We start from the raw sequence: 72,089 nt of genomic DNA, 5'->3' as shown, positions 1-72,089 counted from the left end.
TGCAAGAGTATCATTGTCTACTACACTCTTCTTCCTTCATTCTGTTCTCCTTCTGTGAGATGCCTTCATTTCTCTCTCCCTGCTTCTAACCCCCCACTTATTTGTCAGTCTTGGCTACGGCTGCTTCTCATCCCTGGTTAGCAACTTAGATCGCAACCTTGGGGTGGGGGGGAGGAGGTGTCTTTGCCTTTCGGGGGGGAGTGGCGGCGGTAGCTCGGTGCCCACCTGAGAAGCTCCCATTGACGGTGAAGCCGAAGGGGGGTTGCTGGTGGGCGCCGTCCAGGTGCTGGCCGCTGTAGAGGGGCGACTGGCAGATGGGCACCTGGGAGGCGGCCACGGCGGTGGTGTAGGTGCCACGGAAGGCGCCACCGTCGTCGGGTGGCTGGATGACCATCTGGGAGCCCAGGTTGTTCTGCCACGTGCCCGACAGGTCGGCCTGCCGGGGCAAGGAAGGGCGCGCTCAGCCCGGGCAGGAGGGCGGCAGGTCGTCCCGGGATGGAGGCCGTGGGAGATGCTCACTGCACCGCTCAGAAAGGGCGCTCGACGGGGCCGGGGGGGAGTCCCGCCCCGGGGGAGCCCTTTGAGGCCGCCAGCTGGGGAGAAGTGCCCATAAGCCCCGTCCAGTCCCGCCCCATGGTGGGTGGCTGGCGGGCTGCTGCGGCGGCTGCCCCTCTAACCCCCTCCCACGCCCCCGGCCAGGGAAACCAGGCCAATGCCGAAGAAGTGGCAACCAGGGCAGCGCAGGCCCCAGCCGCCGCCGTGAAGATGCGGGCGGAAGACATCCGCCCTGCCCAACAGCTGACAGGCGGGCGGGCCTGGGGCTGGAATTACAGCACCGCACGCCCGCTGCCACGGGGCGAGGAGGAGATGGAGGCTTCTGCCTCCCAGCCATTTGGGAAATTTCCAGGAGGGAGATTGAGGGCGGGGGTGGGGGAGGGACCTGTCGGGCTGAGAGGATAAGAGGCCAGAGAGAAAAACCGCCATAGCCTCCCCCATCCGAGGTGGAGGGGCGGGCAGAGCTCAGCTGACGGACGGGGGGACGGGGGGACTGATGGGGGGACTTACGGGGGGACTTACGGGGGGACGGGGGGACAGGGAGCCGCACTCAAGGGGTCAAAGAGCCGCATGCGGCTCAGGAGCCACAGTTTTCAGACCCCTGATCTAGTCTAACCCCCTGCACAATGCAGGAAATTCATAACTACCTACCCCCCCCCCACACACACACATCCCACACTAAACTGAAATTTTCCACATTCTTTGGGTAGAGCTGTACTATTTAAACTATTTCTGTACTAACAGAAAACTATGACTGAGCAATAATTGCATGCAATTCTTAAATAGCCCCCTACTCCACATAGCCTCCTGTATAATCAAGTGTATGAGGTAGCTCTTAGAGGGAACTTGGCTGAAGTTTTGCCATACTTGGCTTCTGTTGGGATAATGTGGAAAAGTCGCATGGAGTTCATACACAAATACATTTCGAAAAATAAGCCCCTTCCCCAAATAAAAGTACTTGGGATGAACAAAATGGCCAGTTGATGCGAATCTCTTAAACAAATTTAGTGATTTGTGTCCAAAACAGGATACAAGAGTTGTTTGATAAAAGCAGGATGGATTATGGCTCCAAAGAGCTATCCAGAAAACGAGTTCAAATAAAGGGGCAGGAATGAAAAATGTATGTTAACCAAGTGTGTGACATTTTGTGGCAGGGCTGATTATATTTGTTCAGGCTTTGTTCAGGGTGGTCTGTGGGCTTTCCTTTCCAAAATGTTTGTATTGGTTGCTTGCTTATTCCCTCGAACAAATCCTTCATTTTTTTCTTTTAACAAAATCCCATATCTTGCCAAAACAAAGCTTCCTGGTTTTTTTTTTTTTAAACTCAGATTAAGAACCTAAGAATTGCCTTACTTGGTCAGACGTAGGATACAGGAATGCTAGAATTCTAGCTTTAATAGTGGCCAAGCAGATAGGCTGGGAAATTCCAAAGCATGGCAAAATACCAGTAGCCATCCCCTGTTTTTGTACTCACATTTTGTAATCTTTATGCCAACAAATATGGAAAACAAAACAATGGCCCACAGACTAGAAATGCGCAATCTATATTCCAGTTCTGAAAAAGGAGACTTCAAAGACTACAGCAACTGTCGAACCATCATGTTAATTTCTCACAAAAGCAAAGTGATACTCAAAATCTTACAACAAAGACTGCTTTAATGAAATGTTCTATATAGATGAGGCAAAGATGTTGTTGCTAGGTACCTCCTGAAAGCTCTGGAAACGGTAAAAAAAACCCTAGATCCATTCTTAGCTTTGACAATTCACTTCCATCCAGTTTCTCCATATGGAAATATTTTGCATATTAACAGCAAAAATCCCATCCTGGTGTAACCACAAGGCATCCACCTTCTCTAAGGACAGTATGCTTTGATCCTTGCCCAATGTAAACTTTCTGCCTTTCAAGATTTATTCCGTCTCAGTATATATTGCAAGTGTTGCTCTGTGGTGTACTGAGCACACCATTCATTCCCCCAGTATAGGCTGCCCTGCCCATCTGTGCCACCTACTGTAAAAGTGAAATAATGCTTTCTCCTATGCTTGAGATAATTCAGCCTGGCAGGCAAACTAGCTGAGTTTTTTCCCTGCCAGCTGCAACTTAGGTATCTGAACCATCTCTGTACAAGTATTACTTCTAATTTTCATATATGCAGACAAGAATAAATGAAGTGTATAAGTAAATAAATAAATACGACACTAACACTGCAATCCCAAACAGAGTTGCACCCTTCAAAGAATGTTGACTTTTTTTCCGGGATTGCACTGTAGATCAGTGAACCTTTAAGGTACCACTAAGGAAGACTGGGGTGCTATGCAGAGGGGTGCTATGCAATGATAAACCACCTTTGCTCATCTCTTGCCTTGAAAACCCCATAAAGACCACCACAAGTCACTTGCAACTCGATGGCACACTTTGCCTTAAAATAATGTGCAGTATTGACTACAGGGCAAAGTTTGCATCATGAGCCCATAAACAGTAACCTGCCAAATAGAATCTATGTATTCCATTCAGAGCTGGGATGTAATCTGATCAAATGCTGTTACCTTTTTTTAAGTGCCTTTAGTAAATTTTAGTATATTTTGGTTGGTCCTAATAAAAAGGTTGTGATGTGGAAGCAGGCAATGGCAAACCACCTCTGAATGTCTCTTGCCTTGAAAACAGAAGAAGAAGAAGAAGAAGAAGAAGAAGAAGAAGAAGAAGAAGAAGAAGAAGAAGAAGAAGAAGAAGAAGAAGAAGAAGAGGAAGACGACCGCAGGTCAGGAAAGGTAGTAATAAGTCCAAGAGGTCACCACCATGGCTAACGGGTAAGGTGAAGGAAGCAATTAGAGAGAAAAAAGTCTTCCTTCAGAGACTGGAAGGTTTGCCCAAACGAGGCGAACAGAAGCAACCACAAACTTGCACAAAGGAAATGCAAGCAGATAATTAGAGATGCAAAAAATGATTTTGAGGGGCATATTGCTAAACACATCAAAACAAACAATAAGAAATTCTTTAAGTATATTAGGAGTAGGAAACCAGCTAGGGAAGCGGTTGGACCATTGGATGACAATGGGAGTAAAGGAACTCTAAGGGAGGATAAAGCAATTGCTGAAAAACTAAATGAATTCTTTTCATCTATCTTCACTGTTGAAGATACAGGGCAGATTCCTTCTCCTGAACAGAGATTTTGGAGAGGGGAAAATGAGGAACTGAGGCAAATAGTGGTAACAAGGCAGGAAGTCCTAGAACGTCTAGACAAACTGCAAACTAACAAGTCACAGGGACCAGACGGCATTCATCCTAGAGTTCTTCAAGAACTCAAAATTGCTGAACTTCTAACAAAGATATGTAATATGTCCCTTTGATCAGCCTCTGTACCAGAGGACTGGAGAATGGCCAATGTAACACCCATTTATAAAAAAGGTTCCAGGGGGGACCCAGGAAATTACAGGCCAGTTAGCTTAACGTCTGTTCCGGGTAAATTAGTGGAAAGCATTATTAAAGATAGAATTGTCAAGCATATAGAAGGGCAAGGTCTGCTGGGCAAAACCCAACATGGCTTCTGTAAGGGTAGGTCCTGTCTCACTAACCTATTAGAGTTTTTTGAAAGCGTCAGTAAGCATGTGGACAGGAATGAGCCTGTGGATATTGTGTATTTGGATTTCCAAAAAGCTTTTGACAAAGTCCCCCACCAAAGACTGCTAAGCAAACTTCATAGTCACGGGATAAGAGGACAAGTCCTCTTATGGATTGAGAGCTGGCTGAAAAATAGGAAGCAGAGAGTAGGAATCAATGGTCAGTTCTCACAATGACGGGATGTGAGCAGTGGGGTGCCTCAGGGATCTGTGTTGGGACCGGTGCTTTTCAACCTGTTCATCAATGACCTGGAGTTGGGGTTAAACAGTGAAGTAGCCAAGTTTGCAGATGACACCAAATTATTTAGGGTGGTTAAAACAAAATCGGACTGTGAAGAGCTCCAGAAGGATCTCTGCATACTGGAAGAATGGGCATTAAAATGGCAAATGAGATTCAATGTGAGCAAGTGTAAAGTGATGCATATTGGGACAAAAAAATCCCAACTTCACATATACACTGATGGGATCTGTGCTGGCAGTAACAGACCAAGAAAGGGATCTTGGGGTGGTAGTGGATAGCTCAATGAAGATGTCAACCCAGTCTGCGGCTGCTGTAAAAAAGGCAAATTCCATGCTGGCCATAATTAGATGAGGAATAGAGAATAAAACTGCTTATATCATACTGCCCTTGTACAAATCTATGGTGAGACCACACTTGGAACACTGTGTACAGTTCTGGTCGCCACACCTAAAAAAGGATATTACAGAGCTTGAGAAGGTGCAGAAAAGAGCAACCAAAATGATTAGGGGACTAGAGCAACTGTCCTATGGGGAGCGGTTAAGACGCTTAGGGCTGTTTAGTTTGGAAAGAAAGCGGCTGAGGGGAGACATGATAGAGGTCTATAAAATTATGCATGGTTTGGAGAGAGTGGACAGGGAGAAGTTTTTCTCCCTCTCCCATAATACTAGAACACGGGGTCATCTGCTAAAGCTGAAGGGTGAGAGATTCAAAACAGATAAAAGGAAGTATTTTTTCACACAACGCATAGTTAAATTGTGGAACTCCCTGCCCCAGGATGTGGTGATGGCTGCCAGCTTGGAGGGCTTTAAGAGGGGAGTGGACATATTCATGGAGGTGAGGGGTATTCATGGCTGTTAGTTAGAATGGATACTAGTCATGCTGCATACCTATTCTCTCTAGTATCAGAGGAGCATGCCTATTATTTTGGGTGCGGTGGAACACAGGCAGGATGGTGCTGCTGCAGTCGTCTTGTTTGTGGGCTTCCTAGAGGCACCTGGTTGGCCACTGTGTGAACAGACTGCTGGACTTGATGGGGCTTGGTCTGATCCAGCAGGGCCTTTCTTATGTTCTTAAGAAGAAGAAGAGCTGGTTCTTATGTGCCAACTTAAGGGAGAATCAAACCGGTTCACAATCACCTTCCCTTCCCCTCCCTACAACAGACACCCTGTGAGGTAGGTGGGGCTGAGAGAGCTGTGACTAGCCCAAGGTCACCCAGCTGGCCTTATGCGGAGGATTGGGGAAGCCAATCCGGTTCACCAGATTAGCGTCTGCCACTCATGTGGAGGAGTGGAGAATCAAACCCGGTTCTCCAGATTAGAGTCCACCAGTCCAAACCACCGCTCTTAACCACCACGCTGGTCACCATAAACCAGCTGTGACTTGACAGCAATAAATAAGTACATGCATATATACATATGAGACATACATACATAAAAAGGATTTATACAGCTTTTGTTTGATTTTGCTCTGGACCAGAGTGGCTGTTTGCAATGTTTCTTGATACTCGTGTTGCACCTGACTCCACGCAATCTAATGAAATCTGCAACATGCCCCATAGGACTACGATCTGTAGACTAGGGGCTTCTGAATTATGCACTGAAACCTCTCCTTCTCCCCTTAACTGAATCCCCAGTCCGATAAATAGTTCTGGAGAACTTGAAATAAACTCACTGCTTGGTGAAATGTTGGTTGGTTGTAATAAAAGGTATCATACTACTCTTGTTTTAGGCTGAAGTATGACTCTCTGTTTTAAGATCCTTCCTCATGATTTTTAATGGTTCTGTAGAAACTATGGGTTTTTCAGCAGCCGCTGGCCTTTCGTGACATTTCCTTGAATTGTTAAAATTAGGCCGTGCACAAACTTTTCCATCACACATTGTTGTTGTTCAAAGCCAGAACTTTGGCGACAGGAACCTTGAGGCCACAATCTTAATAATACTGTATAACTCTGAATGGCTTTGTAGTATGTGGATTGTGCTCAGTATCTAGTTGAGCTACATATGTTTGGTCTTAATCCCACATCTGTTTTGCAAGCATTGACTCCAGAGGTGATGAAGTGTTACCCTCATTAATTCCATAGAAAGCTTTTGTTAAAACCATGCTGATTGGATATACGTTGTAGACAGATCAATAAAAAAATGACCTGCAGTACATTTGTTCCTGATTTATGATTGTTTTACTGGGGTGGGGGGAATAATAAAGCCCTTGTATTCACCACCCAATATGTTATACATTATTTATCCTAAAGCTAAAGTTCATACTGCGGAACCATGTTCAGCAAAACAAAAACACTTCCATGAATATTACAGGCTGTAAATCATAACAAATGAAAGTCAGCTTGTATAGTGGTTAAGAGTGGTGGGCGGTGGGCTCTAATCTGGAGAACCAGGTTTGATTCCCCAACTCCTCCAACATGAAGCCTACTGAGTGACCTTGGGCTAGTCACAATTCTCTCAGAACCTTCTCAGCCCACGCAGAGGCAGGCAATGGCAAACCGCCTCCAAACGTCTCTTGCCTTGAAAACCCAACGGGGTCACCATAAGTCAACTGTGACTTGATGGCACTTTCCACTCCAAATCATAACAAAATTCCAACTAACTACTGATTGTGGGTTGTAAGGGAAGCAGTTGCCTCCAGACCAGTGCTTGGTCCAATGAAATCCAAATAACATAATGAACATAGCTGCCTTAGACCACTGGCACATCCAGTGCAGAGTCTACTCTGAGACTCTGAGGAGTCATTGGGGAGGGGCTGTGGCTCAGTGGTAGAGCATCTGCTTGGCATGCAGAAGGTCACAGGTTCAATCCCTGACATCTCCAGTTAAAGGGACTGGGCAAGTAGGTGATACAAAAGACCTCTGCCAGAGACCCTGGAGAGCCGCTGCCAATCTGAGTAGACAATACTGACTTTGATGGACCGAGGGTCTGATTCAGTATCAGGCAGCTTCACGTGCACATGTTCAACTGGTCTTCAGGATCCAAGGCAGAGATTGGCTGCCTAAAAGACCAGAGACTGACTTGCTACATGGAAAGCATGTGCTCTACCACTGAGCCACAGTCTCATTTTGGGTGCAATCTGCTTGTTCTAAAGAAGAGGGAAATGGTGGCAGTCCCCCTTGGACTCTCACATGGAGGGGAGGCTGTTGACATGCAGTACTGCATTTAAACCGGGGTGGGGAACCTTTTTCCTACCAAGGGCCATTTGCACATTTATAACATCATTCGGGGGCCATACCAGGTGTAGATCTCCCGGTGTGGGGGGGAGAGGCTAGGGTTGCCAGGTCTCCGGCTACCACCTGGAGGTTGGCAACCCCAGGGGAGGCCATGCAGAGAAGGCCTGGAGAGCGCTCCCGCAGTAGATCCCTGGAGTAGATCCCTGGAGGTGCCAGGGGGGCGCAGCCCGCAGTAGATCAGCAAGGGAGGAAGGAAGGAAAACAGAGAAAGAGGAAAAGGGAGAGAGGGAGAAAGAAATGGAAAGAGGGGGAGAAAGAAATGGACAGAGAGAGACAGAAAAAGAGGGAGAGAGAAAAGCCTTCCCCCCCCCCTTACACACACACACCCCGGCCCCACGCGACCTGGCCCCAGGCTCCATACCCTCCCACCCCCAGAGTCCACAAAAGCCCCCCCCCCCAAAGCCTGATCAGCTCCTGTGAGCATGCTCTGCTGCCAGGAGCCGCGGGCCTCTTTCCCCCCTCCCTCTTGCTGCTCAACAGCCGACAGGCAGCAAGAGGGGCTTACAGCGTGCCCCGGCGTTCCTGCACGCTGTGGCTATAGGGGGCAGCCTTGGGGGAAGCGTCCCTCCCCCTCCTCTCGCCGACCAACAGCCGTCAGTCAGCAAGAGGAGGTCCAAAGGGTGCCACAGCGCCCCTGCAAGCCATGGCCCCAGGAATACCCTCAGGGAGGGCCGCCCTGTGCCGCGCCTCCACGGCGGGGCCCCGGAGCTCCTGAGGGCCACGAAAAATGTCCTTGGGGGCCGCATACGGCCCCCGGGCCTGAGGTTCCCCATCCCTGATTTAAACATTTGATTAGATACTTTTTCTTTCAAGGCAGTAATACTGGGTAATTAAAATGCAATCCCAGGACCAGGAGAAATTTTAGTATTTGAACTTTGCCCTATGCCCTATTGACTTCAGGGAAGGATTCCACCCTTAGTGTTCTGATGGACTTGCACATTTAATCTACATATAGCCAATCCCTACCTCCTCAGTCATAGTTTGACCAATAGTCTGACAGATGGGTGGGGTGACAGAGCCATTATCCATCTGCACCACCAATGTGTGTGTGTTAAACGTCATCAAGTCGCTTCCAACGTATGGTGACCTTATGAATTAATGACCTCCAAAACATCCTGTCATTAACATCCTTGCTCAGGTCTTGCAGGCTGAGGGCCATGGCTTCCTTGATTGAGTCAATCCATCTCATATTGGGTCTTTCACTTTTCCTGCTGCTTTCAACTGTTCTTAGCATAATAGTCTTTTCAAGTGACTCTTGTCTTCTCATAATGTGATTAAAAGGATCTGGAAACCAGGTTTGATTCCCCACTCCACATGAGCAGCAGACTCTAATCTGATGAATCGGGTTGGTTTCCCCACTTCTACATATAAAGTCAGCTGGGTGACCTTGGGCTAGTCACAGTTCTCTTCGAGCTGTCTCAGCCTCACATACCTCACAAGGTGTCTGTTGTGGGGAGAGGAAGGGAAGGTGATTGTAAGCCGGTTTGATTCTGATAAACCTGTCTTATCGTATCAATATTCAATCACAACAAAACAGTAGGAAGTTGAAGATTCAAAGCAGTTTGTTTAATTGGCCAATACACAAAAAGCCTGGTGAAAATTGCCTGAAGCGCAGGCAATTCACACCCACATCAAAGGGTTGCAAGCATGAATATAGACCGATAATGGGTGGTTACAGAGGTGTAATACACACGTAAGACACAATTGCCCAATACTTGAGACCCCTACATTAGCATAACCTATAACAGAATTGAAGGCGCAGAGAAAGTGGTGATCTCATGCTCTCTAATGAGCAGAGAAGATCTACCAGTGTCAGGTGCTTCTCTGTTTGATCCTAAGCTACTGAAGTTCTTATCTTGGATCCTGCCAGCTGCTAGAACTTAACTAAGGGAGTTTTCCTAGCTGGCCCCTATGTATGGGGAGCCAGCTTATGAAAGCATACTGGGGCCTTCTATGGATTCTTTAATTAACTTCTAACAAGCAAAGCTGGGCCTCTTATACTCAAGGCCTTTAACATGTATGTGCTTGGTGTGACTTAAATCATAGATGCCAGCTCTTATATACTGAGTATGGCATATTCATAAGTGCAGGTTATACTTTATTGATTACAAAGAATATATTTCAAATCAAAGAATACATTTCTAATACATTTCCCATAGCAAATAATGATTTCAGGCATTACAATTCTCCTTAAAAAGATAGAGAAAATTGGCATATAAAAACCAACTCCTCTTCATCTTTTTAACCACCCAGCACAATTGTCACTGCACCCAAGTTGGTTATGCAAGAAGCTTGGCGCTGCTTGGAGTACACTGGGCACACCCTGGCTCTAGAGTAAGCATAAATTCTGCACAATTTTTCCACTGTGAGTTTAGGCCAACCAAAATAACATCTGGATTATATTTCAGCAGAGGCAAGTGAAGGCTTTTCACCCCAAGGGTGTGGGGGAGAGAAAACAGATGTCTACAGAAAAGCAAATGTGGGTTGAGGACACACAGAACAAAAGTGTCCTCAGAAAAGTGAGTCACGATGGCTAGAATATAATGGCATTTTGCTTAAAAAATGAACGTTAGCACTAGATGATGTTCTAAGCTTTAGTGCATGTTTAAGGGAGGTGTTGGGGTTCAGTGCTACCTGGAAGCACATTTTCTTATCCAGAAGTGTCTGGCCCAGACTACATGTTATGGGGAGATGCATGGGAACTATCAGTATCCCCCTGCATCTCCCTGCCAATGTGCCCTTTGAAAAAAATGATGGTGTGACATTGTCGGCCGATGTGACATCATCCTGCTGACATATCTCTGCCTCTCAGTCTGCTTTAGTGCCTCCTATGTTTATATGATGTTTATATGTTTATATGATGATGTCATACTGTTACCCTGGGATGAGGGATGTACACATCTGTGGCAATTCACATACCCCCAAAGTCTGGACCTCTTGGGATTTTAGCCTTCTTATATGCACAGTTTGCAGATTGGTGCCATATTTTCCCATAAAATAAGGAGGCCATTGTTTTAAAAAAAGGTTAATTTTGTGTTAACTACAAATGGATAGACTGAAGGCAAGAGAGAAAGGAAATTTAAAAAGGCAGTTGGCAATCAAAACATTTGGCAAGTCAAAATAAAATATTTCAAATATCTACAGAAGAAGAGGAGGAGGAGGAGGAGTTGGTTTTTATATGTTGATGTTCTCTACCTTTTTTAAGAAGAATCAAACTGGGTTACAATCCCCTTCCTCTCCCCACCTTGTGAGATAGGTGGAACTGGAACTAACCCAACATCCTGTGACTAATCCAACATCCTAATTAGCCCTGATTCAACAATCACTAAAACCTTTCTAAGATGCCCAATTATGTCTCAGTCATGGCTAGTCTCTGAGAGGATGTGCGTGGATGTGTGTGTGTGTCTGAAGAAGAGGAGAGAAGGAAGGCTCAATGAGAGAGGGAAAGAGAATGAAAGATAATTTGAGGAGGCTTGGGGATCTAAGAGGGAGAATTACGCTGGAGGCATGGACAAATGGGGGGGGGGTGATGACAAGAGCCAAAGAACCAGGGGCTCTGGAGGGAGCTTTGGGAGAGATAAAGGGAGACTTCATGGCAGGAACTGAGAGGAATGGCAGAGCAATGCAGAGGAACTATGGGAAGTAATGAGAGAAAAAGGGTCAAATTAAATGACCCTATTTGCTAGTTTTGGGATATAGGAAACTTATTTCCTTGGCTAATATTTGTTTGCCCTGACCTGGATGGCCCAGGCTAGCCTGATCTCGTCAGATCTCAGAAGCTAAGCATGGTCAGCCCTAGTTAGTATTTGGATGGGAGACCACCAAAGGAAGTCCAGGGTTGCTGTGCAGAGGAAGGCATTGGCAAACCACCTCTGTTAGTCTCTTGCCATGAAAACCCCAAAAGGGGTCGCCATAAGTCGGCTGCAACTTGAAGGCACGTTACACACACACAATATTTGTTTGGGATACAGTTAACTGTGATCTGAGATTATATTGATGTCCTGATTAACTCAAAAACAATTATTCAATATTTGCTTACAGATGTGTTGGGGCTTGGGAGATGAGTTTTTTGTCCTTATAATTAACTCAGGAAGGAGACCAGTTTGCTGTCTTTGAAGTGTTTGACATTGTCAAGAATCCCCTTAAGTCTTCTGTAATATTTGTCCTATGTTGTTAACAAATTTTAGCAATTATTTCCTCTGAGTCTGGTCAAACTGCTTCTTCCCTTGGCCTTTTGGCCTCTTTTCTCGGGGTATGAAAGTATTTTCTGGGGGCAGCTCAAGGCCATAGTCAATTTATAGTCAAAGGGGACACACAACGGAAACCTCCCCCCCTCAAACCAGGGAGCGAGAGACTCGAGGGGGAACACACACCCCAGGCAGAACCGACGAAAGCCCCCTTTGGCTTCCCCCCCACCCACAGAAACTGCTCCCTCCCTACACACACACAGACTCTGCTTTCCCCACACACACACACACACATACACAGGAGAAAAATTATAGATTAAAGCCCCCAAAGGGGTCTTACTGTGGCTGTCTTCTGTTCCATCAGGAGGGGCTGGGGAGGACTTGTAATCCAAGATGATTCCAATTAGGCACGGGACGTTTTGCTCTGGAGATGCACACACAGGATCGGCTGATCCATTCATCCCAATAGGGGAAAGGGGAAAGGGGAAAGCCTATATCTCGGGACCCCCTGACCCAATGTTCACAAAACTTGGGTGGTCTCTTAAGAACACTTGTCTGAAACTCCGCTCAAAGTTTGGGGTCGGCACACCCAAAAATGCGCCCCCTGCAGCCACGGAAAGAGAAAAGGGGGAGCCGATATTTCTGCCCCCACTGAACCCATCTTTACAAAACTTGGGTGGTCTCTTAAGAAGGATCGTGAAGCTATGATAAAAGTTTGGGGGCCGCACCCCCAAAAAAGCACCCCCTACAGCCACGGAAATGGAAAAGGGGGGAGAGGAAAAAGGGATGGAGCCCATATCTCTGGGGGCCCTGACCCAATGTTTACAAAACTTGTGGGGTCTCTTAAGAAGCCTTGTCTGATGCTCCGCTGAAAGTTTGGGGTCGGCACACCCAAAAATGTGCCCCCTGCAGCCATGGAAAGAAAAAGGGGGGGAGCCCATATCTCGGGATCCCCTGACCCAACGTTTACAAAACTTGGGTGGTCTCTTAAGAAGGCTTGTCTGAAAATCCCATGAAAGTTTGGGGTCTGTACCCCAAAAAATGCGCCCCCTGCAGCCACGGAAAGGAGCGAATGTGCACAAGCACCCCCGCACACACACACAAGGATTTCCCTCTCTCTCTCTTTCCCCAGCGGGGCCGCACATCAGCTGATTCCTCCAGTACTCAATCCTGACTGATTGGCTAGAAGAAGACCCAGCTTGGCCACCGATTGGCCGGGGGAGGAGAATGCTGCTTACTGAAGGTAATGCTGCTTACTGACGGCCCCGAATTGGCCGGATTTATTCGCGAACTCCCGAATTCGCTGAATTCGCCCCCCCGGTTGCCCTCCATTTTTGAGTTCGGTTCGTCCCGAACTAAAATCCACCGAATCAAGGGAAATTCGGCTGATTTTCAGTTCAGGCCGAACCGAATCAACAGCCCTAACGCTGACCAAAATAAGATCTGTATTATATTTTAACAGACGCATGCCAGGCCTTTCAGTCCATATGAGGGGTAAGGGAAACAGATGTCAGTACAGAACACCAAATGTGGGTTCAGAAAATCTCAGCCTAAGAAAGTTAGTCATACTAGCTGGAAGCTCACAGGGCATTTGATTTGTTTCCCAGTCACTGGTCTGCTGTCAAGAGCTTATATTAAGCATTAAGAATATAAAGCAAAAGGAACTGCCTTATGAAAGAAATCTTTTTTTTTTCTCATGAAGGGAAAGCATTCTCCAAGTGTTGGAACTAATTGACTGAAATAATGAGACTCTGACTGGAATAGCAGACTGGCTCCAATAGATTGATAAGAACCAATGTCAAGATGAAAACTGCGACTGTTTCCGAAGACTTCCAGAAACGACAAACCTTCCCTCAAAGGCAAAAAATTAATGACTCCCCTGTTCCGAATATGATTGGTTGATAGTTATTACTAGAATTGCCTCCCCAATATGTAAAGATAATGTTGGCCAGTGGGACTTTGTATTCATCCGCCATCTTTCAAGACATGAATACCCATAGAATTCCCCATCCTTTGCTTGACCAGTGGAGAAGACTTCTAGAAACCTTACCAGCTACTCTTTTAATGTGCAACCTTCATAAATACAGCAGTACACAATCCATGTTCAGATTATGTTGCATCTAGGGGATCATGTTTTTAAAGGTATCTGAGTTCAAGGCTACCCAGAATCCACACTGGTTTACCCAGATGAGTCAGAATATCCTTTACTCTGAACTAAACAAAGATCGAATGATTGTTTTTCTTCCGTTCTTAGTGTAATGCCCATAATTACATTTATTATTGAATATGTATGTTTTCATGCTCATTCCGCATACTTGGCACTATGTATTCATATGCACACACATGGAAGCTTTGGGAAGGTTGGCATCGGGGGGCCATGAATCAGCCAGCTCACTCTGTCTGTCTGATACAGGCTTTCACCAGTAAGAAGCGTGTCTTCGGAATTACCTTTCTGTTGAGGAATGTGGTATCTAGTTACTTCCAAGATCACAAGACCTAGAGCTTACCTAGAAACAACGTCAGGCAAAATCTATAGGATAGTCTAATCAATGTAAAGTATACACCTAAAGTGTGATTGGGGCTTTTCTATGTCAATCTGCGTGTCAGCAGCCATGGGCCTGCCCCATGCGAATGCATAAATGATACTGACTTTCCTTTGACTCTCTGGTGAGTACCCTGCATCTTAATTGTGGGCTATTTCACCCCAGCTCTGTTGTTTAGCTAAATAAAGAACTGATTGTAACCTCCTCCTAATTGTCTTTATTGGACTCTATAAGACAATTATGCACTTCATTAGTAATTGTCACTGAGAAACTTTACTGAGAAGATGCTCTCTAATACTGAAATTCTGGATTTGGATCCTACTTTGTTGAAACTCTTCGGTTTGCAAATTATTATTTTTTACAAAGATCTGGAGCTTTCCCATTAACTTGACAGGTTTTACTTCATTTCAGTTATATGTTTGCATATAGATATTAAAGATAAAAGATTAAAGGAAACGGGTACATAAGGAAAGATCCATCTTTGGGGAGAATAATTTACATGGTGTGTTTATCTTGATATTGCTGTCAGTACTGCAAAGTACCTCTGAGAGCAGAAGTAACTAAGCCAGCATGGTGTAGTGGTTAAGAGTGGTGGTTTGGAGCGGCGAACTCTGATCTGGAGAACCAGGTTTGATTCCCTGCTCCTACACATGAAGCCAGCTGGGTGACCTTGGGCTAGTCACATTCTCTCAGCCCCACCTACCTCACAGGGTGTCTGTTGTGGGGAGGGGAAGGGAAGGTGATTGTAAGCCGGTTTGATTATTCCTTAAGTGGTAGAGGAAGTCAATTTATAAAACCAACTCTTCTTCTTCTGGTTCTTGTAGGTTATCCGGGCTGTGTAACCGTGGTCTTGGTATTTTCTTTCCTGATGTTTCGCCAGCAGCTGTGGCAAGCATCTTCAGAGGCTTGGCTTCCTGTCTTGAAAACCACCAGACTAACAAAGACTACAGTCAACAATAGCCATGCAGATTAGCTTTGGATTTCACACATTAACAGATCACTTCAGGATACAATGGTTCCACATTAACATACCACACCCTCATTAGCACATTATCTGGATACTTACAGGACAATGGTTAGCACATTATCTTTGTTACTTTTTGCAGGACAATGATTCAGCTAAAACCCAACCCCTTTCTGACTATGTATTACTCTTCCTACACACTTGACACTGAGAGACACTGTCCTTCAGTGTTACTCCTCTGAAGATGCCTGCCACAGCTGCTGGCGAAACGTCAGGAAAGAAAATACCAAGACCACGGTCACACAGCCCAGATAACCTACAAGAACCAATGAACTCTGACCGTGAAAGCCTTCGACAATATCTTCTTCTTCTACTTCTAAACTCAGGGAACCCCAGCACTGAACTTCAAACAATTTCTGCTGGTGAAATTAGAACATTACAATGTATGGGGCAATCCCAATTGTTATTATGTTGTGTAAAAAGGTAAAGGCAGTCCCCTGTGCAAGCACCAGGTCATGACCCATGTGGTGATGTCACATCACAACGTTTACAAGGCAGACTATGTTTAGAGGGTGGTTTGCCAGTGCCTTCCCCAGTCATCTACACTTTACCCCCAGCAAGCTGGGTACTCATTTTACAGACCTCGGAAGGATGGAAGGCTGAGTCAACCTTGAGCCGGCTACCTGAAACCGACTTCTGTCAGGATTGAACTCAGGTTGTGAGCAGAGCTTGGACTGCAGTACTGCAGCTTACCACTCTGCGCCATACTTGGAATACTTATATGGTTAAAGAACATGGATATCAGAATAAATGGGTAAAAACTGTCTAACAATAAATATTTGCCAGAGTTTGGGGGGGGGGGGGACACATTCCGAAAGAATACATAGTAGAAGGAAGAGTGTTTGGAGGACCAGTTTTATTTTGTTGAGCTCTGAATGAAAATACATTCTACCTTCTAGTGATGACAACTGAAATCTATTGCAGAACTACTTTCCATTTCCTGTTGAGACTCCGAGCCAAGAATATTCATGAATTATCTTTAGTGATTTGATTCTCCGATTTCTAGCCAGTGATTCACTGTTTGTAGAGGGAGTTTATTTTTCAGAAGTGCAGTTTAGTTTTTATAACTAAAAAGAAGCCTGCGGGCCTGTTCTGAGGCTAACAGCATCCTTGTATACACACACATTGTAAAATGCCATTAAAAGGGCTTCATCTACATCTTTATATCAGAAGGTTTGTAATATCAGATTCTTAACCTCTGGAGAAACAAATGAACCACAAGACCAAAACACAGACAAGTCCATGCAGTCAAGTATTTACTTCTACGATTCTTTCTCAGCCAGTCATCCAGTGATACATCAACCCCTCAAATTACTGTGCTGATTAAGAGACCAGATGTGGTTCAGGGACTAAGACATTTGATTTAGTATCAGGTTTATATCCTCATTCATCAGTGAGTTCACAGTATCCTTATGCAAATTATGCTCTCAGCACCAACATCCTCCTCCTTAATGTTTAGAATCATAGAATCATAGAGTTGGAAGGGACAACCAGGGTCATCAAGTCCAACCCCCGGCACAATACAGAGATTCACAACTACCTCCACCCCGCTAGTGACCAGAAGATGGCCAAGATGCCCTCCCTCTCATAATGTGTCTAAGGTCATGGAATCAGCATTGGTGACAAATGGCCATCTAACCTCTTCTTAAAAACCTTCAGGGAAGGAGCACTTACCACCTCCCAAGGAAGCCTGTTCCACTGAGGAACCGCTCTAACTGTTAGAAAATTCTTCCTAATGTCTAGACGTAAACTCTTTTGATTTAATTTCAACCCGATGGTTCTGGTTCGGCCTTCTTGGGCAACAGAAAACAACTCAGCACCCTCCTCTATATGACAGCCCCTCAAATACTTGAACATGGTTATCGTATCCCCTCTCAGTCTTCTCCTCTTCAGGCTAAACATACCCAGCTCCTTCAACCTTTCCTCAGAGGACTTGGTCTCTAGACCCCTCACCATTTTTGTTGCCCTCCTCTGGACATGTTGCAGCTTGTCCACATCCTTCTTAAATTGTGGTGCCCAAAACTGAACACGGTATTCTAGGTGAGGTCTAACCAGAGCAGAGTAAAGCGATACCATCACTTTGTGTGATCTGGACACTATACTTCTGTTGATGCAGCCCAAGACCGCATTTGCCTTTTTAGCTATCGCATCACACTGCTGACTTATGTTCAGTGTTTGGTCTACTTGTTATGTGCTGTTATGTGCTGTCAAGTCACTTCCAATTTATGGCAATCCAACGAATGAATGAATGATCTCTAAAACATCCTACAGTTAGCCTTGCTCAGGTCTTGCAAACTGAGGGTTGTGGCTCTTTTATTGACTCAATCCATCTCATGTTGGGTCTGCCTCTTTTCCTGCTTTCTTTGACTTTTCCCAACACTATTTTATTTTCCAGTGAGCTTGTCTTTTCGTAATGTATCCACAATATGGTCATAATGTGGCCTTACTGCTTAAGAATGTTCAAAATGTTCAATAGATTTAATCTTGATTTAATCCTTTACAACAACCCTGTGGTTGCAATGCATATCACTCCTTTTTTTCCTTGCAGAGTTTACAAGTTGGCTGAAAGATTACACATCTATTCAACTGTCCTTGAATTCTGTTGCTTAGATCTACCTTCATCTTGGACAGTTGTCTGGAGCAGTTAAAGAAAAGAGCTAGATTAATTGTTTTAAGATTTGTGATTGGATTTATCATCGTGCTATATCAGATGTATCTCATATGCACCTGCTGATTGACTATTTGCACTTATGTTGCTTATCTATTATTTAGTTGAAACAAATTAGATATTTAAAAATAACCACATAATTATAAAAAATTGTATGTAGAGAATTATGGGTGCTTATTTATAGATCAATATCGGTCTTGTGACAAGCAAATCAGATTTCTCTGGCTGGAAGTCTCAGAAGAAGAATAGAGGAGATCTTTGGGTGAGATTTTGGGTAACTTGCAGCCCATTCCTGAGCTGACGGTGTAGGGGAACGGCGGGGAAGAGGCGCAACGGTGCGTCTTCCTAAGCCGTTTCCCCTACGCAGTTAAACAAAAAAAGCATTTTTTTAGCCTTCACCATTTCCACAATAACTATGGGGTTAATGCTTTTATGCTTTTATTTTTTCTGCCTTGCTCAATAAAAATATTTTCGTTTTTCAAAAAAAGATAAAAGTTTATGCAGATGTCCTGTCTTGGTTTGCTGGTTAATAGTCCAAAAGAATGGACCCTTACTCCCTATTTTATGTTATCAGAGTTAGAGGCAGAAAATTTTCTCTAACGTTATAAACCCTGGAGATGTCTATGGCTAATTGGTTTGTACAGGCAACAGCCTTGAAAGGTGTGTAGTGCATAATCTCTAATAAGGTGCGGGAGGGACTATCTTGCTACAGTAGGTTACTATTATTATTATTATCATGTTACAGACAGAGGAGAGAAGCAGAAAGAGAGAGGGTACCTTGTATACCTACACAGTACCTTGTGTAATGAGTTCACAGCAGAGGCAAGATTTCCACTTGAAACATTCTGGCTTGTAGCTCAGTTTCTTAGTAACTATGCCACCACCATATCTCTCTCTTAGCTTCCTTTTAATTCTTGGTTCAATCAGCACATATATCTGTTTCTGAACTGTGTCACAGAGGATAAAGCCACAAAACAGAGCTTGGGACAAACCAGGGATTTCTCTGCAAACCCAAAGGAAGTCCAGAGTTGCAAATTCCCCCCCCCCCAATTCCCACCCTGAAATCTAAACAAAATACATCAGGGGATTAAAACTCCCTAAAATAACAGAAACCGTGCCTGTCACTTTAGGAAAGGAATGCCCATGGAGCTCTTAGTGGCTGTTGGGGGGTTGCTATGCAACCACAGCAATATTGCCAAGCCTTTGCTAGCCTTGGTTTCGGCAAAGCAAAGCCAGGGTGGGGACTGGGAGCAAGAGGCGAGAGGGAGGCTGAAGCCCTAGAAAATGTCCTGTCCTCCCACTGCCCTGTGTCCTCTGATGGAGGAGGAGAAACTGGAGACAGGCCCAGTGGTGACTAATGGAAACTCACTACCCATACAACTTGGTCTGGCCCAGTGGCAGCCATAGAGTTGCCAACCTCCAGGTAATACGAAAACAAAATCACACCTCTATACCAGCGGTTCCCAAACTTTTCAGGCCACTGCCCCCTTGGCTCCACAAACTCAACCCCAGCGCCCCCTACCTTATCCAACAACACTGTTGAAGGGGCCCACCTCTAGCACCCGCCTACTGCCCCCTTGCCTCTTAGTGCCCCCCTAGATAATCCCACTGCCCCCCAGGGGGTGGTACTGCCCACTTTGGGAACCACTGCTCTATACTCAATTGTTATAGTATAAACTCAGTATAGGAATAAATGACTCAAAAGGTAAGTCCAGTATTCTATGTTGCTAGTCACAAGTATATAGCACAAACCATATAATCACAATACTGTGTAACATAAATATCAAAAAAGACAATCCCTCATGTGCAATCCAATAATAGTCCAATGAACTGTGTCCAGTTGTAGTCACCAATTCTCCCGATCCTGGGAATGTTCTTAGTAGCGTAGCTTCGCAGCCACAAGGTAGAAATGTCCTTGTCAATTTCAGGCGGCAATGAAGGCCAGATGCTTGCCCAAGATGGTTCAGCGTTCAACGTGTATAAATATCCATAGCACAACTGACCAATGCACAAAAGGCAGCCCCGGATATCTAGCCTTGTCAGTCAAACCTTTCTTCAGTGTGCACTCATTTTTGCCAAGATGCACCAAATTCTGTGTCTACAGCTGCTGACGCAGTCAGTATTCCTCAGTGGGCATATTTTTTAGGGACTTGGCAACCCTAGGCAGCCACCACGCAACTCTGCCCAGTCCAACTTGGCCCAGCCACTGTGCAACTGGCCCCTGACACTACAAAGTCCTTCCCTGTCTGACCTGTTTAAAGTAACTGACAAAGGCCATTTACGCATGGCCGTTTCCTTGCGGTAACCCCACTGACTACTTCGGGGGCTTTGCCTTGATTATGCATGCATTTTCCAACCGTCAGAGGTCGCCTTGTTCTCCTGCGCATTTCCACACATTTTGCTGGCTAAATACAAATCCAGAAAACGCAGGCAAAATACGCAGAAATGAGAGAGCAAGGTGACCTCTGACGGTTGGAAATGCATGCTCGATCAAGGCAAAGCCCCAAAGTAGTCAGCAGGGTTACTGTGAGGAAACAGCCATGCACAAATGGCCAAAGGGTATGGCCATCTTATTTTACTTTCAATTCTGTCCCCCACCCCCCAAGAATGGCTGCAACCTAGGGTTGCCAAGTCCCTCTTAGCCACCAACAGGAGGCTTTTGGGGCGGAGCCTGAGGAGGGCAGGGTTTGGGGAGGGACTTCAGTGCCATGGAGTCCAATTGCCACAGTAACCATTTTCTCCAGGTGAACTGATCTCTATCGGCTGGAGATCAGCTGTAACAGCAGGACATCTCCAGCTAGCACCTGGAGGCTGGCAACCCCAGTGCCACCTCCAGAGCTCCTTAAGGCTTAATACAATGCTTAGGAATCTTTTAAGGTCTGTTTCTTCACTGACATTACTTTTTCATCTAGATGAACTTTAAATTGGGACCAACAAAACAAATGTGTTAGAAATATTTACAGGTCTTGGGAGCAGGATCTTAATGCACCTTAAGCTGTGGGACGGAGGCAGGGCTGTGTGGTTTGTTTTATGAGGGGCCCAGCTGAGTGGCTCTAACCAAAGTATGGACTGGAAGCCAAAATGCTAGTGGAGGGAAGAAAAGAAAGGAGGGAGATGCAGCCTATCCAGAAGAACTGGTATCATATAACTCTAGTTTGTTGCAGTGGTGCTTATAAAGGAAGTGGTTTTGGTGGTTTGAGCCTCATGTCTTCAGTAGAATCAGTGCCTTCCAGAAACAACAGATAAAAATGGGTGATATTTGCCAAGTGCTGAGCTCATACACTCAGTCCAAAGCACTGTATCTGATCTAATGTGCTCATGAAGTGTCAGCAAATAAATGGAGTTGCCAAGTGCCCGGTGGTGGCAGGTAAAATCCGGCTAATCCACGGGGCTGCCCGCCGACCACCTGAGGGCCGGCGGGCAACGTGTGCACGTGCGCCCGCACAACGCACCCATGTCACTTCTGGTTTTACCCAGAAGTGACGCGGATGCTCTAGCAACCTCCACCAAAACTCTATGGAAACCATAGAGCAGCAATTGACAGAGTGTCCGCGTTACTTCTGAGTAAATCCAGAAGTGACGTAGGCAAGTTGTGGGGCACGGGCGCGCCAGGCGCATGGGCGCATCGCGCGCTGAAGAAAAGCTCCCGCCGATGGAGCAGTGGGCCCTGGTAAGCCTACAAATAAACCTGCCTCATTTCTTTCAGTGGGAAGGGTACTGCTAGTCCCCACAAAGGATCGCGCGTTCACTTTAATTAGAAAATGTACCTGCCGCCTCTCCCTAGCCCACAAAGTAAATTATGACCAAACAGTTTAAAAAAACACAGCATAAACACTGATAATGTTAACAAGCTGTTAAAAAGCCAGCCTTTAATGATCAAGCTGTTAACAGCTCAGCCAGAGTGTAAAAAAAGTGTAAAGCATTTAGCAGCGTAAAATAATTTTATAAGGCAGGCAAGAAGCAGACTGCAAAAATACTTTAAAACATTCAACCCCCTCTGTTATGTATGCAGGGAAGCAAGGCTCATGCTGAGCTTGCTATCCTCTCCAGGCTCCTTCGGCTGCCATTCTGATTGGACAATGGGCTATAGCAGCCCAATCACGGACTTGGGTCACGCCTGTGTTCCCATTGGACTATGGACTACAACCGGCCAATTGTGGACTTGGGGGCGTGGCTCCGGGTGGTTGGGATTGGCATATAAGCCGGGTTGTTGTGCCCTTTTAGTTCAGTTCAGTTCCATGCAGATCCGTTCCAGTGTGTTAAATAAATAGTTGTTGTTGGAACGCCGTCTCCGGTCTCGTGCTTCACCCAAGCGTATATTACACCCTCCCCACTGAAAAAAGACCCCCCTTTTTTGGTCTGGCACCTAAAAGGGAGTAGGATCGGCACCAGGCACGCCTCAAGGGGAGGACATTCTGTAAGAGGTCTGCCAAGTTCTGCGCTGTTGCTATTAAAATACGCAGAGCTTTATTAGAGAATGATTGCTAGAATATTTTACAATTTTATCCATTTTAACATGATAATTGTAACCAGGGGTTGCTTTTATTGACCTTACACCTTTATATGTACGGGCAGTTTGTGATTCTGCAGTACAAAACGATTGTGTCTGGAAATGTTCATGTGTTGGCACGTGATTGGCCAGTCGACTGTATTAATAAACTTGACTTGACTGTAAGTGAGGGGCTACCGCTGAGAAAGCCCTGTCTCTGGCCGCTACCCACCTCACCTCTGCAGCCAGGGGCACAGAGAGCAAGGTTTGTGAGGAGGATCTTAACTGGAGGGCTGGGCAGTATGGGCGGACGAGGTCCTTCAAGTACGTACATGTACCTCAGTCAGATCTTCTGCGCCATGGTGTGGGGAGGGGCATAAACATTAGACAACTAGAATTATATGCATCATAAACATTAGATAACTAGAATTATATGCATCAAGATTTTTAATATTGAGTAATATTTTCTCAACTGTTTATTTAGGATTTACACTGTTTATTTAGGATTTAGGGTGTACTAGCACTGTATTCTCTGAAGAGGTGTATCTCACGGTAGGCAGCTTGTGGTTCTTTGGGACAGCCAAGAGTGAAAGTAAACTGGTATGGGCTCTTAAGAAGTACCAAGGAGAAAATGGTGGAAGGGGTAACCGCCTATCTTCTGCTTTGAGTCCTCCAAGAGAGACAGTACCAGTAAGAAATTCATTACTTTCATGCCCTGTATCAGTTCTTCTATTCCATCTTCCTTCTTTGCTGTCCCCATATCTTCATTACTTTCTATGATATTTTGCTCCTCTGTTTCTGACTCTCCCCCACCCCAGCACTCCATAATGTGAAAGGTGCAGGAATTCCCAATATGAGAGAATATAGGGCAGCGTGTCACATTTAAAAGGGACCATGTTTTCAATGGAGGGAGGTTGGAACAGCCCTGATGTGGGCTCTACCCACTGACTCACTTCCACATTTGTTGACACATGTAGTGAAAAGTCTCTTTAAGAGGACGTGCAAATGTAACTGGTCATCGATACCAGCTTTGAGGATGGTTTTCTATGACATTCTATTCCTCCATGCTCCCTCCCCACCCCAGCCCCACATTCTCAGGCTCCACCCCCAAATCTCTAGGAATATCCCAACCTGGAGTTGGCAGCCCTAGACTAGTAGGTGATTTTGTTTTTTTTTTTTTTTTAGTGACTCTTGTTCCCATAACATTCAAACGTTCAATAACATAGGGTTGGCAGAAAACCTGGGTAAGCACAAGCAAACGACTGCATAAGAAGGCATCTCTGGTGTGATTTCTCTACTGCAAAACCGAGGGACAGCATGGCCAATGGAGGCAGAAGTTTTAGACTGTAATCCTAAACAGAGTTATTCCAGGGAGTAGCTTTCCTTAGGATTGCACTGTGAATCCGGCAAGTGTTTGTTTCTAGATTGTGGGCAGTACCGTCATATGAAAATATAGTGTTTATGGAGAAAAGCTGTTTACTGAAGATGTGGTGCCAAGGTAGCATTCTCAGCTGGTTTGAAGAAAATGTCCTGTTCCTTTACCAGAGGATTACCATGTGGAAATGGGCAGTTGAAGCTTCTCGTGGCATGGAAGTAAATATCAACATCTGTTAATTAACAACATTTTTTTTTCTCCAGGGCAGCTGGCAACCTTAAGTCAGAGCCTGACTACTATAAAACCCATGAAATGTGTCTGAAGGTGCTTAAGCCAAGGGTAGGGATTAAGAACTGGCAGACACCAACACTAAAAATATGTTTGCAGATTGCATAAAACATTTTGTTTTAAGGGAAAACAACAGCTGGATAATGAATTCCTTTGCAATCTGGCCACTGAAGTGCAAAGGAAACTTGTATTGACTTACTTCTGAGCAAATCCCACTGGACTGGCACAAACTGCTTCACAGTAAACATGGCTAGGACCAGGGTGCAGATTTGACTAACTTGCACTTAATTTCTGCCAGCCACAATTATTGAAAGATGCCAGATTTCTTTCAGTGAGGTGTGGCAAATGGAGAAAGACATTGTGGTGTGGACTCAAACCTGCAAGACTCAAGTTTGAATCCCCACTCTGCCATGGAAGCTTTCCAGGTGACCTAGGGCCAGAAACTCGTGGTCTAACCTACCTCACAGGGTTGTTATAAGGATAAAATGGAGGCAATGAGAACAAAGTAAGCCACCTTAGGTCCCCATTGGGGAGAAAAGTGGGATAAGGAAAGAAGGAAGGAAGGTTTGCCAACTACCTGGAGAAACAAATGTCCTGTCCCTTTAATAAAGGATTAATAGTATAGTATTTACCAGGTGATCTTAGTGATGGACTACAGCCCTCAGTTTGCAAGACTGTAGACTGTATGAGTGGAGCAAGGTCACTCAACAAGTTTCTGTGGCAGAGTAGGAATTCCCACCTGGGTCATCCAGATCCAAGTTTGACACTCTAACCCCTACACTCCAGAGACCTAATTGAGGTGGCTTACAATATAAAAACAATACAGGAAGATCATAAAAATAGCTGAGGTGAAAATAATTAAAATATTTTACTGGTACTGTCTCTTGCAGAAAATTCAGAGAAGAAGCCAGGAGCTACCTTTCACTCCTGACAACAAGATAAGACTTATCAAAACAATCCGGTAGCATAAGAACAGTTTAGTGGTTAGGGCGATGGATTAGGATCTGGGAGTCCCAGGTTCAAGTCTCCATTTTGCCATGAAGCTGGGTGATTTTGGGACAGTCACTCTCTGTCAGCCTCACCTACTTTAGAGGGGTCTGATGTGGGCAAAATGGACAAGAGGGTATGAGCTTTCGTGAGCCACAGCTCACTTCTTCAGATACAGCTAGAATGTGAATCCATCTGCCTTTAAGTAGAGGAGAGTGAATTCAGACAAGCATTAGTATGTAAATGTTAATAGTATGTACATGTGAATAGCAGGCGTGATGGGATTAGGTGTGGTATGCAGAAGAGTCCGTGATGTCCAGGGGAGAGATGGGTGTGGAGAAATCAGCATTGGTCATGAGCCATGAATGCAAGGTCTTTATTCAGCCCAGGTAAATGCATGGACTTTAGTTTGAATATCAACTGTAATTCAGCAGTTTCTCTTTCCGATCTCCCTTTGAAATTCCTTCGAGAGGGAGGGCATCTCGGCCATCTTCTGGGCATGGTGCAGGGGTCACTGGGGGTGGTTGCGAATTTCCTGCATCGTGCAGGGGGCTGGACTAGATGACCCCGGGGGATCCCTCCCAACTCTAGGATTCTATGTGTTGATGAAATTTATTTCGGGGCCACGCCTTGGGGGTGGGTGAGGAGCATGGGAATCTTCGACCCGAGGGGGAATTCCTGGCTGGGGGCTGCGCCTTACCCCGGGCCAGGAGGGGGCCGGCTGGACACCTGCCTGCGAGAGCCGCCGCAGCGCAGAGAGCCACACCCAGCCCGGGCTGCCGGGGGACGGGAGCGGCGTCGGGGCGGCTCGCAAGGGCTGCGGACGGGGGTCTGCGCTCCGCAGAGCGGCCATGGACTGGCCGGCCGCCGCCGCCTTGCTGGGGCTTCTCCTGCTCCTGTCCCTGCTGCTGGGTTCTCGCTTCCAGAGGTGCCGGTGAGTCACTCCGTCGCTTTCACCTGTCCCCCCCCCCGGGGAAGGGGCTTCCAGGGGGGGGGAGGTGCCAGGATCCTTCCCCCACCACCGCCGAGGGACCTTCCCGGTGGGGGTCTGTGCCCCCCTCGGGGATCCCTGTTGAATATTTTTTTTAAAAAAGTTTTTATTATTTTTCAAACTGATTCACATTCAGTTGTATCACACAGCTGTGATACAATCACACCATCCTTCACACAGTGTATAATATAAACCATTTCTATCTTATCGCTAAAAAGATATATAGCATTAACTCCCCCTCTTCCCTCCTCTAGCCATTTAATATCCTTATGTCTCTCTTTGTTTTTAAAGTCGGATTCATTATGATCACCCACATTTATCATTATCTTAAAGTCTGGTTTTTAGCTTTGATTTCTTAATTGCTTCAAACAATTTGAACTAGATCAAAACATATCCCTTAATGTTTCCCAAGTTCAGTTCATTTACACAGTATGCTGTCCATGCCTCCCATTCTCCCACAAATTCCGTGTTTTCCTTTTGGTTTATTAATGCAGTAAGTTTTGCCATTTCAGCCGGTTCCATCATTTTATCTATCCAGGCAGTCTTATCTGGTATTTCGGATGTTTTCCATTTCGTTGCATAGACCAGTCTTGCAGCAGTAGTGGCATGTATCAAAAATAATCTCTGAGTTACTATAGAATCTGGTATTATACTTAACAACATCATTTCCAGTGTTTTAGGGATATTATATTGTACTATCAACCTTAATTCGTTGTAAATCATATGGGGATCCCTGTTGAATATTAAGGCCCATCGATCGTGTGATTATGGTCAGGTTACAGTCATTCAGTGCACACAAATAAACAGAGTCTTTCCTTCTTTTAGAATCAAAACTTTATCTAAAAGGCAAGGGTAAACTGGGATAAAACAAATACAATCCCAGCCCAGCCTTCTGCTCCCCCATACCGGCCAAGCGGGTGTTCACATGTGGATGCTGGCCCCGGGGCGCGCGTTTTCGACTCTCGTCTGTCCGCCACTCTTGGCCATCGATGACCGACAGCCATTTATGCATGGGAGGTATTGCCTTGGTTTTTGCCGCTCTCCACGTGCACATTTTCCCCATCCGAATTCTCAAAACTCTGCGTGGGGGCTTATTGTTAAGTTTTGAGGATTTGGATGGGGAAAATGTGCATCTAAAGAGCAGCAAATCCAAGGCAAAACCTCCCGTGCATAAATGACCTTAAAAATAAGCCCCCATGCAGAGTTTTGAGAATTTGGAAGGCGGAAAATGTGCATCTAGAGAGCAAAACCTTCATGCATGAATGGCAAAAATCTGAATGGCATTCTTACACGGGTGGAGGTGGGCGTTTGAGTCCCATGTTCGACTCCGCGTCTGGACACGCGCTGACGTGCACGCAAGCAGTGTAAATGAGGCTTAAAGGTGCTTTGGAATGTCGGAGGTGAATGTGCCCAAAATCTTTCAGCTCACAGTGTGGGAACACCCAAAGGCCATCTAGTCCACCCCACTCTTCAAAATCAAGAGCATCTACCTGCCGGTCTCTGACAGATCAACCCCCTGCAATTCTTTCAGAAGAATTGAAATTATAAAGACTGTGGGATTCAAGAGACTTCCTTATAATGAAGCAGACGGGCAGGACAACCCTTTTGCGAAATTACTCCTAGCTAGAGTAGAGTGGTGTAGTGGTTAAGGTATCAGATTAGGACCTGGGAAACCCAAGTTCAAATCCCCACTCATGCCATGGAAGCCTGCTCATTGACCTCGGGCCAGTCACGCACTCTCAGCCTCGACCCTGGCAAGTATTTGGATAGGAGACCACCAAGGAATACCAGATTTGTGACATGGAGGCAATGGCAAACCGCCTTTGAACGTCTCTTGCCTAGAAAACCCTACGGGGTCGCCATAAGTTAGCTGGGAATTGACTGCAAAAGAAAGAATGAAAGAAAGAAAAGAGCAGCTCTGCATATGATTGCACTGAAAAGGTTGGTCTAGTTTAGGGCTGCTGGTCACATTTTTTTAAGTGACTTTAGATTTACAATAATTATTACCTTAGATTAAAAAATACAATTAAAATCTGATGAGACAGGTAGCCGGCCTACAGAACTGTGGGCAAAAAAATTACCTGACTATCAAATCTGCTATGACTAAATCCATGCTCTACCACACATCTATGGGCGCTCCAAAATATTCTCTAGTATTCATGCTTTTATAAGAGCCATTCCACAGGGAAATAAACTGCCGGCAGCTTTTATGGAATTTTCCTTCTCGGAGGTTTTTAGGGAAAGTCCGGGCAGGCATACGCATGAGAAAATTTAGGCAGGGGTTTATGTTTGCTTATGTGAATTTGTCATGTGCATGCGGGCATTTATAGCACACATAATAGTCCTTGATTAAAACAACAAACAGTATAAACAACAATAAAAACGCTTCATATGCTTCAAGACTGTGGTGTTTATTTTGCAATAAATCAACAATTCCAACTCTGGAATAATTTTCTGTTTAGAAAATCTATTAACTGTCTTCATTAGTTATTTTATACATAAAAATAAATGATAGCCCAGATTACATAATCATTTTTAAAGTGAGGCAGAATAACAAGTAGAGACTTTGTGCTCCCTTTTTTTTTTTTTTTTTACCAGTACATAATTGATTTGGTGAATGTTATAAATAATGATTAACCTTCATAGACTAAAAAATCATTTGGGGGTTGAACAAATAAAAGGAGGATCAGATTCTTGTGCCTGTAATGGCTTGGAATGTAAAGTTCAGTATTGAGCTGTGCTGTGATTGTCCTGTTCCAACACCAACAGAGATATTATTGATGTTAGCACAGTTAATTTCTGTCTTTGTGACTGAGTTCTCCTTAAGGAAGTCTTAGAGGTGTGAGGAGTATGGCCCCGATTCCAGCAAAGGCTAAGCGTTTGCAAAAGCCCCCCAAACACTAAAGAATCCAGGATGCTGGCAGAACTCTTCTATTCACTTGGTAAGGGGTACCCAAGAATTTTGGAGGCAGCAAGAAAGACACGTCAGTTTTTACATCCTACCAACACTTGCAAGTTAACGAGGTCCAATTTACTTATTTCATTTACAGTTCAACTAAAATGAGTATAATGCATACAATAAAGCAGTATAAAATGCCCAGCAAATAATGCACAAAAATTCCACACAAAATTAGAGAACAATGCAATAGAAACAGTATAATGTATTCAACAAAGCAATGAAAACTGCCTGAAATGAAAATGCCTTGCTAGGGGCTCCCAAAATTCTGATCCTGGCACTGCAGGTGGGAAAAAGATTGGTGGTGGTGGTGGGGGGAATCCCTGAAGAAATAAATCATGTCTAAAGTGGAGCAAAATGAATAAAAAGAAAGGATCCCTTTAAAACAATGGTGTTGCCTTGAACAGTGAAATAATGTCCGCTTATATAGTTATTTTTTGCCAGCCCGTTCCTTAAGAAATGAACTTTAGTCTTGCATCAAAACCTTTCTAGCTTGGAAAATATATATACAAGAGAACATACAAATGAGGAAATTGCTAGCTACTTGTTTTAAAAATGGTGTAAATGGGTCTGACTTACAGCAGCTTGGTGCCCTGAACAGGGTCTAGTGGAAGTGTTGCAAACAGCTGTGTGGTGCAGACTGAAGAGGGTCCCATTAGTTGCATACTAGAAATCTTTGCTGTTATAGGTAAAGGTGCAAGCACTGGGTCTTTACTGACCCAAGGGGTGACGTCACATCATGACTATGTTTACGGGATGGTTTGCCATTGCCTTCCCCAGTGGTCTGCGCTTTACCCCCAGCGAGCTGGGTACTCATTTTACCAACCTTGGAAGGATGGCAGGCTGAGTCAATCTTGAGCTGGCTACCTGAAACCGACTTCAGTCGGGATTGAACTCAGGTCATGAGCAGAGCTTGGACTACAGTACTGCAGCTTACCACTCTGCGCCACGGGGCTCCTTTGCTGTTATAGCTCAGTATTATCATATCTTGTAATCCATTTGCTGATTTACTTAATTTTTAATCACACTTGGAATCTGCCTTCAGTCCCAGGGAGAAAGAAGAAGAATGTGCCACCGAGTTGCAACCGACTCACGGCAACCCCATCCACGGGGTCTTCCAGGCAAGGGATAAGCAGAGGTGACTTGCCGTTGTCTTCCTCTGCATAGCAACCCTAGACTATCTTGGTGGTCTTCCATCCAGGTATTTACTGTGGCTGACCCTGCTTAGCACCCAAACTCTGAAAAGCCTGGCCAAAGCTGCTGGACAATGCATGAAAACAACAAGTAAATAAAATTGTTACACAGGATACTAAACACAACTTTCTGACATGCGATTATACAAGATCCAGAAGCTACATTCTAGCATCCTCAGCATTGCTAAACGGGATCCTGGGGCAAGCATCTAGGAAATATGGTTCATTGAAATCCTAAAAATATGTTTTACCACAACATATGTTTTAAATAAACTTTATTATAATCTGTAGTAAAACACACAAATGATTAAAAACACAAGCTTTACAAAAACCATGAATAATTTGAAAAAAATGTTAAGAGTAACTCAAAAATACTTATCAGGCGTACAACATCTTGGAATGTATTTTTCCAGTACGTTATGAACATGGTCAGTTTCTGCACCAGTTTGTCTGCATACAAACCAGTACTCCTTTGGCATCTGCTGTAATGAAATGGTTTTATCAAAAGGATTGCTTTTTGTGTATGATCATGCCAAACAGAGTTAAAGATGGATTAGTTCCCCCAAGCTTTGTACTGCTAAGCACATTGTGGCTGCAGTTAACAACTAATTCTGTGTCTGACTTCTCTACCAGATCTTCAGACAACACAAAAGAATCCCTTTAGGAGTATGCAGTTATGGCCAAATTGACAAATATTGTTAATAAAAGACCGACTGAAAATTTCGAGAAAAGTGAAAATTATATGATGCATATGTGCTCAATTAAATATTGTGAAACAAACTTAAAGAAGGAAAGCTCTTGTTAGTTTACCAGAATACTAAGTAATACATTAACTGTAGTTCATCATTAGTGCAAGGTAGTGATATGTTTTTCTTTTGCTAATTAAAGAATACTATACATGTACAATTAATTATCTGCTAGTTTTTATAGCAGTTGACACAGTAGCGGATATATTTCAAAGTATTAAAAATGAATGGTATATGGATAATTTTGTATGGGGTGATATAATATTATAGAACAGGGGTGGGGAACCTCAGGCCCGGGGGCCGTATGCAGCCCCCGAGGACATTTTTTGTGGCCCTCGGGAGCTCCAGGGCCCTGCTGCAGAGGTGGGGCGCAGGGCGGCCTTCCCAGAGGGTGTTCCTGGCGCCACGGCTTATAGTGGCGCTGCAGCGCCCTTTGGACCTCCTCTCGCCGACTGTCGGCTGTTGAGCAGCAAGAGGGAGGGGGAAAGAGGCTGGCGGCTCCCGGCGGCAGAGCATGCATGCAGGAGCCAATCGGGCTTCGGGGAGGAAAGGGCATGGAGACTGGGGCCCGGTCGTGCGGGGCTCTGTGCGCCGCCGGGTGTGTGTGTGGGCAGGGGAGGCTGGGGCCCAGTTGCGCGCGGGGGGGGGGGAAGGCTTTTCCCTCTTCCTCTTTTTCTGTCACTCTTTCTCCTTTCTCTCCCTCTTTTTCTGTCTCTTTGTCTCCCTCCGTCCTTTTCTTTGTCTCCCTTCGTCCTTTTCTTTCTTTCTCCCTCTCTCTCCATTTCTTTCTCCCTTTCTCTCCCTTCCTCCCTTTTCCTCTTTCTCTGTTTTCCTTCCTCCCTTGCCGATCAACTGTGGGCTGCGCCCCCCTTCACCTTGTTTGCTCGGGCGCACTGCTGGCTGCTGGGAGGGGGGAGTGGGGGCACTCTGCAGACCTTCTCTGTGTGGCCTCCCCTGGTGTTGCCAAACTCCAGGTGGTGGCTGGAGACCTGGCAACCCTAGCCTCTTCCCCCCCCCAGGAGATCTACACCTGGTATGGCCCCTGAATGATGTCATAAATGTGCAAATGGCCCTTGGCAGGAAAAAGGTTCCCCACCCCTGTTATAGAATGTAGTATTTTTTTGCTTATAGGGATGTAAAGGAGATCTTGCTTAAGTAAAGTTAGGGATAAAGTGCCACACATATGAAGTGTTTAGTATAATGTTGTGTGTGTGTTGTTATGTTTGTTATGTTTGAAATAATAAAAAAATTATTTAAAAAAAAGAATCATAGAATCATAGAGTTGGGAGGGACCACCAGGGTCATCTAGTCCAACCCCCTGCACAGTGCAGGAATTTCACAACTACCTCCCCCACACACCCCCAAGTGACCCCTACTCCATGCCCAGGAGAAGGACAAGATGTCCTCCCTCTCATGAACTGCCTAAGGTCATAGAATCAGCATTGCTGACAGATGGTTATCTAGCCTCTGCTTAAAAACCTCCAGGGAAGGAGCACTTGCCACCTCCCAAAGAAGCCTGTTCCACTGAGGAACCACTCTAACTGTTAAAAAAATCTTCCTGATGTCTAGATGGAAACGCTTTCGATTTAATTTCAACCTGTTGTTTCTGGTCCAACCTTCTGGGGCAACAGAAAACAACTCGGCACCCTCCTCTATATGACGCCCCTTCAAGTACTTGAACAGGAAGCAGGAGCCCTTGTTATATGACCGCAGGTAAAGGGCAAAGGGATTTTAGCGGCCGCTTGTTTTCAGAAGGATGCCCAATGTACGTTTAAGCCTTTTGGCCATTTATGCATGGGAGGATTTGCCATGGATTTGCTACTCACTAGATCCACATTTCCCCCATCCCAATTCTCAAAACTCAACAGTAAGCCCCCTGTGCAGAGTTTTGAGAATTCGTATGGGGGAAACAAGCATCTAGAGAGTGGCAAATCCAAGGGAAAACTTCCTGTGCATAAATTGTTTGACTCGAGCACAAAAGCCGCATGAAACGGATCCTTTTTTGGAAGTAAAAGAATGTAGAGAAGACTGAGAGGGGATATGATAACCATCTTCAAGTACTTGAAGGGCTGTCAGATAGAGGAGGGTGCCAAGTTGTTTTCTGTTGTCCCCAGAAGGTTGGACCAGGATCTGATGGAATTTGATACCCTGTAATTTCACAGATTAAACATGACGCCAGCACACCAGGCTGAAGGCAGCCTACTAGCCAGTGGGTAAAAATAGGAAAAAGAATAATTTCAGCTTATTTCAGGGGATTTTCTTCCTCTTTCCACCTCTCCCAGCCACGAAGAACAGCTTTCAAAGGCTGTTACATAAATTTATGTTGTATACATTTAAATAAATTTCTGCTATATAAATTTAATGTAAATTTATGGCTTTATCATATGACAAACACTGGTTGTAGTTCTGGACTGGTCATTCCATTTAATAAAAATTAGAAACAGCAAAAGGTGCAGAAAAGCAATAGAGACGTTTGAGGGCTCTCAGGGATAAAGAGTCTGAGGTTTTGTAGTATGGAAAAGAACAGCGACTGGGTGGGAACATTGCAGAGGTTTACACGATTATGAATAACTGGATGGAGCAGTTTGTTTTTCTGTGCCGTTAGTAATGCGGATCTGGGGAAATATGCTCGGTATCAACAAAAAGAATTTGATATGGTGTATTGCAGAGGTTCCCAAACTGTGCTCCAAGGAGAACTTGGTGATCCGTGAAACATCTCCTAGTGCTCCATGAAGAGATTGGAAAGAAAGATATGACTGTCATTCGGTTTATTATATAGGTGCTAGGTGAAAATTAGTGCTCCGTGACAAATTTCTCTTCTGAAAAGTGCTCCATGACTCAAAAAGTTTGGGAAACTCTGGTGTAGTGGTTAGAATGTTGCACTAGAATTGGGGAGATCTGAATTCAAATCCCCCCTCAGCCATAAAGCTGAGGATAAAATAGACGAGGACCATGTGAGCTACTCTGAGCTCCTTTGGGTGGGGGGTAAGGCTGGATAAAAAAAATTAGATGGTCAGAAATATATCTTCATTTAATTTATGCAATTAATAGACAACCAATAGTCTGGAGAGCTTTAAGGAAGGTTAAACAAAACCTTTGATAGCCTGATCTCCTCTAAATATTAGCCTCCGCATTCATAGTGGAGATGAGAATCATCCCCATGTGGAAGCAACCAAACACTTTGCCTCTGTATAACGTGAGAAATAGTCACCTGCCCTTGAAAATGTTAGCAAATAGGAATTCGGGACAGGGGCATCCATGGATTTTTATAACATTTACTGAAAAGCCTCGATTTTTTTTCCCCAGACTCTTGGCGATCGTAAACACCTTTAGTAACGTTGTATTTATAGCTTCTTGTTTTTGAATCACCAGGCAGGGTTTGCCGCCAAGATGTCGCGGAGCCTGCCCATTTTTAGAACAGAATTGACCACAGTTTATGTCAACTAAGTTATTGGTCAACAATGGAAGAGTGTGTGGTCTGCTGATTTTTGGCTATCACGAAAGCAAGTGGCTGTCGATGCTAACCTTTCTCAATTCAACAGAGCCCTGCAACCGAAGTCGTTCTCAAAGACAGGATTAAGGTTCAGCTTCCAGTGTCAGTATGGACATTTTTCAGGAGGAAAGGGAGACCTGGCTCATTTAGACATTGAGAGACCCAGTGGGGTGTAGAGGTTAGAGTGTTGGACTAGTATCTGGGAGACCAAGGTTTGAATCTCCGCCACCGCCACAGAAGCCTGCTGCATGGCTTTGGGCCAGTCACATACTCTCTGCCTAGCCTACCTAACAGGATTGTTGTGAGAATAAAATGGAGGAAACAGTAATGATGTAAGCCATTTTAAGTCCCCATAGCAGAGAAAACTAGGGTATCAATGAAATAAATAAAGGTTCCAGGGCCATTTCCAGATTGGGGGGGGCATACTTGGCAGAGAGTTCCCATGGACCCCATATCTTCCTCTGCTCAACACTAGCCCCCACCCACCCCCTCTCAAGCCCTCCCACTGCTTGCATCCATAGATGCCCATGCTAGGGTTGCCAACCTCCAGGTACTACCAAATTGACACAGAAACAAGCTCTTATACAAATATAACAACTTCTATATTGTTATAGAATAACAATAAATCTAATCATTATACAAGCTTATAGAAATACAAAAATACAAGTTACCCACTACAAAATACAATTTTTCATTATCCAATATGGTATACAACCAACACATGCAATATTCCTATATCCAAAAAGGTATGTATTTTTTCTTCAAGTACAACAGGTATGTATCATCTGTCTTTTACATAAAATTCTTTTTTATCATTTTTCTTTTCTTTTCTTTCACAGGTGCCTGGTAGAAAAGGAATACAGCCGTTTCAGTTCTTTCCTCAGTTCTTTCTCAAACCCTATCATCAACAATAAAACATTGTCAATCCCCTGACTATTAATCTTTCTTTTTATAACTTATATTTACTTTTCCAAATAAGGTTTCTACCTTAAACTGCAAGTTGGTATATCCTCTCCAATATTTTCACATAGCTCCCATGAGTAGCATTAATTTCCTATAAAAGGTTAACAAAATATTATTTTCTAGCCTATTACAAACATCTACCTACTGTATCATATTATTCTTAATATATACTCACATATTATCTGCCAGCAAGTGGCTAGTATATTTCCATATACTCCTAGGTTCCCTCCTGGGATACCTAATTTGCTACTCTATCTATCTACTCTATCTAATCCTGTTTATTTGCTTTCCTAACCAAATAGGAAATTAATTTAGGAGCTTTTCTTGACTGGTTGAACTCGTGTGCAGCTATTAAATTTACAGGAACTTGTAGCAGCACTGAGATCCCATTCTTAGATATGATGGTATATAAAAACGGAGACCAATTGGCAGTTAGAAACAATAAAAAACGACAGACCGTAACTCCCTTTTTCATTTTGGATCATTTCACCCGGTGCACGTGAGACAAAATCTTCCATATGGCCAGACGGAAAAGAAATTCAACGGAAGAAACACAGTATAGATAGGCCGCTAAAGAGTTAACAAAATCATTACATGATAGAGGCTACCCGGGGAATACTATTAGTCATGCACTAGCCAGGGAGGAAGTAAGGGACAGAAAATGTTGCTGGAAAAATGGGACAAAAACCAACAGGGAGGCATTAATTTTGCTCTCCAATATACACACTATTCCCACCACATTATTCAAATTATTAAGAAACACTGGCATTTAATTGAAGGGATTCCGAATTGTAGTATTCCCCCAAAAAATGGATTAAGAAAAATACGTTCCTTAAAAGACTACTGGGTTCAAGGGGACTATAAATTGAGAGCACCGGACAGGAAACTGAGGGGACACTTCCACTGTAACAACTGTGCGGCGTGTCCACTATGTTTGGAAGTGAAAGAATTCACAAAAGCAGATTCGAACTTCAGATTTAAATTGAACAATTTTACAAATTGTAATACCAAGAGAATTATTTACGCAATTTTATGCCCTTGCAATAAAATTTATATAGGATCGAGCATATGCACAGTAAAGAGCAGAATTTTGGAGGGCCCCCCTAGCGGAGCACTTTAGTAATTACAGGCATTTAAAAAATGACTTAAGATATTTTGTTGTCTGGCACCTCCGGAGCAAAATGTATGAAAGACCAGATGTAGAGAGAATTCTTAGGCAAAAAGAAGCATTTTTAATCCATTTGTTTCAAACTATTTCACCTATGGGATTAAACTTGGAAAACGACCTTTCATATTTTATTGGCAACTAAGTGAAGGTATAACTTTAAATCACTCTAGGGAGAAGAGTGCAGGTGTTACCTATTTGGTTAGGAAAGCAAATAAACAGGATTAGATAGAGTAGCAAATTAGGTATCCCAGGAGGGAACCTAGGAGTATATGGAAATATACTAGCCACTTGCTGGCAGATAATATGTGAGTATATATTAAGAATAATATGATACAGCAGGAAGCCGAGGGGACACTTCCGCTGTAACAACTGTGAGTTTGTAATAGGCTAGAAAATAATATTTTGTTAACCTTTTATAGGAAATTAATGCTACCCATGGGAGCTATGTGAAAATATTGGAGAGGATATACCAACTTGCAGTTTAAGGTAGAAACCTTATTTGGAAAAGTAAATATAAGTTATAAAAAGAAAGATTAATAGTCAAGGGATTGACAATGTTTTATTGTTGATGATAGGGTTTGAGAAGGAACTGAGGAAAGAACTGAAACGGCCATATTCCTTTTCTACCAGACACCTGTGAAAGAAAAGAAAAGTGATAAAATAGAATTTTATGTAAAAGACAGATGATACATACCTGCTGTACTTGAAGAAAAAATACATACCTTTTTGGATATAGGAATGTTGCATGTGTTGATTGTATACCATATTGGATATTGAAAAATTGTATTTTGTAGTGGGTAACTTGTATTTTTGTATTTCTATAAGCTTGTATAATGATTAGATTTGTTGTGGTATAATATAGAAGTTGTTATATTTGTATAAGAGCTTGTTTCTGTGTCAATTTGGTTGTAACTATTGTATACACAGAAGTGTCTATTGCTGCAAACCTCCAGGTACTAGCTGGAGATCTCTTGCTATTACAACTGATCTCCAGCTGATAGAGATCAGTTCACCTGGAGAAAATGGCTGCTTTTGCAATTGGACTCTATGGCATTGAATTCCCTTCCCTCCCCAAACCCCACCCTCCTCAGGCTCCACCCCAAAAACCTCCTGCTGGTTGCGAAGAGGGACCTGGCAACCCTAGCCCATGCAACCTGCAACCCTATCTTAATTATGCCGGGTAGTGCTTGTAGCCTGGAGCCTAGGTGGCTGAGTGGTGACAGGTTGGCAGGCAGGGGAGGTACATGGGTGTGTGTGTGTGTGGGAGTTCTTGACATTTGACCCCACTAGAAGCCCTAGGTTTTCTATTCCTTGGCTCCATCATCAACCCAAAGGGAGACTGCAACCAAGAAATCAGAAGGAGGTTGAGACTGGGAAGGACAGCCATGAAGGAGCTAGAAAAGATTCTGAAGTGTCGCTGGCAACCAAGATCAACAAAATTCATACCATAGTATTCCCCATTACTATGTACGGGTGTGAAAGTGTGTTAAGCACTCCTCCTGTAACAGCCTCTCCTTGCCTAGAGACAAATGATAGTAATTCAAAAGCATCTCCATGCAAAATAGAACAATAGCTGCTGAACTCAACCAATGCCTGAACCCCAAAGGTCCATCAAGGCCCCTCTTGCTTCAAAAGAAATAAAGTTAATGCCTGAGAAATTTCCGATGGGCCAGGAATCTCTGGGTCCTCTCTGCACTTGATCCCTCTTGTTTGGACCACTGTACTCTGCTGGCCATTTTCCCACCTGGAAAGAAGACAAGCCATCTACAAGACTCAAAAAACAAGACAGGCTCACAATTCTTTCCCTATCAATGAAGGAAGCCAGAAGTTTAGGGTAGATAGTTAATATGACGTGTGCTGAAATCCCTTTGTTGTTCCAAATAAGGCAATCAGTTGGCACATAAGTGCAAACTTGGAGAAAATGTTTATTGTCACTGTAGGACGAACTTGTCATGCCTAATTTCCTGTCTTTGGTTGTGCTACTTCTGATAGGAAAGAAACGGGAGGAGGGCAAATCTGAGCTATCTGGTGCAGGGTGGGAGGAGAAGGAAGCCTTCCTCCTTTCCATGGGCCACGGCTGAGCTAACATATGTTTACTTATTAAACAAAAGCTGGCAAAACGAACATATCTATACATATGTTGGCATGCATTCGAAGAAAAAGCGACACATTTCCGTCTTTGCATATAAAAATAAAAGCAGATTGTTTTGACTAGTTCGTACTTTCAGTGCCAACTTTTTCTGGCAGGGCTCTTATGCCTTTATCAACCACCTGACAAGCAGAAATAGAAAAGATGAAGAACCCCCTTACCAGCATGTATGGTTGCCAACTGGTGTGGAGAAAATGTCTTGTCCCTTTAATTGAGGCGAAATGCAAGGCCAGACTGACTATTGGCAAGCCTAAGTGGTGGCCTGTGAGCCAGTGTGGTGCAGTGGTTAAGAGCAGCAAACTCTGACCTGGAGAACTGGGTTCGATTCCCCACTCCTCCCCATGAAGCCTTATGGGTAACCTTGGGTCACTTACAGTTCTCTCAGAACTCCCTCAGCCCACTTGGAGGCAGGGGATTGCAAGCCACCTCTGAACATCTCTTGCCTTGAAAACCCTATGGGGTCACCATAAGTCAGCTGTGACATGATGGCACACAAACACACACACAAGTCTAGGGCTCCAGAGCTTGAGGGCCAATAAAGGAGGCAGAGGAGCCTCCGAACTTAGTTCTCTGCTGTTGTTGCTTTTGTTATTAGCGTTGTTTTTGTATGGTGTTTTAAATGTGATTTTGTATGGTTACCTCTAGGGTTGTGAATGCAGGATAAAATTTTAGACACGTGATCGGGACGATTAAGTAATAAGGTTACGAAAAGTGTATACTGCTCTCGTTTCCAGGCTCCTGGGGGAACCGCCACTTGATCAAGGCCTTGTTCCGTGGCTTGGGCATGCTCTGGAATTCGGCAAAGATGCTGCCAAGTTCCTTTCTGCAATGAAGCAGAAACATGGCGACATTTTCACCGTGAGTATATATCCTGTTCATCTTCTGCCGATTAAACTGCATTTATATGACTATACCATTTTCCCCCTCCCACCCTTTGTTGAAAGAACTCAGGGCAGGTTGCCGTTCCTCCATGCTATGCTGACAGCAATGCTGTGAAGCAAGCTACACTGAGAAAACAACTGACCTAAGGTTACCCAAAGAGCTTTATGGTTTCAATGTGTTAGCTTAGAGCTGGTTTGCTCAGTGAGGGCGAGGCTGCTTTAGGAATAAAGTTCACACAAGTCATGTTGCTTTAGAAAGAAAATGAATATCCCTAGGGTTACCAACCTCCAGGTAGTGGCTGGAGATCTGGGATTTCGACTGCTCTCCAGGGGACAGAGATCAATTCACCTGGAGAAAACGGCCACTTCGATGGTGGACTCTATGGCATTATACCCCATTGAAGTCCCTCCCCTCCCCAAACCCCACCCTCCTCAGGCTCCACCCTCAAAGCTTCCAGGTATTTCCCAACTCAGAGCGGGCAACCCTATTATTATTAGGGATGTCAGGCTGTGCCTAGTAAGCTTTGGAGTGGGGACATGCGAGGGAGGGGGCATTGTCATCTGCATTATAACATCACTTCATAGAAAACCCAGACGTTACGTCAGGTAGCTCTAGGAATTGGCTGGAGCCCTGTGGTAAAACCATAGAGTTTACAGTGATTCCTAGAGCTATCCGATATCACTTCCTGGTTTTCCCCAGATGTGATGCCATGGTGCACACAACAGCAACTTAAAAAAAATATTTCTCCCATTGCCATTCCAAGCAGTAGCAGGCAACAAGGGCAGTCAGCGGGAGGCCCTCCTGCTGCAGTGGGAGGTTAGCAGTCCTATTTATTGTTAAAGAACTCAGTGCTATGATGAGAAAGGAGTTAAAAGCATTCTAGCTAGCTATCTTGGCTAGGATGGAGAGAAATGCAGAGAGAACATCTTGCCCTCACAGAAGTTAGGGGGGAAAAGCAGGAAGAGAAAGAGTTAGCCAGAAGGAAGGATATCTCTGAGAATAGCATTCTGGATAGAGAAAGAGACAGCAGCAGAACAGACAAGAGGAAAGATGCAAAGGCAAGTGACCTATCCACCTTACTAGCTCTACTGTCCCTTCTGGAGTACTGGTGTACTTGACTGCACAATCCATGGCAGAATGGATTTTTGATGCTGGATTTCCCATGCCTTAATCTGACCTGGTCATCTGCAGATACAGCTATTTGGTGGGTAGGGTTGGATTGAGCATTTACCCATAGACTTCCTGGGTTTCCTTTTTCCAGTGTCTCTCAGTTCCCATGTATAAAACAGAACTCATACTGTGAGAATAATGCTTGCAATGCATTTTTCACTTTGCTGAGTAAATGGCAATGGATATATTTGTTTTGTTTTGTGGTGGGTTGACCATGAAAACAATTGAACATGGAATCAGAAAGCCACCTTAGAGATGTCTTGTTTTTTTGTTGTTGTTGTGCATATATTTCCTTTCATTTATAAGTAGCAAGTTTCATATGTTTTGTGACTGGCTTGGTTGTTTTTATTGAAGATTAAAGCTGCCGGTAAATTCATCACAGTCTTATTGGACCCCCGTTCCTATGATGCAGTGCTTTGGGAATCCCGCTGCAAGCTAGACTTTGGACAATACGCACGCCTTTTAATGGACCGAATGTTTGACGTCCAGCTGCCAGATTATGACCCTAATGCAGAGAAAGTCATGCTGAGAGCGTAAGTACTTTTTTTTTTTAAGATGGAAAGTTTTTGTGATGAGAAAACCAGGTCATGGACAATAGATTCTCAGTGCCACATTGCGGAGCATCGCAACGTGTGCCTACGTAGTCATTTATGCAAGACAGTATATGAGGACAGTGAATTCACACATTCCTCCAAAACAGCATTCCTTAAACTGGGGTACATAAGAACATAAGAAAGGCCCTGCTGGATCAGACCAAGGCCCATCAAGTCCAGCAGTCTGTTCACACAGTGGCCAACCAGGTGCCTCTAGGAAGCCACAAGGTATTCCGTGAAGGTATTCCATGGCGTCTATAACTCCTTGGTAAGGACAGAAGGAGAGCCTTTTTTGCAGACATCTGGTTTATGTGAAAATGGAGCCTGCTACCTTTTCTAGGAAAGGAGGTGGGAGGGGGATCTGTTTTATGGGATTGGATTTGAGCCATCTCCTAGAGAGGCATGATGTCACTTCTGGGTTTTACTACAAGTGGCATTGCATCATCACTGATAGCCTCCCCCTGTCCCCACCCCTGCCCCTGTTCTGCCGGGTCTGGCAACCCTAAAGGTTAAGGTAAAGCACTGGGTCATTACTGACCCATGGGGTGATGTCGCATCACAATGTTTATTAGGCAGACTATGGTCATTTATGCATAGGAGTTTTCATGAGGTTTGTTGCTCGCTGTACCCACACTTTCCTGTTGGGAAACTATGCACCAGCAGTCTCCAAGCTCAATCAATAATCATTTTGAGTCCCATCCCTTGTAATGCTGCTTTGTAATTGGCTGTAATGAGAAAAAAGCCTCCCCCTGGAAACCCATAAAAAAGCATTTTAAGAACAAAAACAAAAAAATGGAGCTATCTGAAAGGTACAAGGGGAGGAGACCCAAGCCTCATTTTTAAAAGCCTTTCTTCTGCTCAGAAAGATCTCAGAGGAAGCAGGAAGTATTTGAATCCCTGCCCCTTGATACTCTGCTTTGTAACTGGATGTATTGCTTGCTGTGAGAGAAACCAATCTTCCGTGTCCCGCACTTTGCCTTATGCATGGGGATTTTACCCAGGCAGAGCTCAGGGATAATGGAAGAATTGGGTTAATAGAGGAATGGGAAATCCTGGGATTTGTGAGGGTTGGCAGCGAGGTCATCTCTAATGGACGGGAAACTCATGCATGACTCCAAGGAACAACCAAGACAGATGAGGAGTGGGGCAAATGTGAGTGAAAGTACTCATGCATAAACGACCTATGTTTATGGGGTGGTTTGCCATTGTCTTCCCCAGTTGCCTACTCTTTACCCCAGCAAGCCGGGTACTTGTTTTAGTGACCTCGGAAGGACGGAAGGCTGAGTCAACCTTGAGCCGGCTACCTAAAACCAACTTCTGTTGGGATTGAACTCAGGTTGTGAGCAGAGCTTTTGACTGCAGTACTGCAGCTTAACACTTTGCACCATGGCCTCGCTACCAAAGTGGTTTCACCATGAGGGGTTTGGAGGCTTGAAAACCTCTATTCTGCGCAGTGTTCCCATGAAAAGAGTTGGGGGGCAAGGTCCTCAAGGTGGCCTGCCCCGGCATCCATCAAGTTCTTCCCCACAGATCGGGTTCTTTCCCTCTGGATGGTCATTTGACTTGCCAGCAAGGTGTTCCAGCTTTTTGGCAGCCAGCTTAAATGATGATGCTTCTTCCGATAACACAATGGAGAAGTCTGCATTCCTTCCACAAATCAAACTTGCTAAAACTCCCCTTCTCTAAAATTTAGGGAATAACTCAAGGGCAATGCAACATATCCTCCCAGCAATCAATTTTCAATGAAGGGACTGGATTTATTATTTCTCCATCTTTGAACAAGCAACATTTTTGCTGGGATGAGAAGATTATAAATTATCTCTGTTGGGGAATTCAGGCTAACTCCCTCCCCCCAATATCTTCATTAACACTTTGGGATCTGTTGGATTACAGTCCCTGCACATCAGGAGATAAACTATAATTGAATTCTTCTTCCCGACATGCTTGCTTTTCCTAGGCCGGGCGTTTTTGAAATGGGAGGGCATTCACCCCTCTCATCTCCCCCACCTCCATGTTCTAGATCTGGAGGGCTATATGGCGTGATCTCCAGTTTCTGAAAGATCACATTGTGTTGTTTCATAGGCCACAAATTCTGCAGAGCGAAGGATTCCCGTCCTCGGAGCATGAAATCCCTTGTTTCTGCTACAGCCCTAAATGCCCCCTGAAATTCTTTTCCCAGGGAATGAAGAACTCCCTGCAATAACTTGCAAGAAGTCTGAGGAATGGGGGGAATGATGAAAAGTACTCCTTTTTTGCCCATGGAAATATTAGATGGGATTCAAGCCATTATTTAAATCACCTGATATTTCTTAAACTACATTTTGGGTCTGTTATTCACTCACTCACTCACTCACATTCTTTACAGCTCCTTGTCATGAGGAATTCAGCGGCAGCAGAGATTTATAGCTACGGCTCTTGAAAGATCCTATGGGATCTTATATTTGAAGGGCATCTGGTTTTATTTGGTCATAATTTACCATCTCTTGGAGATGTTAATCTCTTTACAAGACACATCAATCCCTTTACAATCGGGCGGGGGCAGGGAGAAGTAATGACAGAATATAAACAGGCAAACCTCAGAGTTTACACTGGCAAATGAAAAGAAAACACAAAGACCACAGAAAAACGATGAAGCTGGGACCCACAGGAGTGGAACTTCTGGATAATCCTGTTTACTACTCATAGGGTCCCGACAGAGAACAAAAGGGGCTGTGTGTTTGGGGAAAGCCCTGGGTAGCCAGCAATTATACCAGCTTCAAACTTGGCTAATCTAAAGATAGTTAAGAAGAAGTGATTCTTTTTTCCTTTTTTCAAGGGTGTCTATCTAGCACGTTGGTTTTCAGACACATAAGACGAAATAAAATATTTAAACATATATGCAAAATAATCCATGGATTAAAATAACATGCTTACAAAATTTAATAATTTTAATAATTAATAATAATTAACAAAATTTAAAGGATTGAGAAAGGGACAGAGAGAGTGAGACCTAGCTCTTTCCTTTGATCAGACTACCAGTAAAGGCAATTTGGGATTACCCTCTGAGTGTAAATACAACGTTCATCATGCAAAATAGAGAATTATTACAAAAATACTTTGGTAAAATGTCATTTCCATACAGGGCACATCTCTTGGATCATGTGGTTCATGCTATTTGGGTAGCAAAATGTCTTAGCCTGGACTGTAAGACTATGTTTTGTTACTAAAAGTCTGATAAACATTTGAGTTAAGTGGAACTTTTGTGGAATTCTCCCCTTCACTCGGTTCCCTTAGAAATCCCACAGGTTGGCTCTTCCTAGAAAGGGATCTTTGTTCTTTTAAAAGAGGGGGAAACAGGTGAATCAAACAAAGGTTCGTTTTATTTTTATCTCTCATGTTTTGATCCCACTTTTCCTCCAAGAATCTTAGGGCAGCTTCCACAATACTCCCTCCATCCATTTTATCCTCCCAATGACCTTGTGAGGTAGACTGAGGCTTTTTTTACAGGGAAATTTCCCTGCAGTCACCCCCACCGACTGCTTCGGTTTTTCCTTTTGATTATGCATGCTTTTTGCGCCTGTCGAGGTCGCCTCAGTCTCCTCGAGTGTTTTCCCCGCATTTTCCAGGTGCTGTTTTAGCCAGAATCTGGAAAATGTTGGCAAAACATGCAGGGAGAGCGAGGTGACCTCCGATGGGCAGAAAAGACATGCATAATCAAAAGGAAGCCCCAAAGCAATCTGTGAAGGTGACCGCATGGAAACGTCCCTGCATAAAAGGGCTGCGTCTGAATGATTGGCCAAAAATTGCTCAGTGGGTGTCATGGCTGAGTGAACTCAGGTTTTGACAGCCCTGGTATTCTCTAACTACCACTACACCACAATGACTGTTGCTATATACTGGCTAAGACTGGGGTGTCAAACTCAATTGTTATGAGGGCCGGATATGACATTAATGTAGGATGAATTGCCATTTTAGAGAGTGAGTTTACACTTGGAAACTCCATTAAACTACATTTTGGGTACCAAGTTCTGGTTAGGAACCCTGTGTTGTCAGGGGAGGAGGGGATCCTGCTTCCCCCAGTGCCATTTTTTTCATCCTGAAACAGTGCAGGGTGTGCGTGTGTGTTATTTGCTTCACAATGTGACTTCTACTTCCGCAGAACCCTGCAAAGCAAAAACCTTCCCTCTCTAACAGAGGCAATGCTCTTCAATTTACAAACCATTCTGCTTTCTGACCCAAGCCAAGCCAACCGGCAATGGAAGGAAGAAGGTCTGTTTTACCTTGCCTACAGTACGATGTTCAGGTAAGTGCTGAGTTCTAAAGCCCTTTTCCCACTAGACAACAAAGTGACCATGTTTTCCTCTCAATTGATCTTAACTTGCATTGTGAAATCTTTTGACAGTTTTGTCCCTGGCAATCAAAATCACATGCACGTGCTCTTATCCTGCCAATCTTCAGGATAAGGGTAAATATTTACAGTGTGATCCTAAGCAGAGTTAGACCCTTTTAAGTATTTTGAAATCAGTGGGTTTAGAACCTAAGAGCATAACTCTGCTCAGGACTGTATCGTCAGCTACTAAACAGAAATTAGCTTTGTATAACACAAGCAGCAAATCTCTCCACGAAAATCAAAGCTGCTGCTACTGCTACTGCTGCTTCTCCTTCTCCTCCTCCTCCTCCTCCTCTTCCTCCTTCTCCTCCTCCTCCTCCTTCTCCTCCTCGGCAGGAGGCAGAATGCTGCCCGTTCAGTATTCAAACTACTGTTAAATATTATGAGCACAGTAAGTTATGGGAGTTGGCGAGTGGAGTGTCCAGGCATACTTTAATATTTGTCTTTAATATTTGTTCACCTCTTTCCACTTCCCAGAGCTGGATACCTGACACTGTATGGCAATGAAAGCAAGAATTATGATGATGCCTCCAGTAAACTGAAAGACTTGGAGCATTCACTGGAAGTCTACAATGAGTTTTATAAACTGGACCGTCTTTTGATGAAAGCTGCTCGTTCCATGTTGAGTGCAGGTTGGTGTGGATGGCCGTGCCCCTTTCCTAATGCTGGTATTTAAATAGCACAGTGGAAATGTTTGATATGATTCATCCCCTGATCTTTCCAGGGGTGTGTGACTGGAGGCCATAGAATCATAGAGTTGGAAGGGACCACTAGGGTCATCTAGTCCAGCCCCCTGAACAATGCAGGAAATTCACAACTACCTCCCCCCCGCACCTCCAGTGACCCCTACTCCATGCCCAGAAGATGGCCAAGATGCCTTCCCTCTCATGATCTGCCTAAGGTCATAGAATAAGCATTGCTGACAGATGGCCATCTAACCTCTTCTTAAAAACCTCCAGGGAAGGAGAGCTTACCACCTCCCGAGGAAGCCTGTTCTGCTGAGGAACCGCTCTAACTGTTAGAAAGTTCTTCCTAATGTCTAGACAGAAATTCTTCCTAATGTCTAGGCCAATTTCCCTATGTGTCCTTAGCAGAAACCTGATTGCTGCGAAATCTGTTCCTGTCTGGAAAGTCTGAGTTCAGGTGCACCCCCCACCCCAAGAACCCTGGGAATTGTAGTTTGGTGAAGATGCTGTCAGAATGACAGGTTCTAGGGTTCCCAGGGAGTATGTGTGTTAATTACTGTCACGCCGATTCCAACTTATGGCAGTTATAATTCTGGGAGAACTCCAGGCCCGATGTGGCGGATGGCAGCCCTATGCAGTAGCTTGTCAGGGCCCAAAAAGACATCTGCTGTGACCCTGTTCTACAGCTGTCACAGTCCCCCTCCCATAATATCCCAAGCTATTTCCTGTCCTTTGAATTTCACTCCCATAATTATAGCGCTTAATGGCTCCTGCTGCTTCTTGCTTACTTGCACCTGGTTTTCCCAGGTACCAAAGATAGCACAGCTAATGCTGGGGGAAATATATCACATTAACAGATACGTACCGGTAATCCCTGAGGAGAACTGGACTGGGTGCCACAAATGGGTAACAATGACAACCCAGCACGTAAACTGAAACCTAGCAAGAAAAGGGAAATTATGGGCAGTAGATGGCACCATTGCACAGCCGTTCAGTTCCATTTGCCTTATTGGCAGTTCAAAAACCAGTCACCACGGTCGTCATTTATCAACATAAGAAGAACTTGGCTGGATCAGACCAGTGGTCCTTCCGGTCCAGCATCCTGTCTCACACAGTGGCCAGTCAGTTACTCTAGAGGGCTAGCAACAAGGCATAGAGGCTGAGGCCTTCCCCTGATGTTGCCTCTGAATGTGGAGGTTCCCTTTAGTCACTATGATTAGTAGCCACTGATAGATCTATCCTCTGTGAATCGGTCTGTGTGTGTGTGAAGTGCCGTCAAGTCGCCTCCGACTCATGGCGACCCTATGAATCAACGTCCTCCAAAATGTCCTGTCTTTGACAGCCTTGCTCAGATCTGGCAAATTGAGGGCTGTGGCTTCCTTTATTGAGTCCATCCATCTCTTGTTGGGTCTTCCTTTTTTCCTGCTGTCCTCAACTTTTCCTAGCATGTCTGTCTTTTCTAGTGACTCTTATCTTCTCATAATGTGACCAAAATACGATAGCCTCAGTTTAGTCATTTTAGTTTCTAGGGTCAGTTCAGGCTTGATTTGATCTATAACCCACTGATTTGTTGTTGTTTTTTTGGCAGTCCACGGTATCCATAACACTCTCCTCCAACAACACATTTCAAAGGAATCTACTTTCTTCCTATCAGCTTTCTTCAATGTCCAGCTTTCACACCCATACATAGCAATAGGGAATACGATGGCATGAATCAATCTTGGTGGCCAGTGACACATCCTTACACTTCAGAATCTTTTCTAGCTCCTTCATGGCTGCCTTACCCAGTCTCAATCTCCTTTTGATTTCTTGGCTGCACTCTCCCTTTTGGTTGATGGAAGAGCCAAAGAATAGAAAGTCTTGAACAATTTCAATTTCCTCGTTGTCAACCTTAAAGTTGTGTAATCTGTCTAATCTCCTTTTAAAGCTGTCTATGCTTTATGCTTGTGCCCATCATGACATCCTCTGGCAAGGAATGCCACATTTTAATCACCAGTTGAGTGAATCAGTACTTCCTTTTATCCATCCTGGATCTATTGCCCATCAACTTCAGTGGGTGCCCTCAAGTTCTCATCTTTTGGAAGGGGGGGGAGATAGAGTTCTCTCTATCCACTCTTCATTTTAGGCTGAAATGTGCAAGGATAATTCAATAATTTTATTAATAATTTTATTAATAATGTTATTAGTATCAACAGTGGAGGCTTTCAAGTCACACAGTTTATAAATAACAATCCAAATTCCAAAACAGGTTACTTAGCATCTGAATGAAGGATTACTTCCTTATCTATGTGCCAGATCTACTGCTTATCTGATTTTTAAGGTGCCTGTGTGTGTGTAAAGTGCCGTCAAGTCGCAGCCGGCTTATGGCGACCCCTTTTGGGGTTTTCATGGGAAGAGACTAACAGAGGTGGTTTGCCAGCGCCTTCCTCTGCACAGCAACCCTGGTGTTCCTTGGTGCCTGCAAGTTGTTATATGGGAGAGGAAGAAAAGGTTTTGTTGTGTAAATGGTATAAGCTTCTGCCATGTCCTGCACCCTTTGCTAGTTTCCCCTAAACTAAAAAGTCTCAAACTCCTTAACTTTTGGTTCTTGTAGGTTATCCGGGCTGTGTGACTGTGGTTTTGGTATTTTCTTTCCTGACGTTTCGCCAGCAGCTGTGGCATACCACACCCTCATTAGCACATTATCTTGATACTTACAGGACAGTGATTAGCACATTACCTTTGATACTTTTTGCAGGACAATGATTCAGCTCAAACCCCCCTTTCTGACTATATATTACTCTTCCTACACACTTGACACTGAGAGACACTGTCCTTCAGTGTTACTCCTCTGAAGATGCCTGCCACAGCTGCTGGCGAAATGTCAGGAAAGAAAATACCAAGACCACGGTCACACAGCCCGGATAACCTACAAGAACTAATGAACTCTGACCGTGAAAGCCTTCGACAATATCCTTAACTTTTGCCTATAGGGAAGGTATTCAAACCCTGCTATAATTTTCTTCACTTTTATCAGTGCTACAATATAGATCGACCAAGCGTATTCTCAGTATTCCAAATAGGGTCTCACCATAGACCTATAAAAGGGCATATCAATACTGTCCATTTCATTTTCAGTCCTTTGCTGATAATCCCTAACAAAGAATTTGCCTTGCTCACTGCTGCCTCACCCAGGTCAATATTTCCATTGACTGATGCCCCATGATGCATACCTGTTCTCTCCGGGATCAGAGGAGCATGCCGAATGTATTGTGGAACACAGGCAGGATGGTGCTGCTGCAGTCGTCTTCTTTGTGGGCTTCCTGGAGGCACCTGGTTGGCCACTGTGTGAACAGACAGCTGGACTTGATGTGCCTTGGTCTGATCCAGCATGGCTTTTCTTATGTTCTTTTGACTCCAATACCTCTTTCCTGGTCAGTCACTGTCTTTGTATGGCAGAGTACAGAAAAATGATAGCATCCTTCTGTAAATAAAACTGAAGATTAATTTTAGAACAACACTTGTCACCTTTGCTCTTTAAACCAATGAATGTTAACTTCAGCCAGGGCCTAATGATAGGTTTGCCAACCTCCAGGTACTAGCTGGAGATCTCTTGCTATTACAACTGTTCTCCAGCTGATAGAAATCAGTTCACCTGGAGGAAATGGCAGCTTTGGCACTTGCACTCTATGGCTTTGAAGTCCCTCCCCAAACCCTGCCCTCCTCAGGTTCCACCCCAAAAACCTCCCGCCGGTGGCGAAGAGGGACCTGGCAATCCTACCTAATGAGGCCAGGCATTTGCCCAAACCTCCAAAATGACAAAGGACCTTCTGCCCTATCAATATGGCCAGTTTTGTTTTTCAGTGAGAATTTGGTTTGCATGCGTCCTCTCCTGGATTAAATGGGTCCCAGCAAAGGTTCTTTGTTTAACATCATCTGCTGCTGTATTTGAAACATGGAAACATAGAGCTGGAAGGGACCTCAAGGGTCATCTAGTTCAACTCCCTGCACGACGCAGAAAATTCACAGCTACCTCCCCCCACTCCCCCGGAGACCCCGGCTCTATTTGGGTAGTTTTTATGTGCCCCCCACACTATTATCCAAAATCATGGAAATGTCAGAATAGTCTTTAAAGGGAAACTTTCCCTTGGAGGATGAGATTGGAGATGTGTTATGTCACCATAATAATCAGTTTGTTTATATATATCTCAGTTTAGAAAACACTGTGGAATTTGGAAGCAAACACGCCAAAAGAAGTGTTGCCAGCTCTGGGTTGGGCAATACCTGGAGATTTTGGGGGTGGAGTCTGAGGAGGGTGTGGTTTGGAGAGGGGAGGGACCTCAATGCCATAGAGTCCAATTGCCAAAGCAGCCATTTTCTTCAGGGGAACTGATCTCTGTTGCCTGGAGATCTGTTGTAATCGTGGGAGATCTCCAGCCACCACCTGGAGGTTTGGTAGTCAAACAGAAATAACTAGTGCCCCAAAGGAGGCTGTGAAATCAAAAAATTGAGCACTTACGGCATAAAAAAAAGCTGTTAAGCCTATTTCCACCGGTGGCCTCTATGGACATTTCTATTGTGTTGTGTTATGTACCACAAATATTGAAAAGCCACTTTATTGTGAAAAAATTGTAAATTGTGATACTTGTTAACAATTGTACAGGGGCAAGGTGCTCCCTTGCTAGCTGGCTACACACTGTATTTTACAAGTGTCAAGGACCTAGATAAAGGTGTCACCACCTGGAGGTTGGCAACCCTAGCAAAATGGGAGCATCACCCTGACATTCTTAAATCCTAAATGAGCTCCCCATTCAATTTTTTTTAAAGGAATGTTGTTGTTTTTTAAAGAGCTCTCCTGACACCTACTCAGACGGGACATGTCAATTGCCTCCTCTCTTTTCTTCAAGCCTGCAGGGAGGTGTGATTGAAGGTGCTCTCCAAGGTTGACAAGGGGTAGGGAAACTTCTTGGCCTGAATGCTTAAAAAACCCACAATGCCTCATCAGGAAAATGTTGGTGTGTTGATAAATGGAAATGGGAATGTGATGCTGGGGAAAGGGAAGGAGACTATCTACTGAGGAATGGATGTCATTTCCTCGAGAGGCAGATACGAATGTTCTCATAAAAACTTTCCTCTAATGCTCATGAAATAGCATATGTGATAATAGGGGAGGGGTTGTGGTTCGGTGGTAGGGCATCTACTTGTCATGCAAAAGGTCCCAGGTTCAACCCCCGGCATCTCCAGTTAAAGGAACCAGGCAAGTAGGTGACGTGAAAGACCTCTGCCTGAGACCCTGGAGAGCCGCTACTAATCTGAGTAGACAATACTGACTTCGATGGACCAAGGGTCAGATTCAGTAGAAGGCAGCTTCATGTTTTCAACAACATAGTGGGGGGAGAGAAAATGAGGATTTTAGCTGCTGGACCCATTGGGAGTAAGATGATTCCCAGCAGGGCTTCCAGCACCACCGAGGGCTTGCCTTGGTCCCTTGAGCGTAGAACTGGACCTGTGTGCCAGCTAAAATGGTCTGGCGTGCAGCTGTTTGGCATGTGTGCTTCAGATAAAGAGCAGCCGAATTCAAGATTCGTAGAGATCAGTCATGGATCAGGCTGAAGTCTGAAGGGAGTCTTTGCATAATAACCAGAGAAGTGAGACTGCGTGGAATAGGGTTTGGATGCAGACCTGCTCAAAGGGACCAGCAGCCTGTTACAGTTTTCCACAGGTGGAGTCTGGGTTTCTCACTCTGACTTCTAGCCAGATTCCACCTGCCACTTCTTCCTCCCCAGTGGCAATTCAACTTCCAAATATGTGGGTCCAATTTAGATCAGAATCCCAGCATGTGGGGAGAAAGGGGTTCTGCCTCCCTCTTCAGTGTCATTTTCCTGATGTGAAACAGCCCCAGAGATGCTGTTTCCCCTATTAGGGGAATCTATACTCCATCTGTACACATGTAGCCCCCTTTCAGGTTGGAAGAACCATTCTTATAAAGGCTTTCCAAGGCTGGGAAAGAATTTGAAGCTTCTACTGTTAGATGGCAGATATAAAGGGAATTTCACATTTTGCATACCAGTAAAAGAGAGCTGAGGAAGGAACTGATGGTATAGCCCAATCTCGTCAGTTCTTGGAAGCTAAACAGGGTCAGTACTTGGACTGGAAACCACCAAGGAAGACTATGCAGAAGAAGGCAATGGCAAACCACCTTTGCTTCTTACTTGCCTCGAAAGCCTCTTGCTGGGGTCACCATAGGTTGGCTGCGACTTGAGGGCACTTATGTACACAAAAGAAAACTGCTGGAGAAGGTTTTAGTCTGTCAATCCAACTGAATCTGGTCAAGTCAGAGGACCAGCCTTCCAAAACTATTCTATTAACGTTGGCTTCTTCACCGCCTCACAGGGTTGAGAACTCTCATGTATGTGCTCTGAACTCCTTATAGGAAGGATAAGGTACTAGCAGAATTATAATAATACAGTGTCTCTGTTTCTGCCATTGATGTCTGCAGTGGAAAAGAAGAAATTCGGCAGCATCAAGAATAATCTCTGGAAGTTACTATCTATGAAAAGCTTGAACTGCAGAGCAAACAGAAGCATTTGGCTGGAGAGCTATCAGCAGCACTTGGTCGACCTCGGAGTGAATGAAGACATGCAAACAAGAGCAATGCTGTTACAGCTTTGGAGTACTCAGGTACAGTACAACCCCCCCCCCTTTCAGGATTTCAGCTGTGAGTTTCTCTCTTCACTTCCCTACTGAGAGATTAGTGTGGTGTAGTGGTTAAGAGTGGTGGTTTGGAGAGGTGGATTCTGATCTAGAGAACCTTGCTTGATCCCCCACTCCTCCACATGAGCGGCGGAGGCTAATCTGGTGAACCGGGTTGGTTTCCCCACTCCTGCACATGAAACCACCTGGGTGACCTTGGGCTAGTCACAGATCTCTTAGAGCTCTCTCAGCCACACCGACCTCACAGGGTGTCTGTGGTGGGGAGGGGAAGGGAAGGTGATTGTAAGCCGGTTTGCGTCTCCCTTAAGTGGTAGAGAAAGTCAGCATATAAAAACCAACTCTTCTTCTTCTTCTCCACCATAACTGATTTTTGAAATGGAAGGATCCCTGATAAATGTGCTGTGACACCCCTGGGTTTCCTATAATGCAACTTAAAAGCCACAACGTTGGCTTCTTGTTGCTGACTGAGAAAAAAATTGCACATCCCCAAGTTAATCTGCCCCGAATGACAGTGCGCTCTGCCATTTCCCAACAGCTCATGACAGCTTCCCTGGGAAATGCACAGGAGTATTCTGGAATGCCAAGGAGGTAGAAGCGGTTTTTATTTTTCTGAAAACTAAACTCAACCCATTTGCTCCCCACATGAATAATTAAAAGCCAACGTGTGGGTACATTCCCTTCTTAAATGCCTGCACTTTAATTTTTTTAAAAAGCCACACACACCCGTCTTGAAAACTTGAAAGGAATACGGTCCTGTGGCCCCCACCCAAATGGCATGAATTATTCAAGCCCTGCACTCCACAGCTGGATTTAATGTACCGTAGGTGCACTTGCAAGCAACAGTGATGCTGTATTGCATTTCACTTAATCATCACAATTTGAAAAAGAAAAGCCTTGAGAAGCACACAGCGCTGATCCATCAAATGTTTCTTTTCCCCTTCGTTTGGCATGGAGTGCATCGGCCGTTCTCTAAAACAGCTCCGTCAGCTTGGGGTAGGGTTGCCAACTTCCAGGTACTAGCTGGAGATCTGCGATTACAACTGATGTCCAGCCGACAGAGATCAGTTCCCCTGGAGAAAATGGCTGCTCTGGCGATTGAACTCTATGGCATTGAAGTCCCTCTCATCCCCAAACCCCACCCTCCTCAGACTCTGCCCCAAAAACCTCCCGCCGGTGGCAGAGAGGGACCTGGCAACCCTATCTTGGGGTGGTGAATTCCACTAAAGCCAGCATTGGTTGGTTGTAACCAGAGCAGAAAGTTGTTCACATTTTTGTACAGTGAACCTCCCCAAGTCCGAAATGTATTTGTTGACTTCATAGAGATTAAGCAAATGCCTAGAGTGTCGTGGGTGCTGTGATGTCACTTCCAGGCTTTTTGCCGGAAGCCGTCACAAGGTTTGTGCCACTCTCCCTTCCCAGGGTTTGGCCCTGAAATGCTCCCAGAGATTGCCACTGGAGGACTGGCAACCCTATTCTTTTTTTTTTAATAAATATTTTTATTGGTTTTTAATAGTAAATGGGATACAGAAGGAAAAAAGGGTAATGGGGTGGGGAAAAGAAAAAAGAATATATACACATATAAGTAAATAAATACATGGATATTGTACAGCGTTAATATCTCTAGTAGTACTGCCCCTTTGTAAAGTGTCATAATACCTTACATTATTAGCTAATTAAGTTTGATCTCAAGTAAGAATCTGCTGCTGAGTCTCAAAAGGTTATATTTTTTTTGTTTTTTGTTTTTATGTATTCATAGAAGGGTTTCCATTTGTCACTATTTCGTTGTTGAGTATCTTTCTGTAATGTTTCAGTTAACTGTGCCATTGTTATGTACTCGTATGCTTTATCAATCCAAATCTCGATTTGTGGTATTCTATTTGTTTTCCATAGAGATGCTAAAACTACTCTTGCAGCTGTAATTAAGTATTTTAGCATATCTTGTTGATCCTTGTCAATGTTATCCGGAGTTTTACTCAGTAGATATAGTTTAGGATCATATTTTATGTTTTGGTCGATAATGCCTTCTATGTTCTTATGTATTTTCTTCCAATATTTCTGGACCGATTTACATGTCCACCAACAATGATAGAAAGTGCCTCTGACTTTGTGGCATTTCCAACATAAGCCAGATGTCGAGCTGTTCGTATTTTGAATATCACTCGGCGTCAGGTACTATCTATGTAGCATTTTCAACCAATTTTCATGAATCCCTTGGCATAAGGTGAATTTAAGGTTTCTGCGGAATAGCTGTTCCCACTCCTCGATTGTTATGACTTCATTCAAGTTTTCCATCCATTTAATTTGGCATGACTTTACTTGTTCATCTTCCGTGTCATATGTCACCAAGAGCTTATAGATTTTACCTAGAAAGTGTTGAGGTGTTTTGAGGCAACCCTATTCTGAACAGTTTGTGCAGACCCAGCACTCCTGTAAGTTACCAGCAGGCAAGTGAAGCGGTTTTCCTCTTACCCTCTCACATTTGCTAAGGGTTAGCAGCCTCTTAAAGAGGCAGTACACAACATTCACAAAGCCAGAGCTGGTGGAGGCAAGACAAGGAGCCCCTAAAACATGAGACTGTAGGTATCTTCTGGGCTTGTTTCAGCAACCTCTGGAACAGAAATGAGCCTTAAGTATTGGTGTAGGCCTGAAAATTGCTGCAAGCCCCACTTGGGGAGGAGTTAGGGTGCTAGCTGGAGATCTCCTGCTGTTACAACTGATCGCCAGCCGATAGAGATCAGTTCACCTGGAGAAAAATGGCCGCTTTGGCAGTTGGACTCTATGGCATTGAAGTCCCTCCCCTCCCCAAAACCTGTCGTCCTCAGGTTCCGCCCCAAAAATCTCCAGGTATTTTCCAACCTGGAGCTGGCAACCCCAGGAGGAGTGGACCACACTTAACCCTGGAATCTGGCACTTCTTCAGCACTTTGTAGTCTCTTGCCACTGCAGTTGGCATCTCAGGCAAGGTAGGGTACTGGCCAATTGAGAGGCAACTCTTTGATTGACTTAGGTGATTTGCACATCTGGTTCTTGAGTCCCTGGTGGACAGGGAGGTTCCTGCTCAGGAGCCCCTTATTTGCTGATCCAGAGACAAGGTTTCCAACAGTAATTCTTTCCGAATGATAAATGATTCACAGCAACATCCTGCAGAGCAAATCATAAGCATACACTCTGCTGAGCACATTACACAGTACAAATCACACGGGTTTTGGTAGCTCTAGATGGAGAGGAAGTTAAGGCGGAGAGGAACCCTACTGCGGAGAGTCTGAAAAAACTTGCATATCACTCAAGCCCTGCCGCTTTTTAATTCAACATGCAATCTATTCCTGGGAGCCCTTCCTCTTTACACCTCATGTCCCTTTGACCTATTTGGAAACAGATTCAAAAATAAAATTTAAAAAGCAGTCATGGCCACAGCCGGCGATGCAGGAGGAAATTGCCCCGTGTCATACTGTTCAATCCATGCCTGGAAGTCAACTCTGATGGTACAACTGTGATGTTAACGAATGATTCTGAAGGGAAGGCATGAAGTGCAACTACGGGGAAGAGAATAAAACAGTCTCACAGGGACTGTTTCTTCCCAGGCATGGTCGTTGGCTGAGAGAGAAGGCAGAGGGAGAGAAGATAGAGGGATTGATAGAAGGCGGGGAGAGAAGATGGGTTGCATGCCAAGAGATGAACAGTGTGTTGTGGGTGCAAAGGAGGAAGCATTAATTCCGCATATTGATTCAAGATGGCCAGCCAATTTTTTTTATTGCTGCCAATCTCTATTCCGTATAAAAATTTACCACTTGGAAATTAGATACCTACCAGTCTTTCCCTGCAGACTTCGATGATTCAGTGGCCCTTGTCTAAAAGTAAATATGCCTTGGAGGGAAGCAAGCCTACCTGAACATATAGCCATTGTTGCCCTAATACATAACATCATGTCATCTCTACAGGTCTTCCCCTAATTTCTCAGTTGTTTCATAGGATCCAGATATCCCCACCCAATGAAGCCCTTCTTTTTCAGGGGTGCCACCTTCGCTCAAACTCAGCTGCAGTATACTGGGAAACTCTGATCCTTTCTCCTAGCTAATCAGATCACTGATTCAGAGTGCTTTGTCAAATGCCTTTGCGCGTGTGTGCAAGCATGCGCGTGCGTGCGTGCGCAAAAAAGCTTTTTTTCCAACTCAGCCTAGCCTGTAAAATGGCCCTATACTTTGATACACCTGACCTGGCCACCTGGAAATATGCCCCAGTAACATTGAGACAAGGCTACCTTTTCCCTAGCTGATCCTTTTTCCTAGCTAACCAGATCACTGTGATTCAGAGTGCTTTGTCGAACTCCTTTGTGTGTGTGTGTGTGTGTGTGTGTGTGTGTACACAAATGCATGCATGCACAAAAAATCTTTTTTCCAACTCCGCCTAGCCTGTAAAATGGCCCCATACCTTGATACACCTTGACCTGGCCACCGGGATCCATGCCCCAGTAACATTGAGACAAGACTACCATAATGCATTGTACGTTGGGCCCCCCATCAAAATCAACTTGGAAGCTTGAACTGGTTCAGATGCCGCAGCCTATTAGTGGGAGCTAGACAGAGCATGCATATTACTCCCATTCTGCATACCCCCGGTTGGTTGCCCATTTGTTACCAAGCTCAGTTTAAGTTGTTGGCTATCACATATAAAGCCCTTCATGGTCTTGGCCCCTCTTATTTACAAGACCGCCTCTCTCCCTATGCTCCACTGTGACAACTCCGCTCCTGTCAGCAGGGGTTTCTGCAGGTGCCAACCTGCAGATGAGCCAAATCGACAACTACATGTATATGTGCTTTCTCCGTTGGGGCTCCCGCCTTGTGGAAGGGCCTGCCCGAGGAGGTCAGGGAAGCTTCCACTCTCCTGGCCTTCCGCAAACTACGGTATGCAAAACTGAACGATTCAAGAGGGCTTTTCTGCGCAGGTAACAAGGCTGCACAGTGCAAAATGGTTTCACAAATTTACTTGGATAAGTGATTGGGACTTGTGGTCTTTACTGCTGTGTATAATGTATTGTACGTAGAATCCTATTGTGTAATTTCTGTACCACTTGATATGTCAAAATAATACTTACACTAGGCTTCTGTTTCTTTCTGGTGGTTCCAGTCCAGACTTCTAATATCCTAATGCATTAGTTATTGTATGTCCCATTTTGTTGATTGTACTGCCTTGCTATGTGTAATCCACCTTGAGTCCATGTGAGAAAGGCGAACTATAAATAATGTAAATAAATAAATATCACCACCGCTACCAACATCAGAAGAAGAAGAAGAAAAAGAGTTGGGTTTTATATGCCGACTTTCTCTACCACTTAAGGGAGAATCAAACTGGCTTACAATCACCTTCCCTTCCCCTGCCCACAAAAGACACCCTGTGAGGTAGGTGGGGCTGAGAGAGCTCTAACAGAGCTGTGACTAGCCCAAGGTCACCCAGCTGGCTTCATGTGTAGGAGTGGGGAAACCAACCCGGTTCACCAGATTAGCATCCACCACTCATGTGGAGGAGTGGGGAATAACACCCTGTTCTCCAGATCAGAGCTTCTTAAACTGTGGGTCGCAACCCTATATAGGGTCACATAACTGAATTTGGGGGTCGGGAAAATTTGGCAACAGTATAAATTTATTTATGATTTATTATCAGTAAATGTTTGATTTATATAAAGGTAAGGTAAAGGTCCCCTGTGCAAGCACCGGGTCATTCCTGACCCGTGGGGTAACGTCACATCCTGACGTTTCCAAGGCAGACTTTTGTTTACAGGGAGGTTTGCCAGTGCCTTCCCCAGTCGTCTTCCCTTTACCCCCAGCAAGCTGGGTACTCATTTTACCGACCTCGGAAGGATGGAAGGCTGAATCAACCTTGAGCCGGCTACCTGAAACCAACTTCCGTTGGGATCGAACTCAGGTCGTGAGCAGAGCTTTTGACTGCAGTACTGCAGCTTACCACTCTGCGCCACGGGGCTCTTTTATATACCTATGTACCTGGGGTCGCGTAAAAATTTCTTGGGCGAAATGGTGTCGCAAGTGGAAAAAGTTTAAGAAGCCCTGCTCCAGATCAGAGTCCACTGCTCCAAACCACTGCTCTTAACCACCACACCATGCTGGCTGCAACTCATCTTTCTTTTAAATCATACCTGCTTCCAAAGAGTCCACATCAGCATACGTGAGTCTCTTATCAGTGTTACCTTTACAATGACCCTGTGAAGTAGGGTAGAGTGAAAGAACAAGTTACTGGCCGAGGTCCGCCATGAATTTCAAGGCAGAATGGGGATCTGAACTTCTCCCAAATCCTAGTCTGGCTCTCTGACTGCTACCTTCCATGCTAGTTCATTTTGGAGAATCTTACTGAAGTGCATAGAGGCCAAGAGAAACAGACTACATTTCCCCCTCTGTATGAGTAGAAGGTGGTATGATAGTGGTATGGTTTCCTGTGGTTTCCTCGGCTGTTTCTTTTGCCCCACTGTCCTTCCTAGTCATACAGATTTTATGAAAACACTCCAAAAAATCTGTCAAAACCTGTGAACTGAAGTAATAGTAGGATGAACGCGCAGATTAGAAGTATGTATGACAATGCTTTTGTTTCAGCTCATATAAACTTTATATTTTTGCTTTCATTATTTTGTTCATATCCATACTGGGGTTTTTTGGGGTTTTTTTACATTTATTCATTTTTCTCTATTTCCCCCTCTTTTGTGCACTTACTGTCCAGACCAGGCAGAGTTGAGTGCTGGCCAGGCAGCAGAACAGCTGAGAATCTCTCTCCTCTTCTCTCCCCCTCCTGTTTCCCAATGCTTTGGATGCTCTTTCTGGTTATTTATGACCATCGCCATGGTGATACATTTATTGGGATGCACTGAGGTACCATGACAGTGATGCATCTGAAGAGCGTTTGAGGCACTGGGGCAGGTGCTAGAGAAGGAAGGGGGGAGAAAGAGGGATTGTCGTCCACACTGGCCCCTGCCTGGTTGGGCCAAGTCAGCAACAGCCATGGCCAAGGCCCCCAGCATCAGTACCAGCCTGATCCATGCAGTAAACGGTAGGGAAGAAGGAATAAATGCTTGTCGGTTATAATTAGGTTTGCCAGCTCCAGGTTGGGAAATACCTGGAGATTTTGGGGGCGAAGCCTGAGAAGGGCAGGGTTTGGAGAGGGGAGGGACTTCAAGGCCGTAGTCCAATTGCCAAAGCAGCCATTTTCTCCAGGTGAACTGATCTCTGTCGGCTGGACATCAGTTGTAATGGAAGATCTCCAGCCACCACCTGGAGGTTGGCAACCCTAGGTATAACCCCTTCTTTCTCTTTGATCTCCACGAACTCTAAACCAGGCATCCAGGTACCAGAACAACCAAGATTCAAATATCAACTAATATTAACAGATAGAATTCATTTTTAATTTGGTTAATGATAGTAGCAAAATGGCTTTATTGTTTCATTGTGTAATGCCTCTGCCATACCATTTTCCGTTCTCTGAAAAATTACAGTCTATTTCCACTCAGAGCATTTAATTTTCTGTTGCAGCTTTGGGGTTCAGATGCCTGTCTTAATTCATAGTACTTGACCAGTTCTTTTTGCTATCATCTTTCTGACAAAAGAACTCTTTGATCCTTCAGGTTTCTGAGCCAAGTGTTTCGTTCTGGGAATACGGTCATTAATAATGCACAAGCGCTTGAAAGATGTTTATCAGCTTTTTACAGTCATCTTTCAAGAACCCGTTCTGTGTTAATTTTGTGAACTGCCAACTCAAACCTTTCACATTAGGATGAAATAGGTGTTCTTTTCTAATGAAAATGATATTTATACTGATGTGCTTTGCTTTGGTGTGATGTAGTGGGTGTTGTTAGTAGTACATGGGTCTTTAAAAAAAATGCTGATTTCCTGTTTTGGTATTCTTATTTTTAGAGCAATGCAGGACCTGCTGTTTTTTGGCTTCTCCTTTTTCTTTTAAAACATCCCTCCGCCAGGGCAGCAATTCAAGGTGAAGTGGAGGGAATATTTAGAACCAGAAGACAAACAATGGGGCAAATGCAGATGACCAGCCAAGAGATTCTGGACAACACCCCAATTTTTGGTTAGTAATCTCTTCTTCAGAGCTAGCTTTGGGCCACTTGGTGTGTCTGGCAAGATACTTCAGTGTCTCCTGAATCCCATTACTGAATCCTGAAAGTCTTCTTCATCCATCATGCCGGCTTCTTTGGAATCTTCCCAAACTTTATGCTTGTCCCCAAGAACACTGGATTTCCCCAGTACACACAAACATAATTTCTATGGAAACAGCCTTTCTTTTCTCATCTAACTTGCAGGAATATCTGTCTCTGTGTACTCCCCCCCTTCTCACTAACATTTCTTGATGCTTATGGGCCTGTGTGTGGGAGGGGCTGTGGCTCAGTGGTAAAGCATCTGCTTGGCATGCAGAGGGTCCCAGGTTCAATTCCTGTCATCTCAAGCTAAAGGGACTAGGCAAGTAGGTGATGTGAAAGACCCCTGCCTGAGACCCTGGAGAGCCGCTGCCAGTCTGAGTAGACAATACTGACTTTGATGGACCGTGGGTCTGATTCAGTATAAGACAGCTTCATGTGTTCATTATGTGCTCATCCCATGAAGAAATTATGTGGGGCTTGCTTGTGTGCACAACCCTGGAAAACAGAAAGAGAAAGGAAACTCTAGTTATGGCAGCTAAGCCCTGATTAGTGTTTGTATAGGAGGCCTCCAAGGAATACCAGGCTTGCTATGCAGAGGCAGGCAATGGCAAACCGCTTCTGAATGTCTCTTGCCTTGAAAACACTACTGGGTTGCCATAAATAGGCTGAGACTTGATGGCACTTTCCACCACCAATTAAATTGTAAAATTCACTTCCCGTGGACACAGAGATGGCTATGAGCAGAAATAGCTTTAAAAAGGGATTAGATAGAGTTGTGGATGAGAGATCCATCAGTGGCTGCAAGACAAGTATCTAAAGGGAATCTCCACATCTGGGGCTGCAGTAGCCATGATGATTAAAGGGAACTTCCCCATCCAGAGGCAGTCGACCTCTCTGGATACCAGTATTGGGCAGCAGCAGCAGGAAAATGCCTTGGCCTCTGAGCCCTGTTTTTGACCCTCCAGAGAAACTGGTTGGTTGTGTGAAACACGATGCTGAACTAGATGAAACACTGGTCTGATGCAGCAGGGCTCTTCTTATATGGGACAGGGTACGTAACTCCCATGTTTCACTTTGTGTGCCCTGTGTCTGTCAGGCCATAAACCACTAAGGAGCTGAGCAAGGCTTGGAGGAGGCTGACTGTGAACTGGAGACATCCAGCAGGTGACACGTCTTGGGTATCTATCTCCCAGATATGCTTGGTATTGCTTCAATATTGCCCAAGGCCCACTTTAGCTCCTAAGTAATGATGAGGGCCAGCTGTGTGTTCAGTCCAATATCTAGCTTGAAGTTCTGCAGTCTAGCATTCACTGAGTGACCTGCAGGTGTGGACTATTTTTTCAGCCAGGAGAGTAGAGAGGAATTAGTGGAGCTTTGCATCTGAGGGGCAAACTACACGCTACATTCACCAGAGCTGACTCACTCTCCCTGCAGCTACAGCAGCTCCAAAATTGGGCAGATAACTTCCCTGGGACCATTTCGGTTGAGGAATAGTGTGTGTGGGGGGGGGGGTAGGGTTGCCAGGTCCCTCTTCGCCACCAGTGGGAGATTTTTGGGCGGAGCCTGAGGAGGGCAGGGTTTGGGGAGGGGAGGGACTTCAATGCCATAGAGTTCAATTTCCAAAGCGGCCATTTTTCTCCAGCTGATCTGATCTCTATCGGCTGGAGATCAGTTGAATTAGCAGGAGATCTCCTGCTACTACCTGGCAGTTGGCAACCCTAGGGGGGGGACACATGAGGACCTTTTCCCCCCATGCCATAACTCCAAGCCAAATCCGCCCCTTAAAGACTTTTAAAGTTCCATTCATAGCAGCTGCAGGGAAAGTTAGTCGGGTCTCTGGATTCCTCGTCGTGAAATGTAAAGGGTGATTTGGCCATGAGCCTTGAGAATAGAAGTGAGCATTAAGTCTTCCTACTTTGGATGTCCTATTGGTGTTTTCAGGCAGGTTTAGGGAATGCTGACCAGTAGTGGTTAAGAGCAGCGGACCCTAATCTGGAGAGCCAGGTTTGATTCCCCACTCCTCCACATGAAGCCTGCTGGGTGGCTTTGGGGCCGTCACAGTTCTCTCCAAACTCTCTCAGCCCCACCTACCTCACAAGAAGCCTGTTAAGTGGAGAGAAAGGGCCTGCAGTTGTAAGCCACTTCAAGCATCAAGGTAGAAAAACAGCAGGGTATTAAAACCTTATCTTCTTCTTCATCCCCCACCCCACCGTATTTTCTTCAGTGTCTTCAGTTCTAATGCCTTTGCTTCATCTGACGTTGCAGTGTCATGCCAATGTAAATTGTTGTTGAATTTTTCCTGCAGTGTTTATGCAAATGTGTGATGCATTGTTGACCTACAGCATAGTAAGAGAAAGAGGAATGTTTGCAGATGAAGATTCTGGACAGTGTAGGAAACCAACCACAGCGTACAGAATCATTAAAAACAAGTTGCATGAGTGACCCATTCACACTGAAACATATTTATTTGAATACACGCACATGAGTTTGCAAACAGTGGAGGAAGGCCTGAATTGTTAACAAATACAGTATTTTAAAAGGATTAAAAAGCTTTAAAATCCTTATTTTAATCATATCTCTCATTCTCTACCATTATAGATAAAAGTAAAGGTCCTCTGTGCAAGCACCGGGTCATTCCTGACCCATGGGGTGACGTCACATCCCGACATTTACCAGGCAGACTTTTGTTTACAGGGTGGTTTGCCAGTGCCTTCCCCAGTCATCTCCCCTTTACCCCCAGCAAGCTGGGTACTCATTTTACCGACCTCGGAAGGATGGAAGGCTGAGTCCACCTTGAGCCAGCTACCTGAAACCAACTTCCGTTGGGATTGAACTCAGGTTGTGAGCAGAGCTTGGACTGCAGTACTGCAGCTTACCACTCTGTGCCACGGGGCTCCTTTCTCTACCGTTAGTCCAATGTTATATGTCTAGAAAGAGAGGCATGACTTACTTTTTTAAAAAAAATTACATCTTGCCTTTTGGTATAGTGTACCCCCCCAGTGACTTACAGCACATCAAATGTTTTTTTTTATTGTTTCTTTTTATACAAATTTCAAATATATATTTCTTATTCTACATACATTGTTTGTATAACGTACTTTTCTCATTCCCTTTCATCCCTCCCATCCCCCTCCCTAGCCCCATAGCATATCAAATGTTAACCCCCCCATAAAACAGTAAAAAGAACCATCATTAAATAAACACAACAGCTTGCCAACACCAGGATTTGAACTCAGTACTTCAAAGGACCTCATTTTCACTAAGCTGCGTCATTATTTGAAGTTGTTGCTTCTTGTTCCCAAGTCAATACCTTATGCATCTGCATGGCAGCTTCATTGTTTCCAGTCAAGTTTCCTGTTGTTGTTTTTAAAAATTCTCATTAAATCTGCTCCAAGCTGCTATTGAAATTGGGTTGATTTGTTCTTGCAGTAGCACTTTTTCAGACTGTTATTTCTGCTACATATCTGCTTATGCCAAGAGCTTTTACAGCTTCTAGAAAAGACATCCAGTAAACAGGTTAACATCAAGAACTTCAATGGAGGCTTTAACCACACATGAATAGCAGAGCTGCAAGGAACTTAAGAAATTAGCAGCACCACCCTAAACACCCTTCTAAATTTGTTAAAGGCAATGGGATTAGAAGGATGTAAGCCTGTTTAGGATTTCACTGTAGGACAGTCAGTGTGGAGATTTGAATTCATGTCTCCTTGGTCTCCAACAACCTAACCACTATACCACCATGGCTGTCTACATAGGTAGTATAAATCTCTCTTACCATTCCCACTACCTTGTAATAAATGAAGTTATGACCATTCTATACTAAATGTGAGGGCTGGATCTACATTTTTTTTGGAAGGGGGCAAAATTACAAAATGGTGCCCCATATATTATATACATTTTTTAGATAAAGGTTCCTGTAATTCCCCCACTGCTGCTGCCACCTCCCACCATTCTACAGGGGCTCTTTTAGTTGGTTTATAAAATCAGCAATTGAATAGTATTGTTATTAGTACAACCTGATTTCAGCTTGCAAGACCTGAGCAAGGCTGTTATTGCTAGGACATTTTGGAGGCCGTCAAATCATAGGGTGCCCTGACCTGAATAGCTCCAGGCTAGCCAGATCTCATCAGACCTCAGAAGCTAAGCAAGTATTTGGATCGGCCACCTCTAAGGAATACCAGGGTCGTGACATGGAGGCAGGCAGCGGCAAACCACCTCTGAATGTCTCTTGCCTTGAAAACCCTACTGGGTCGCCATAAGGTGGCTGTGACTTGACAGCACTTTGCACACACACGTCAGAAGCGACTTGGCGGCACTTAGCGCACACACGCACAACCTGATAGATGCATGATTATACAGATACAACAATATTCAACTGCTGATTAGAAAACCAAAGACCTCTCCCACACCTTCCCAGAACAGGAGAAAGAAAATTGGCCAGTGGAATTTGAAAATGCAGCCATGTGGCTTGGTGGAAAATTCAGCACCACAGCAAAGCAGGCTTGGCAAAGATCAGAGAAAAGCCGAGGGGAACTCCAGGAATACACCACAATGCTGTGGGGAGGCAGGGGGAAAATACACTTCCCAAAACCTCAACCCCAAAGCAAATTGTAAAAAGTCTAACACACCTTCTCCCCCCCCCCCCACTCCTTCCACCTCTTTCTACTGCCTCTCCTTTCTAAAAGTGCCACTTTTGCTCATACAGTTTCCAAAGGTGCCGGGTTTGGATCCTGATCTCAAGCCAATGCAGGGACCTCGAAGTTCTGTACAAATGGGCACTTCCTGGTGCACAATGAGGGAGGAAGGGTGGGATCTGAGGGTGGAGGCATTTTTGCACCCCCTGCTTCTTCTCCCCTCCTTTCTCTCTGCTTTAGATGTTTTTATTGTTCTGATGTTTTTATTGTTTGCTGCCTTGGGGACCCTTAGTTGGGTGAAGGGGCAGCTTAAAAGTATCTGAAATGAGTAACATAAAGAAGAATCAGGCCCTGAAAGAAAAGAGATTGTCAGACTTCACCTTTCTTTTATTTTGCCAATTGTTTAGTTTTTGAGGGAAAGTTAAAGACCTGGAGCTTTCTGAAGGAATTTCGAAGCCATGACGTGGTGGTGTTTTGTTTAGCAGTTTGTACTGTTGGAAATTGATCAGTCCTCTATGGAACGACAGCCACCCACACCGTTTTCTGCTGCATCTTTATTGGACACAATAATTCTCCTCCTTGGTTCTCTTGTTTGTACAGACAGCTTATTGAATGAAACGCTGCGTTTGACAGCGGCTCCTTTCATCAGCCGAGAAGTCCTTCAAGACATGCCTCTGAGATTGGCAAGCGGCAGAGACTACAGCCTGAGAAAGGGAGATAGACTTTGCCTCTTTCCTTTCATAAGCCCTCAGATGGACTCTGAAATCTATGAGGAACCAGAGGTAACTTGCGCCATTCTGAATCATGCTCTTTGTGACAGCCTCCTCTGCAGATTCCTTTCACGGTGTAGCTTATCTATACCTACGGAACCGAGAATGCAACAATGCAGTGTGCAGCCACCTTGAACCTCCTGCATAATTACATTCTGGCAAATTGAAACACAATAAAATTGGCACGAACTACGCATCAAAAGAAAAGTTCCACTCAGGGCAGGATTGCGCACCTTCCAGGAGTCGTCGCGTACATTATGCTACTTGCGTACAATTTGGAGCCCGCTGCAGAATTCGAGCTTCCTACAAATTGCAGCTTGCTCTAAAAAAAGACGAAAACCCTTCTAGTCCCTAAGAGTATGAAGACAGATTAATATGTTTATGAAATCTCAGGGAGATGGAGAAGGGCAAGAATTTCCAGTGGTAATTGGAGAATGTTTGGGTGCCACTAAGAGTGCTGTGTTCAGCCCATTCCAAGACTAGCAGAACCAAAATAAATTATGGAAAGGGTGAGAGATTCAAAACAGATAAAAGGAAGTATTTCTTCACCCAACGCCATCGTTAAATTGTGGAACTCCCTGTCCCAGGATGTGGTGATGGCTGCCAACTCGGAAGCTTTAAGAGGGGAGTGGACATGTTCATGGAGGAGAGGGGTATCCCATGGCTACTAGTCAAAATGAATACTAGTCATGATGCATACTATTCTCTCTAGTATCAGAGGAGCAGGCCCATTGTATTAGGTGCTGTGGAACACAGGCAGGATGGTGCTGCTGCAGTTGTCTTGTTTGTGGGCTTCCTAGAAGCACCTGGTTGGCCACTGTGTGAACAGACTGCTGGACTTGATGGACCTTGGTCTGATCCAGCATGGCCTTTCTTATGTTCTTATGGAGGATAGAGCTGTCCATGTCAAAATGAATACTAGTCATGATGCATACCTATTCTCTACAGTATCAGAGGAGCATGCCCATTTAGGTGCTGTGAAACACAGGCAGGATGCTAGTCATGATGCATACTTATTCTCTCCAGGATCAGAGGAGCATGCCTATTATATTAGATTCTTTGGAACACAGGCAGGATGGTGCTGCTGCAGTCGTCTTGTTTGTGGGCTTCCTAGAGGCCACTGCGTGAACAGACTGCTGGACTTGATGGGCCTTCGTCTGATTCAGCATGGCCTTTCAAATGTAAATTTGAGCGCTTTCTATATAAAGATGATGAATAACAACAATCCAAGTACTGGCATAGGTGCAGACACAAAAAGTGGAGTGGGACAGAACTCTCTCTGCAGTCCAGATTTTGGTGGTATCTGCAGGGTCGGTGCCAGTCATTTTTGCGCCCTAGGCAAGGCTAACTACTTGTGCCCCCTCCATTGCTAACCAATTTTCAAAAATTGTACTGTACTGTATGTACAGTATTGTATGTACATTTCAAACATTGCAGATGTGGCTGTGTGGGTGTATACCCACACACACCATTAAATTCTGTATCTGAATCACAAAGGGCTGCTTTTCATATGTATAAAGATTACTCTGTATCCTGACCACTAAATTGACAAAACCCTTGACAATCCTTGTATCAGGCAATGCAAAAGGTTTACCTATGAAGTTAGATCAGAAATAGCTTGGTTGCCCATGTATGACAAATCGGTCATGTGCAAACCACACTGAGGAAGATTATGTGCTCTCAAGCATGGCTCTTACAAGCCCTTCCAGAAGCAAAAATAGCAATTCTCTGGATATGTATTTAAGACCTAAAAATGGAACTGGGTAAACAGTAGTGAGTGAGAACCAGCACTGATTTATTAGGATGAATGGAATTCCTCCTTGCCTGTTACTGTGACAACCTAATGCATTTTTTTTAAATATAGCTCAGTGACTTCCTCTCCTCTGAGTTTCAACTCTGCTCCCCTATCAGTTTTCTCTTTGTTAACAGAGAAACAAAATGGGTTTGCTTCCTCTTACGCACAGCCTCCCAGAGCCCGTTATGGAAGAAACTATGCTGGCATCTGAGTCACGCAAGTCTTAATACATTATTGTTCTTAAAGTTACCCGATGCCCCCTTGCATCCCAGGAAACTAGGAAATTCTCATGTTCCTTTTTTCTGGGGCAGGAAGAGAAACTCAACGTAAGCTAGCTTCAGAGGGTAGCCAGGTAGGTCTGTAGTAGAAGATCTAGATTCGAGTCTAGTAGCATCTGACGAAGGGAACTTTGACTCTCTAAAGCTTATGCCCCGAAAATCTTGTTGGCCTGTTGAGGCTTCTGTACTTGAATCTAGCTCTTCAAAGCAAGCTACAATATCTCTGTGAGGTAGGTTAGGATGAGAGAGGGTGACTGACCCAAGGTCACCCAGCAAGCTTCCATGTCAGGGTGTGGATTTAAATGTGGGTCTGCCAGATCATAGGCCAGCACTCTAACCATTATACTGCATTGCCGCTCAACTTCTAACCTATGTCTCGCTTGAGTTAAAACTTCACATTGCAGGAATGGTTGCCTCACTGTGTACTTCTCAATGTGGAATAGTAAAATTGTTAAATAGTTAAATTGTGGAACTTCTTGCCCCAGGATGTGGTGATGGCTGCCGACTTGGAAGGCTTTAAGAGGGGAGTGGACATGTTCATGGAGGAGAGGGCTATTTGTGGCTACTAGTAAAAATGGATACTAGTCATGGTGCATACCTATTCTCTCCAGGATCAGAGGAGCATGCCTAATGTATTGGATGCTGTGGGACACAGGCAGGATAACGCTGCTGCAGTGGTTTTGTTTGTGGGCTTCCTAGAGGCACCTGGTTGGCCACTGTGTGATCAGACTGCTGGACTTGATGGGCCTTGGTCTGATCCAGCAGGGCTTTTCTTATGTTTCTTATTTTTTTCAGAAATTCAAATATGACAGATTCCTCAATTCAGATGGTACAGAAAAAACAGATTTCTATAAAGAAGGGGAGAAGCTCAAGTATTACAACATGCCCTGGGGTGCTGGAATAAACGTCTGTATCGGAAAGTTCTATGCAGTCAATAGCATCAAACAGTAAGTGGATGTCAGTCATTGACAAACTGCTTGCCTCTTTGCTCCAGTAATAGATCCAGAGAATCCAGCCTCGGGTTATCTCAGAAATCAAATCCCTCTCATAAACAACACAAAATTTCAAAAAATGTTTTTCCGGTTCCATTTTAATCGTTTATGTGTGTGAATAAGGACATAATCCATTGTTAAAATGGTTGAAGTCTCTATTTTTACAAAAAAAATCCATATTGATGTTTAATGAACTGCCTGTCTAGTCCTGTAGATCGGATCTGCACCACCCATGCATAGCTCTTAACTTCGGGTTTCTCTCCCCATGCCCATTTTGGCTTCTCCCTTCCCCGTGTCTGTCCCCCCCCCATCCAACCCCTTCCCTCAAAGCAAAGCACAAAAGAGGGAGTTAAACCGTCATGAAATGTGCAGGAAGACACTGAAGAACGCTGCAAAGATTGGAAGGCAGCTCCCAGCAGAGAGCTGTTGAAGAAAGGTGGGGAGGAATACCCAGCAAAAGCACCCAGTCCCTTTAAGAGCTGACCCGCCCCCTCCAAGTAAAGTGCAACAAGGCTGTGTTTTCAGGGGGAGGGACCCAGAAGCTCCCTGATTAGCTGTGTGTGTGTACAGTGCCATCAAGTCGCAGCTGACTTATGGCGACCCCTTATGGGGTTTTCAAGGCAAGAGACTAACAGGTGGTTTGCCAGTGCCTTCCTCTGCACAGCAACCCTGGTATTCCTTGGTGGTCTCCCATCCAAATACTAACCAGGGCTGACCCTGCTTAGCTTCTGAGATCTGACGAGATCAGGCTAGCCTGGGCCATCCAGGTCAGGGCTAATTCACTAGGGATGCCTAATTAATCACTTTTTTTTCCAATGAAGAAAGATTTATTCCCTAAGAGAAAGATTGTCTCCATTGGAGGAAAATTTGGTGAAAGGGATTACAGAGGGGTAGATGTGTTAGTGTGTTGTAGCAAAATTAAACCAGAGTTCCATGGCACTGTCAAGATTGTGTGTGTGTGTGTGTGTGTGTGTGTGTGTGTGTGTGTGAGAGAGAGAGAGAGAGAGAGAGAGAGAGAGAGAGAGAGAGAGAGAGAGAGAGAGAGAGAGAGAGAGAGAATCTGTCTAATCCCCTTTTAAAGGCTTGTGGCTATCACTATGTCCATTGGCAGGGAATTCCACAGTTTTATTACTGGTTAAGAGAAGAAGTACTTCCTTTGGTCCGTCCTGAATCTTTTGCCTCCAAGAATCTCATATTTTGAGATAGACAAGAAGTCATCTCTGTCCACTTTCTCCATGGAATCCTTCTCACTGACAATTCTCAGGGAAATACAGGTAACCCTCTTTCCAAGTGATTGCACACCAGACGGGATTACATTCTTACCTAGTATGTGGTCATTTGCATTGGGTGAATATTTACCAGGTAGTAATAAACTTATTCCACCTGGTAAGCAACCACATGGTAAGAGGATCATCTGTAACATCCTGCCAACCATTCAGGATAATTTCAATGTACCAGTCAACAGTAGACCAAGGCTGCAGTCAGATGTACCTTTATAAGAGGGGTGTTTCTATACAAATTCATTGTTTTCAATGGGATTTAGCCTGCAGTCCTGTCCGTACTTACATAACAGCAAACCCCACAGCATAAACAGGGTTGCTCATGAGTAAACATGCTTCGGATCCGGCTGCAGCTCATGATTAACTTAATAATTGGCTCTGTGGTGCCAAGCAGCATTCTAGGTCCACAGTTCCAGTCTAGTTCTTTGTATCTTTCTACCTATTTAATGGTAAAAAGCTAACTGCTTTATATGAAGGTGCAGAAATTGTACAAAGCGAACGTCTTCAACACTGACCTAATTACTTTTTATCATTTCAGGTGTGTTTTCCTTCTCTTAAGCCATTTTGATTTGGAGCTGAAAGATCCTGACACAAAGATCCCGGACTTCGACACGGAAAGATACGGTTTTGGAATGCTACAGCCAGAAAATGATGTCATGGTTCGATACAAACTGAAGGATCAGTGAACGGATGCCCTCATTTCTCTCATAACTGTCATTTTTGGTATTACTTCACATTTTGCAGGAAAACACATGCTGCTTGGTTTCAGCTGTAATAGGTTATATGTAAGGGTAGCGAAGGGAAGGTCTAAATGATCCAGCTACAGGGGAGGAGAGTTTTAAGTTGATTTGTGACCTAGCTGTAAAGCATTTGTGTGCAAAAGTTGACCAGATGATTTTTATCCTTGTACTGCAAACTAATCTTCTTGGACATTTG

At 44.5% G+C, this 72,089-nt stretch overlaps 1 protein-coding gene across 1 annotated transcript; it reads left to right on the top strand.

Moving 5' to 3' along the window:
• The first annotated feature begins 21,681 nt into the window (after nucleotides 1–21,681).
• On the top strand, nucleotides 21,682–71,870 carry PTGIS (prostaglandin I2 synthase). Its single transcript, XM_056844880.1, has 11 exons — nucleotides 21,682–21,735; nucleotides 25,915–26,138; nucleotides 39,598–39,721; nucleotides 41,270–41,448; nucleotides 45,647–45,790; nucleotides 46,355–46,509; nucleotides 53,042–53,223; nucleotides 61,166–61,334; nucleotides 66,639–66,820; nucleotides 69,677–69,828; nucleotides 71,692–71,870. Exons 1-11 carry the CDS (start codon nucleotides 21,682–21,684, stop codon nucleotides 71,837–71,839), a joined length of 1,713 nt encoding a protein of 570 aa, XP_056700858.1. The 3' UTR covers nucleotides 71,840–71,870.
• Nucleotides 71,871–72,089: the final 219 nt, after the last annotated feature.

The sequence above is a fragment of the Euleptes europaea genome, chromosome 2 (assembly GCF_029931775.1).
Source record: "Euleptes europaea isolate rEulEur1 chromosome 2, rEulEur1.hap1, whole genome shotgun sequence".
NCBI lineage: Eukaryota > Metazoa > Chordata > Lepidosauria > Squamata > Sphaerodactylidae > Euleptes > Euleptes europaea.
This window is presented reverse-complemented; position numbering and strand designations above follow the sequence as displayed.

What these genes read in the sequence shown, in the direction of transcription:
- PTGIS (XM_056844880.1), top strand. Translation starts at nt 21,682, where the DNA reads ATGGGCGCATCGCGCGCTGAAGAAAAGCTCCCGCCGATGGAGCAGTGG. An exon ending in GAGAAAGTCATGCTGAGAGC is followed by an intron (nt 41,449 to 45,646) that starts GTAAGTACTTTT and finishes CTACTTCCGCAG; the next exon opens with AACCCTGCAAAGCAAAAACC. An exon ending in GGACAACACCCCAATTTTTG is followed by an intron (nt 61,335 to 66,638) that starts GTTAGTAATCTC and finishes TTGTTTGTACAG; the next exon opens with ACAGCTTATTGAATGAAACG.